This window comes from Procambarus clarkii, chromosome 15 (assembly GCF_040958095.1).
Source record: "Procambarus clarkii isolate CNS0578487 chromosome 15, FALCON_Pclarkii_2.0, whole genome shotgun sequence".
Taxonomy (NCBI): domain Eukaryota; kingdom Metazoa; phylum Arthropoda; class Malacostraca; order Decapoda; family Cambaridae; genus Procambarus; species Procambarus clarkii.
This window is the reverse complement of record NC_091164.1, coordinates 10528441-10593054: the sequence shown is the minus strand read 5'-3', so window position 1 is coordinate 10593054 and position 64614 is coordinate 10528441. Positions and strand designations below refer to the sequence as shown.

The 64614-nt window shown below is 41.6% G+C and overlaps 3 protein-coding genes across 4 annotated transcripts; 2 read left to right on the top strand and 1 right to left on the bottom strand.

The window, feature by feature from the left end:
- Window positions 1-3924: 3924 nt before the first annotated feature.
- Window positions 3925-16684, bottom strand: LOC123759113 (uncharacterized). The gene is made up of 2 exons (XM_045743977.2): window positions 16596-16684; window positions 3925-5444 (listed from the first exon to the last, which is right to left on the bottom strand). Exon 2 carries the CDS (start codon window positions 5355-5357, stop codon window positions 4044-4046), a length of 1314 nt encoding a protein of 437 aa, XP_045599933.2. The 5' UTR covers window positions 5358-5444; window positions 16596-16684; the 3' UTR covers window positions 3925-4043.
- Window positions 16685-24296: 7612 nt separating this feature from the next.
- LOC123759114 (uncharacterized) lies at window positions 24297-36329 on the top strand. The gene is made up of 2 exons (XM_045743979.2): window positions 24297-24429; window positions 33143-36329. Exon 2 carries the CDS (start codon window positions 33146-33148, stop codon window positions 34550-34552), a length of 1407 nt encoding a protein of 468 aa, XP_045599935.2. The 5' UTR covers window positions 24297-24429; window positions 33143-33145; the 3' UTR covers window positions 34553-36329.
- Window positions 36330-40097: 3768 nt separating this feature from the next.
- Window positions 40098-55940, top strand: RpS26 (ribosomal protein S26). 2 transcript variants are annotated; one of them, XM_045743983.2, is made up of 5 exons: window positions 40098-40224; window positions 48292-48469; window positions 53734-53867; window positions 54406-54474; window positions 55894-55940. In XM_045743983.2, exons 1-4 carry the CDS (start codon window positions 40222-40224, stop codon window positions 54427-54429), a joined length of 339 nt encoding a protein of 112 aa, XP_045599939.1. In that variant the 5' UTR covers window positions 40098-40221; the 3' UTR covers window positions 54430-54474; window positions 55894-55940. The 2 variants fall into 2 exon arrangements, with proteins under 2 accessions (XP_045599939.1, XP_045599938.1); XM_045743982.2 differs by lacking the exon at window positions 54406-54474.
- Window positions 55941-64614: the final 8674 nt, after the last annotated feature.

Sequence of the window (64614 nt, the reverse complement as noted above, 5' to 3'; positions counted from 1 at the left end):
AGATCATTTTTTGTTATGATTATTATTTTTCTTATTATTTTTTATTTTACATTTATATTGTCAGTCTCTACTGATTTTTTGTGTTTTATTTTATGTAACTTGTGTGTCCTCCCTGGCTATCTATTGGATCTTTATTTTACTTCTAAATTGTTACTATTTTATTGTATCTGCTTTTATTCTTGTGTTTTGCTTTATCGTGTATCTTGTATCGTGATCCCTCTGCATCTCTATGCACACTGATATTGATCCTGATCAAAATCTTCTGTCTCATATCTATACCAACCAGCACATTGATCATCATTATTGTAAGTATTTCACAGCACACCAGGCTAAAAACAAACTCCAAAATAGCACCTATCTATCAGTTTACAACCAAAATGTTAGATCACTTGGTAAACATTTTGACGATTTAAATGCACTACTCACAGCACTAGGTACTAACCTATCGTTCATTATTTTAACAGAAACTTGGCTAAATAAAGACTATACCCAACTCTACAACTTAGCTGGTTATAAAGCCATTCATAACTGTAGGCCTAATAAAAAAGGTGGTGGCACAGCTATATATTACCTAGATACATTTATCTGCAACAGTGTTATTAGTGACAGAGATGACTACTGTGAATATACTTTTGCTCAGTTTACAATTAAATCCCTTAAATCCTCTTTGACTATTGGAGCCATCTATAGATTTCCTAATACTAACATAGCTTCTTTCTCAGACAACCTAAGGAATCTTATTATAAACAACAATCTCAACAAAAACCACATCATTCTGGGAGGAGACTTTAATATTGACCTGGGTCAACAAAATTGCTCTCAAGTTGACTATTTCCTTAACAGCATGAACTCCTGTATGCTAATCCCCACTATCACCAAACCTACCCGAGTCACTCAAACATCAGCCACTACCTTGGACCACATATGGACAAACATAACAGCTCCCCTTGTATCTGGTATAATCTACGACAGAACAACTGACCACTATCCTACCTTTCTCATAGCGAACATGGACATAACACCACCAAAAAGCAAGAAACTTTCATTTAGGCTACACAGTGAATCAGCTTTAGACAATCTTACAGAGGCACTTCACAATATTAACTGGGATTCTGAATTCAATAATACCCATGATATAAATTCATTAGCTAACCTCTTCCTCTCCAAAACTCTAAGCCTCTACAACCTTCATTGTCCCCTCCTTACCAAGCAAGTAACTGATAAAAGATTAAACAATCCATGGCTCACAAGTGGCATTCTCAACTCAATCAACAAGAAACATGAATATGAAAAGAAAGTTAGGATTGGCCTAGTTTCAAAGGAAGTAGCTAAAAGGTACTCATCAATGCTTACCAGTATCATAAGAAAGGCAAAACTTGCATATTATGTGAATAGATTCAATGAAGCAAAAGGCAACATGAAAAACACTTGGAAAACTATCTCTAGTATCCTAGGAACTAAACAACACTCACATAACCAAATAAAACTCTACAAGGATGGGGATATACCGTCAACTGATTTAGAAATGGCAAATGAATTTAATAGTTTCTTTTCATCGGTTGGTGCTAATCTTGCCAGTAAAATCCCACAGACTCAGACACATATTAACACATATCTCTCAGGCTATCCAAACTCTCTTCTCCTTTCACCAATCAGCCCGGCAGATGTTGTGTCCATCATACACTCTCTAAAAACCAAGGCAAGGAACACCAGTGAAATTCCGTCCATTGTGTACAAGAGAGCCTCCCATGCCCTTGCCCCACCCATAGCACTACTGTTCAACAAATCTATAGAGTGTCACACCTTCCCTGATATCTTCAAAAAAGCAAGAGTAACGCCAGTCCATAAAGGAGGCAATCCGGCGGACATAAACAATTATAGACCAATATCAAATCTACCCATTCTATCAAAAATATTTGAAAAAATTATTTACAAACAGCTCTATTCCTACCTCGTAAAATTCGACATACTCAGCCCCTGCCAGTTTGGCTTCCGGTCCCAAAAGAGTACCAATGATGCAATCATTAGTCTCCTTGACATTATCTACTCAGCCCTTGACAAAAATGAGTTTCCGATTGGACTCTTCATTGGCCTAAGAAAAGCCTTTGATACTGTTAATCACAACTACCTCTTACTTAAACTCCAGCATTATGGAATCCGAGGCCTTGCCCTTGACTACATCCGATCCTATCTTAGTGACAGACACCAATATGTAACCATCAATGATACAACTTCTTCCACTCTACCAATTACCGTTGGAGTGCCACAGGGCAGCATCTTAGGACCTCTTCTATTTCTTATATATATAAACGATCTGCCTAATGTCTCTAATATTCTCAAACCTATATTGTTTGCTGACGATACTACCCTTATCTACTCAAACCTCAACCCACATACACTAAATAATGTTGTGAATAATGAATTAAAAAAAGTCCACTTATGGATGTCAACGAACAAACTAACATTAAACATCGAAAAGACTTACTACATCTTATTTGGAAGCAAATCATCAAATGCAATTCAGCTACAGATAGACAACATTAACATCAGTAATAAAAATGATGGCAAGTTTCTTGGCCTATTCCTAGACAAGAGACTCAACTTCGGCACCCACATTCAACACATAACTAAGAAAGTCTCTAAGACAGTTGGTATACTCTCCAAAATCAGATATTATGTTCCTAACTCTGCTCTCCTCTCACTATATTATGCACTAATCTACCCCTATCTTAATTATGGTATCTGTGCATGGGGGTCTACCACTGCAAACCACCTTAAGCCCATCATCACACAGCAAAAATCTGCTATCAGAATAATAACTAACTCTGCTTTCAGACAACACTCAGCTCCCTTGTTTAAATCTCTAAACTTGCTAAATATTAACTCCCTCCACACATTCTCTTGTGTCAACTACATTTACAAAACCCTGTTCTTAAATGCAAACCATGCTCTGAAACTCTCCCTGGACAGATGTAATAGGACCCATTATCACCACACCAGAAATAAATATCTCTTTGATATCCCCAGGGTCAAACTTAATCTGTGTAAACACTCTATGCAAATTAAGGGACCTAGTCTATGGAACTCACTCCCTAGTGAATTGAAAAACTGTAAAACTCTTGCCTTATTTAAAAGCAAAACCAAAAAGTACCTAACTTCATCTATTTAGTTTCCTACTCTGAGCTTTAAATTTGCTCTGTACCTAGTGGTACCCAATCTCCTAATTTTTATGTAATATCAAACAACCTTATCATTGTGTTCATTGCTGTCTTCTTTTATGTGCTAGCCATATGCTGTATTGTGACTACCAATTTTTGTCAACTACCATTCAAGCTGTCATTGCAATCAATCTTATATTGTTTCTGCTGTATTGTGCCTACCAATTTGTTGTCAACTACCATTTTAAGCTGTCATTGCAATCAATCATAGCTATCTATGTGCTTTAATATACTGTACCTATAATTTTCTCTCATCTTTTTTTTTTCATTCCATGTAATCTGTTATCATTTTTTTGTCTATAAATTTTGCAAGTATTTACCTCCTTAAAATTTTCTTAGATTAAGGACCTGCCCGAAACGCTGCGCGTGCTAGTGGCTTTACAAGACTGTAATTACCATAATTGTATCCTCACATTCCTTATGTACATTCTTGTATATGCATAAATAAATAAATAAATAAATAAGTCACACCATCAGTGGTCAGGAGTCACACCATCAGTGGCCAGAAGTCAGACCATCAGTGGTCAGGAGTCACACCATCAGTGGTCAGGAGTCACACCATCAGTGGTCAGGAGTCACACCATCAGTGGTCAGGAGTCACACCATCAGTGGTCAGGAGTCACACCATCAGTGGTCAGGAGTCACACCATCAGTGGTCAGGAGTCACACCATCAGTGGTCAGGAGTCACACCATCAGTGGTCAGGAGTCACACCATCAGTGGTCAGGAGTCACACCATCAGTGGTCAGGAGTCACACCATCAGTGGTCAGGAGTCACACCATCAGTGGTCAGGAGTCACACCATCAGTGGTCAGGAGTCACACCATCAGTGGTCAGAAGGCGTCGCCACAGACTTGGAACCTCCAGACATTGTCAGCTTAAACTTGCTGTTATCTTTCTGAAGTTTATCAATGAGAGAGTTGAACATGTAGTTGAGGAGGAGCAGGAGGCAGGGCACCAGGAGGATGAGGGCGAAGGTGCAGCGCATCACCCAGTAGTGGAAGGAGTGGCGGTAGGACATCTTGCTGACAAAGGTGGGCACGGCAATGTCTAGGGTGTATGCCAAGTAGCGGAACATGGCGGGGTACGACGTGGCTGGTACAATGTAACTCATACCCTTGATCAGAGAGGTCGCCATGTGCTCGTAGTTCCAGTCGACCTTGGCCAAGAGAGGTATAAAAATAAGACGTTCCACCTCAAGACACAATGCCTTCGTCTCGGCCACTGTGCCGCTGCAGAAGTTGTACTGATCCTCGATGCCCATGAGCCAGCCAAGTCCTCGCCAGAAGTGGATCAGACCCGCCATCTCTTCTCCAGTAGCGGACCCAGTACCCAACTTCTCCGGATGGGCCACTACCAGCCCCATGAACGCGTACTGCGTCAGGCTCATATCCAGCTGATTTATGTACACAACCGGACCGTCTGAGGTCTCTGTGGGAAGTGTGTCTTCAGCCACACGCTGTAGATCTTGACGAATAGCCGAGTTGAGAGAGTCAGCCGGCTCTTCGTGTCCCTTCTTAGCAACGCTGATAGTCGACAATTTCTCATTACAGGCGGAGTTGTTGAAGGTTTGTGCTAACTTGCAGTGAATGGAGCGAATGGCCAATATATCCTTATGAGCAGGATGACTCGGCTCCCAGACATCTCCCGTGAACCAAGTGATAAGGTGCAGCAACGTAGAGAAGTAGCGTCTCAGGGCCTTGATCGGGGTGTCGGAGCGCCCCGTGTAGATCAGAGGTTTCAGTGCACGCTCCGGGCTCAGCGTCATCACCAGGGACAACAACTCTGCAAAACTCAGACAAAAAAGGTAACGCTGATAAAACTTTCTTCCCCGGTTAAACATATCTCGGTCGAGCCACGGTGGAGGTTGTGGAGGGTTGTGAGAGTCTCCAGGTTGACTAAGGCCTTCCAGCAGCTGATTCATGCGAGCTGACAGAGGAACACTGTTCCTTTTGACCACCTCTGAAGCTAAAACAGAGGTAGATGCAGTATGCATGCCTGAGTCTCCTGCAGGAGAAGAGAGCACGTATGGACATTGTCCTGCCATATCCTGCTTGCATGAGACACCGATTCCTTCTAATAACTGGTCATGCTGGCGAGGACATACGGACACGCCAGTCATCGCGGGACATGAAGACATGTCAGCCAGGAAGACACATGCGAGTGTGTCAACTGTGATAGAGCGTTCACCTGCTGAACGCCACACTGACGAGTCTGCCACCTCCTCCTGCAACAGTCAACTGTGAGTGAGGATGTTACTGCACCAAGCTTCCAGTAAATGTAAACACTGACTGGCATACATTCCTGATCAAACACATGTAATACATAGAATTAATACAATTAAATGCCCAAGAATATTATGAAGCTGAGTATACTTTACGAGAATTACATAACATAATACATTACATAGCAGCAGGCAATATTTGAATTCCCAATTTAGGGGATAGGGAATAAATAAACAGTTGCCTAACTCCCGGGTATCTATTCGTTGCTAGGTGAATAAAGGCATCATGTAAATGCCTTATGTTCCTAACTGTTTCTGTCCCGCCCGACGATTGAACCCGGGGTCCCATGATTGTGAGTCGAGGACGTAGACCACTACTACAGGACCCAGGAGTACGGCCGAAGCTGAGAAGGGAGAAACTTTATAATAAGGCATTAAATTTTTAACATCATCGTAACCGCCGTAAAATTTATGGTGGTTGAAAGAAATTCGAAACAACGCAATACTGACGCTTCCTAAGAGTCATGACTCTCCGCGCCGGTAGGTTAGGTGGGTTGACTAGTTATACCAGAAGAGCTGTTCCCTGGTTAGTTCTGCAGGGAGGGAGGAGGAGGAGGATGCTGCATCACTAATACACACCACTTGTGTATTAGTTCCTCAGCCTTACCCTTGGGGTCTTTGTCAGCCACAGGCCGGGTTCTGATCCCCTTAGCTATCTGTATTTTTTCACCCACACTTGTCTTGCAGCTGTTTAACTTCCAATAGAGCTAGTGAAGTCAAGCTATTGTCTTTCCCGCTCTTTAATCTTCTCTTCCCTGGCTACTTGACACACAGTTTTAAACAGCTCTTGGTTACTTTCAGTGGGATGTCTCCGATACTCTCTACTCATGTCTCTTACATTGGCATTGAGCAGCTTTATGTAATCGTTCTCATACCATTTAATTTTCTCATACCATTTAATTTTCTCATTTTGAAGGTTACTTCGCCCAGTCGTACAACGCAGGACTCTGAGAGAGTCCTCAATTTGGTTATTAAGGCCATCAACAAATTTATAAATGTCTTCAGGGATTTGGTCTTCCTTGAACCAGTCACTCATCTTGTTTATGAAGTGAGGCCTTATATCTGCTCCGAGTGATAACCTTTGTATTTTATTCGTCTCTTTCCTTCTCGTGCTCATGTCGACGGTGGTAATCAGTGCTCAGTGGTCAATACATAGACTGTGTACAATGTGTGTGTACTGGCATCCATGTCCTGTGCATTCAGCAGGAGAGCATAGACTAATCTTCCTTCTGTGGGGTGGGCTGGCTCTCCATCACCCAGGACTCTAAGATTTATTCTTTTATCATTGCTCATGTTGTTCTATCAGTTTGTGGACCTGGTGAAAGTCAAGTCTAAAAACGATGACAGTTGTAAGGTGGGTATGAGCAGGCAGTGGTAGGGTGGACATTTTTATACCTGTCAACTCATTGGTACACAGATCTTGTGCCACCTTCTCAGTATTGTTCACACGGACATAGGTTACAAGTCCTTTTGTAAACAAATACCCGCCACTATGATGTTTATTGCATGCCGTAGCTCACCATGTATGAACAAATCCACAAGGGCCGTGACAAGGATTCGAACCTGCATGTTTCGTTGCAGCTTCCGTGCCCGGGGGAAAATGCAAGTTGATTCATTTCCTCACATTGATCTGATTTATTGAATGATTGGCGCCTCCGTTCTTTTTCCGGGTCCCAACAACTGTTGAGTTGTTAGTATTTTCGTCACTATAGGGCTCATCGAGACTACTATGTGTCTCTGCTGTGAGGGGTACTATGCTTGTATCTACCTCTAGTACACCTAATGATGTACTAGACCTGGCTCCTTGCGACCTGGTACAAGGAGCCAGGTCACAATTTCCCCACGGTCACTGATAGGTCAGTACCTGTTTACAAGGTCACAGTCGGAGCTGGATTACGTGCCAAATGTATATTCTTTGGTACCTGTGTAAGATTTCAGTATGCTCAGCACACCTGAGTCGTGACCTGCCTCCTTGTGCCCAGCCTCCTAGCCGTGCTCCCTCATGCATGCATGGTGTCTGCATTTACCTTCTGATCCTGTATTATGATTTGAGCTCCTCCTGCTGTGTGAAGTGTAGCTCTGTGGTACATGCTCCGTGCAGCTGTGAACGTGTCTAGGCGACTGCGTCTCTAGAAGCGGCAATCACTGCGTCATTGGACTCAAAACCCCTCACTCTAGCACATCGGTAAAGCAAAGTATTTGCTTTGAATAATTGCATAGTTGCGAAATACCACCATACACAGCACCTTATCCACCTAAGGCCGCGGCCAGTTTCAAAACTGATCAGAAATAGAGACGATTGACGGGTCGAACAACATGGCCTTAAGGCGTACAGTCAATATAATGTCTGGTTACCGACCAAACATTTTTCTTGGAGGTTGTCTAGGAAAACCTGGACAACCAGGTTTTCTGGAGTTTTGTCGAAGTGTGAGACCTTGTTTCTGCTCACTAGGGCGGTCCTCCCCTCGTGTTCAAATGCAATATTTACATCAGTAATACACTATGTACGCAGAAATTCGCGAGAAATTGTTGGGAACAATTTTGAAAGTAAGATTTTTTCTGTAAAGCCCTCATTGAAGCGAAGCTTTTCCTACAACTATAAGAAATTGGACAAATTAAATTAATTTAAATTGGAATTTCAAGAAATTCAATTCAAGAAATTGGAATTAAATAACATGAATGATAGCAAACAAAACATTTGTAAAACTTAGACAAACCTTTTTTGTCATTATACACGTCATTATGTGAGGTTACACAAATGACTGCGAAATGTGAACATTAAAAGGAGAGCAAAGAGAGTTTGTTCTCTAGGGGCTGTAGATTTCTTTGAACTCCTCTAACGCTGGGTAAGAACCAAGGATGCAGTGAGCATTCCCCTTCTGGACCGCCACGTTAAGGCGCTGGGAGAAGAAGCTCGCTGCTCTAGAGCCCCTTGTTGTTTTAATGAGCTTAGAACCAAGATCATTTAGTACATTGCATTTTGACGAACAAATCCCCTCTAAAAATTGATGTACTAGAAATCGTAGCAGCTCGCAAAATTGACGAGATGGTCCGTTTTCTACCCGCGTGTCCTCGTTTAGGTTAGTTTTAGGCATTTTAGTACACCAGTTTAGTGACGCTGCGAACGCTGGAGAGGACGGGCTGCTCTCATAACCCACGTCCGTGCTTGCCTCGCTCCTTGTTTATAAATAAAGCGATGTTGCGGTTACCGGGCTCACGTCCGAGGCAGCTGCGGCTCGGCATATTAAGTCAACACTAGGAAAGTGTTGGGAAGGTCGTGCTCAATACTAGAAAGAGGTTGTCCAGAGACAGTGTTCAGCACTAGGAGAAGTATGTCCAGAGACAGTGTTCAGCACTAGGAGAAGTATGTCCAGAGACAGTGTTCAGCACTAGGAGAAGTATGTCCAGAGACAGTGTTCAGCACTAGGAGAAGTATGTCCAGAGACAGTGTTCAGCACTAGGAGAAGTATGTCCAGAGACAGTGTTCAGCACTAGGAGAAGTATGTCCAGAGACAGTGTTCAGCACTAGGAGAAGTATGTCCAGAGACAGTGTTCAGCACTAGGAGAAGTATGTCCAGAGACAGTGTTCAGCACTAGGAGAAGTATGTCCAGAGACAGTGTTCAGCACTAGGAGAAGTATGTCCAGAGACAGTGTTCAGCACTAGGAGAAGTATGTCCAGAGACAGTGTTCAGCACTAGGAGAAGTATGTCCAGAGACAGTGTTCAGCACTAGGAGAAGTATGTCCAGAGACTGAGTTCGGGATCAAGGCTGTACAGTAGAAGTTTTTGTTTTTTTTTGCACGGGGATAGTGCTCAATATTGAACAGTAGAAGGTTATATGAGGCTGGTGTGTTCAGTGTTGAACAGTAGAAGGTTATATGAGGCTGGTGTGTTCAGTGTTGAACAGTAGAAGACTGTACGGGGCTGGTGTTCAAAATTGAAGAGTAGAAGGTTATACACGGATTATGTTCAGTGTTCATCACCAGAAGAAGGTTGTATACAACTTTCAAGGATGTCTGCTCTGAGATCCTCCTCATCAATGCCAGACAGCCTTGGTCAGGACTCATTAAGCAGTAGCCCAACCACTTACAAAACTACGTCATTCCTCACTCATTCCTTGTTTACATTTATTAAACATTTGATGAGCTCTGAAGCCCTACGAGGCCCTACTCTCTCTGAAGCCCTACGAGGCCCTACTCTCTCTGAAGCCCTACGAGGCCCTACTCTCTCTGAAGCCCTACGAGGCCCTACTCTCTCTGAAGCCCTACGAGGCCCTACTCTCTCTGAAGCCCTACGAGGCCCTACTCTCTCTGAAGCCCTACGAGGCCCTACTCTCTCTGAAGCCCTACGAGGCCCTACTCTCTCTGAAGCCCTACGAGGCCCTACTCTCTCTGAAGCCCTACGAGGCCCTACTCTCTCTGAAGCCCTACGAGGCCCTACTCTTTCTGAAGCCCTACGAGGCCCTACTCTCTCTGAAGCCCTACAACCATATATCCTTGGGTTGAGACGTTTCCCAGTTAGTGAATTGTTCAATCAATGAACAAAGCCGCCATGATTAAGTCAAGATGTACAGGTTTCGTTAGTGGTGATGGAAATGGTTGATGAATCTTGCTCTAGTCCTCCTTCTCCTGGTGAACCACTTATTGAGTTCACTTTCAAGAACGGCATCTATATATTTTTTTTCCTCTGATTTTTGGGCAATTAGGGTTTGGGGCAGCCTTCAGCATTACCATAACGCAGCCTTCAGCATTACCATAACTCAGCCTTCAGCATTACCATAACGCAGCCTTCAGCATTACCATAACGCAGCCTTCAGCATTACCATAACGCAGCCTTCAGCATTACCATAACGCAGCCTTCAGCATTACCATAACGCAGCCTTCAGCATTACCTAACGCAGCCTTCAGCATTACCATAACGCAGCCTTCAGCATTACCTAACGCAGCCTTCAGCATTACCATAACGCAGCCTTCAGCATTACCATAACGCAGCCTTCAGCATTACCTAACGCAGCCTTCAGCATTACCATAACGCAGCCTTCAGCATTACCATAACGCAGCCTTCAGCATTACCATAACTCAGCCTTCAGCATTACCATAACGCAGCCTTCAGCATTACCATAACGCAGCCTTCAGCATTACCATAACGCAGCCTTCAGCATTACCATAACTCAGCCTTCAGCATTACCATAACGCAGCCTTCAGCATTACCATAACTCAGCCTTCAGCATTACCTAACGCAGCCTTCAGCATTACCATAACGCAGCCTTCAGCATTACCATAACGCAGCCTTCAGCATTACCATAACGCAGCCTTCAGCATTACCATAACGCAGCCTTCAGCATTACCATAACGCAGCCTTCAGCATTACCATAACGCAGCCTTCAGCATTACCATAACGCAGCCTTCAGCATTACCTAACGCAGCCTTCAGCATTACCATAACGCAGCCTTCAGCATTACCTAACGCAGCCTTCAGCATTACCATAACGCAGCCTTCAGCATTACCTAACGCAGCCTTCAGCATTACCATAACGCAGCCTTCAGCATTACCATAACGCAGCCTTCAGCATTACCTAACGCAGCCTTCAGCATTACCATAACGCAGCCTTCAGCATTACCTAACGCAGCCTTCAGCATTACCATAACGCAGCCTTCAGCATTACCTAACGCAGCCTTCAGCATTACCATAACGCAGCCTTCAGCATTACCTAACGCAGCCTTCAGCATTACCATAACGCAGCCTTCAGCATTACCATAACGCAGCCTTCAGCATTACCTAACGCAGCCTTCAGCATTACCATAACGCAGCCTTCAGCATTACCATAACGCAGCCTTCAGCATTACCTAACGCAGCCTTCAGCATTACCATAACGCAGCCTTCAGCATTACCTAACGCAGCCTTCAGCATTACCATAACGCAGCCTTCAGCATTACCTAACGCAGCCTTCAGCATTACCATAACGCAGCCTTCAGCATTACCATAACGCAGCCTTCAGCATTACCTAACGCAGCCTTCAGCATTACCATAACGCAGCCTTCAGCATTACCATAACGCAGCCTTCAGCATTACCTAACGCAGCCTTCAGCATTACCATAACGCAGCCTTCAGCATTACCTAACGCAGCCTTCAGCATTACCATAACGCAGCCTTCAGCATTACCTAACGCAGCCTTCAGCATTACCATAACGCAGCCTTCAGCATTACCTAACGCAGCCTTCAGCATTACCATAACGCAGCCTTCAGCATTACCTAACGCAGCCTTCAGCATTACCATAACTCAGCCTTCAGCATTACCATAACGCAGCCTTCAGCATTACCATAACGCAGCCTTCAGCATTACCATAACGCAGCCTTCAGCATTACCATAACGCAGCCTTCAGCATTACCATAACGCAGCCTTCAGCATTACCATAACTCAGCCTTCAGCATTACCTAACGCAGCCTTCAGCATTACCATAACGCAGCCTTCAGCATTACCATAACTCAGCCTTCAGCATTACCTAACGCAGCCTTCAGCATTACCATAACGCAGCCTTCAGCATTACCATAACTCAGCCTTCAGCATTACCATAACTCAGCCTTCAGCATTACCTAACGCAGCCTTCAGCATTACCATAACGCAGCCTTCAGCATTACCATAACTCAGCCTTCAGCATTACCTAACGCAGCCTTCAGCATTACTATAACGCAGCCTTCAGCATTACCATAACGCAGCCTTCAGCATTACCATAACGCAGCCTTCAGCATTACCATAACGCAGCCTTCAGCATTACCATAACTCAGCCTTCAGCATTACCTAACGCAGCCTTCAGCATTACCATAACGCAGCCTTCAGCATTACCATAACTCAGCCTTCAGCATTACCTAACGCAGCCTTCAGCATTACCATAACGCAGCCTTCAGCATTACCATAACTCAGCCTTCAGCATTACCATAACTCAGCCTTCAGCATTACCTAACGCAGCCTTCAGCATTACCATAACGCAGCCTTCAGCATTACCATAACTCAGCCTTCAGCATTACCTAACGCAGCCTTCAGCATTACCATAACGCAGCCTTCAGCATTACCATAACGCAGCCTTCAGCATTACCATAACGCAGCCTTCAGCATTACCATAACTCAGCCTTCAGCATTACCTAACGCAGCCTTCAGCATTACCATAACGCAGCCTTCAGCATTACCATAACGCAGCCTTCAGCATTACCATAACTCAGCCTTCAGCATTACCTAACGCAGCCTTCAGCATTACCATAACGCAGCCTTCAGCATTACCATAACTCAACCTTCAGCATTACCTAACGCAGCCTTCAGCATTACCATAATGCAGCCTTCAGCATTACCTAACGCAGTCTACAGCATTACCTAACGCAGCCTTCAGCATTACCATAACGCAGCCTTTAGCATTACCTAACGCAGCCTTCAGCATTACCTAACGCAGCCTTCAGCATTACCTAACGCAGTCTACAGCATTACCTAACGCAGCCTTCAGCATTACCTAACGCAGCCTTCAGCATTACCATAACGCAGCCTTTAGCATTACCTAACGCAGCCTTCAGCATTACCTAACGCAGCCTTCAGCATTACCTAACGCAGCCTTCAGCATTACCTAACGCAGTCTACAGCATTACCTAACGCAGCCTTCAGCATTACCATAACGCAGCCTTTAGCATTACCTAACGCAGCCTTCAGCATTACCTAACGCAGCCTTCAGCATTACCTAACGCAGTCTACAGCATTACCTAACGCAGCCTTCAGCATTACCTAACGCAGCCTTCAGCATTACCATAACGCAGCCTTTAGCATTACCTAACGCAGCCTTCAGCATTACCTAACGCAGCCTTCAGCATTACCTAACGCAGCCTTCAGCATTACCTAACGCAGTCTACAGCATTACCTAACGCAGCCTTCAGCATTACCATAACGCAGCCTTTAGCATTACCTAACGCAGCCTTCAGCATTACCTAACGCAGCCTTCAGCATTACCTAACGCAGCCTTCAGCATTACCTAACGCAGCCTTCAGCATTACCTAACGCAGCCTTCAGCATTACCTAACGCAGCCTTCAGCATTACCATAACGCAGCCTTTAGCATTACCTAACGCAGCCTTCAGCATTACCTAACGCAGCCTTCAGCATTACCTAACGCAGCCTTCAGCATTACCTAACGCAGTCTACAGCATTACCTTACGCAGCCTTCAGCATTACCATAACGCAGCCTTTAGCATTACCTAACGCAGCCTTCAGCATTACCTAACGCAGCCTTCAGCATTACCTAACGCAGCCTTCAGCATTACCTAACGCAGCCTTCAGCATTACCTAACGCAGCCTTCAGCATTACCTAACGCAGCCTTCAGCATTACCATAACGCAGCCTTTAGCATTACATAACGCAGTCTACAGCATTACCTAACGCAGTCTACAGCATTACCTAACGCAGTCTACAAATACCTCCATAAAACTGAACGTTTGGGTTGCTACAAGAACCATGCACAATACTTGCGTAACCTACATGTCGTGACTTTATACTTTTTTGGTATATTATTTTCTTTCGCCTATAATCTGGGGAGCGTTGGCTGGCGCGCTACAGCCCAGACTCACCACAATAATATTGCCTGGACTGTTGTGCTGGTCGTTACGCAATGTGGCTGTGCTGAGGGAAAGTACACGGTGCAGCGAGCAATATCATACACCAGCTTGGCTTGGTTGTTGTTGTTTTTTAGATTCAGCTACTCGGAACAAAAAGTTGCAAGTAGCACGGGGTATGGTGAGCCCGTAGTGGACTTACCTGGCACAGGAGCGGGGCTGTGGTGAGCCCGTAGTGGACTTACCTGGCACAGGAACGGGGCTGTGGTGAGCCCGTAGTGGACTTACTTGGCACTGGAGCGGGGCTGTGGTGAGCCCGTAGTGGACTTACCCGGCACAGGAACGGGGCTGTGGTGAGCCCGTAGTGGACTTACCTGGCACAGGAGCGGGGCTGTGGTGAGCCCGTAGTGGACTTACCCGGCACAGGAACGGGGCTGTGGTGAGCCCGTAGTGGACTTACCTGGCACAGGAGCGGGGCTGTGGTGAGCCCGTAGTGGACTTACCTGGCACAGGAGCGGGGCTGTGGTGAGCCCGTAGTGGACTTACCTGGCACAGGAGCGGGGCTGTGGTGAGCCCGTAGTGGACTTACTTGGCACAGGAGCGGGGCTGTGGTGAGCCCGTAGTGGACTTAAATGGCACAGGAGCGGGGCTGTGGTGAGCCCGTAGTGGACTTACCTGGCACAGGAGCGGGGCTGTGGTGAGCCCGTAGTGGACTTACTTGGCACAGGAGCGGGGCTGTGGTGAGCCCGTAGTGGACTTACTTGGCACAGGAGCGGGGCTGTGGTGAGCCCGTAGTGGACTTACCTGGCACAGGAGCGGGGCTGTGGTGAGCCCGTAGTGGACTTACTTGGCACAGGAGCGGGGCTGTGGTGAGCCCGTAGTGGACTTAAATGGCACAGGAGCGGGGCTGTGGTGAGCCCGTAGTGGACTTACCTGGCACAGGAGCGGGGCTGTGGTGAGCCCGTAGTGGACTTACCTGGCACAGGAGCGGGGCTGTGGTGAGCCCGTAGTGGACTTACCTGGCACAGGAGCGGGGCTGTGGTGAGCCCGTAGTGGACTTAAATGGCACAGGAGCGGGGCTGTGGTGAGCCCGTAGTGGACTTACCTGGCACAGGAGCGGGGCTGTGGTGAGCCCGTAGTGGACTTAAATGGCACAGGAGCGGGGCTGTGGCGAGCCCGTAGTGGACTTACCCGGCACAGGAACGAGGCTGTGACTGACCAGCTTGGCGCTATGAAGATTAACTATATGTCCTTCCCAAATATGTGGTGTCGCGGGTAAACAGGAAGTGTCTCGACCTCCCACAGCCTTCAGGTTGCTTACACTGCTATAAACGAGGCCACAAGATGTGTGACACTATTTACCAGCAAACAATAAATCAAGTGACACAACACAATTTTATATTTCAGTCCGTCCTCAGACCAAACCCATTAGCGTGAGAAACCACACCCCTCCTCAAATCACTTGGATAGTTATCTAGATATTTGTGATGGTCTGAAATCATATTACGGTTCCAATAATATTCTATATGTAAACTGGCAAATGAACGTTTATCGTAAACAGAGATTATTCTCATCTTGTAACTTTAATGTAATAGAAATCGTTGGTTTAAAAGATAAAAAATATACGCTGAGAACGTTTCCTTTGACGAATTTGGTTTTCTGTAAACAATTCCCGGGCACACTGAAACTGTTTTCGAATTCCATTTTTCACATTACCATCGTATTAACGTAACCAAACGTAATGAAACCTAACCAAACCTTAACCTAAAGTAGCCTTAACCTAACTTAACCATGGATAGAAAGTAGATAAATGCACACATTATGCAGTCGTTCCTAGTCCACTCCCTTGAGGGGATCTAATCCCTGATGACTGGATGTATATTTATGGAAGATCTTTGTCAGTAAGACTCATTTCGTTATCTTCGAATTTGGCAGAGGTTCCAGTTGTCCCTCTTAAGTACAAAGATAATATTAATTTTTGCTTGCATCAAAATCATTTAGCCTTCACACAAACAACGTCTAAAGCCTCTCCCTAGTGTATGTTTACAAAAATTAACTGGTCGCCCAACTCAGTTTGCAATACTGGCGATGCATTTCCGACTCAGCAATAGGTTAATTAGTATTCATGTTTCAGTGAAATTGTGAATTAACTGTTCATGAGCATTAATAATTCATAGGCATCAGCTATTTTGGCAATTTTCGTGGTTTTTGTGTGGTTCTAAATTTCATGCAAGCATGATACACGCCATTAGAAAACATTGTCGCACGCTTCAATAAAATAATTTTTTGCATGCCACTGAACTTATGAGGATATCATGTTGCAGTGCCGTCAGTCAAAGTTAATCAAATATAATCAGGCTCAAGTTTATATAATATTTAACAATCAAGTACGGACTTGTAAACTGAGGGGACATTCGTGTTTCATAGATGTCCAGTGCTAACGCATAAGCACATTCTCCTCTCAAGATTTTGAAAGACATGAACTGCAGAGAAAAACACAAATCACGTACCTTAACTCATTGTACGCTTTGAGCTACATGATCTCACAAATACTGATATTTTGCAGACGAAACATCTCCGCTCGCTGCACCGCCTCTTGTTACATATTGTTTACATATGCTCGTTTTCTACAACCAACTGGAAAGAAAGCGGGTTAATAATCGACCTTCTTAAAGGAAGCCTAGCATAAATTCAACAGGATTTGATGTTCAAGTTCAAGTATGTTTATTGAGACAAAAAAATACATCTCAAAGGGATAGAGTAGCTTAGGCTATTTCTACCCCTTCCCCCCAGGATTTGATGTCCGTTATTCTGTACTGAGTAAGTGTATGACAGCGACAAAGGAAAACGAATTGCAAAAGGTTGATAATGCTCAGAAATTCAAGTAAACCAATATTTTGTAAGTGATATGTTTTCGTTGCCGTAATGATGTTCAGCTCAACAAGGGAGATAGATATTCAATTCTACATCGGAGATATCCTGCCTTAAAATGGACATACCAAGTCTTATAAGGGAGATGTCTGGCCTAACAAGGGAGATTCCCAGCCCTACTAGGTAGATATCCAGTCCTGCAAGGAAGATACTCAGTCCTAAATGGGAGATATTGAACTTTACAAGGAAGATACTCTGTGGAGTTGTGAAGCCGGTGGCTGAGCGGACAGAACACTACGCGTGATCCTGTGGTCCCGGATTCGAACCCGAGCGCCGGCGAGAAACGATGGGCAGAGTTTCTTTCACCCTGATGCCTCTGTTACCTAGCAGTAAATAAGTACCTGGGAGTTAGCTGTCACTGGCTGCTTCTTGGGGGGTGGAGGCCTGGTCGAGGACCGGGCCGCGGGGACACTAAAGTCCCGAAATCATCTCAAGATAACCTCAAGATAGGAGTCCTATAAGGGAGATATCCACCCCTATAGGTGAGACATCCTGTCCTGCAAGGAAAATATAGATGTCATTGTCTAGTGTCTTAAAGGCTGCCCTGATATTCGTCAGCGGTGGTACAAGGATGGTGACTCCATATTTTACAATTAACTACTCTAGATGGTCTGTGCGTTTTGTGACCATTGATACATGTTGCATAAAGATATGTCTGAGAGCTTCAGGATGTTATTTTGTTGGATATGCAACGTATGTTTACGTGTACGAGTTTGAGTGCTAAGACTCAAAGAGTTTAGTGGGTTTTTTTTATTTATTTCATATAGTCTTGGTTACAGCAGTCAGTTGTTTATGTAATGATGTGCCTTGATAGCTGAGTCGACGCCTGGAGCAGGCCGGGGGGTAGAGAGCTCTGATACGGGGTGAGAGCATAGAGTGCGGTGCTCGAATGAGGGACGAGAGCTGGAAGCTCGGATACGGCCAGAATCTGGCTGTCTGCTCTGTAGCAAGTGAGACTGAAGCGTCTTGACTCGTCGAGTGTTACATTGTTGCTGGTGAATGTCGATGGTGTTGAAGATCTGCCGTATCTCTAGAGCGTCTGATTGATTGATTGATGAAGATTAAGCCACCCAAGAGGTGGCACAGGCATGAATAGCCCGTAGGTGATAGATGTTTGGAGTGAATGTGATGTTTGGTCGTGTAACATCTTGAAGTGTCTCTCTGGGCCTTGTGACGACGCTTACATTCTTTAGGCTTGTATTACAAGCTTCCCTTCACATTGCCAAATCGACTAACGTCTTACCAGGCTACCTCTCGGCTGGCCTCAGTGAATTGGTTTTCGGAAGCAGAGAATTGGTCACACTAGCTTCTGGTTTAACAAATGATCATAAAAACGCCATTGAAGGTACAAAATGGAGTAGGAGACACTGGAGAGCAGTCTATAGAACCAACTGGCAGAAATATACATGTTTGTGAATCACTGCCAGTATATTCCTGCTGTGTTTCATTCTGTTTTTTTTTTTTGTTTTTTTTTTTTTTTTTTTGAGATATATACAAGAGTTGTTACATTCTTGTACAGCCACTAGTACGCGTAGCGTTTCGGGCAGGTCCCTGGAATACGATCCCCTGCCGCGAAGAATCGTTTTTTCATCCAAGTACACATTTTACTGTTGCGTTAAACAGAGGCTACAGTTAAGGAATTGCGCCCAGTAAATCCTCCCCGGCCAGGATACGAACCCATGACATAGCGCTCGCGGAACGCCAGGCGAGTGTCTTACCACTACACCACGGAGACTGCATTCTGTATTCTGAGTAGAGACGAGATCTAGCCTTCAAGGTGTGTGTGTGGGTGTGTGTCCTTCAGGTGTGTGTCCTTCAGGTGTGTGTTTGTCCGCCAAGTCCCCAAGCTGTTGTAACAGTTGTTGAGGTGACTTGAGTAGAGACTTGGGATGATACCTGACTTACCAGACATTCACTGGGAGGTGATTGTCCCTGAGGTAAGATCAAACCTCGAGTAGTTCAAAGGTTGGAAGGCTGTCCATTGTTACCAGATTCAAATCCGTCCATTCAACGGAAAATTGGGGATAGACGGGTGTAAAAGCTCGTCACGAGAGAAGGAAAGGATTACGGGCTATTCATGCCCGTGCCACCTCTTGGGTGGCTTAATCTTTATCAGTCAGTCGAGGGAAAGGATTGACTGGAAGGTGAGACTGTCTCAGACGAGACAGGAGTCTGGGGCCAGATTCTCGAAGCAGTTACGCAAGCACTTACGAACGTGTACATCTTTCCTCAAACTTTGACGGCTTTGGTTACATTTATTAAACAGTTTACAAGCATGAAAACTTCCCAATCAACTGTTGTTATTGTTATAAACAGCCTCCTGGTGCTTCGGAGCTCAATGACTGTTTAATAATTGTAAATAAAGCCGCCAAAGATTGAGAAAAGATGTACACGTTCGTAAGTGCTTGCGTAACTGCTTTGTGAATCTGGCCCCTGGGGCGTAGTGCTGGGCATCACAGGAGAGAATGACGGTTTGGTGTCTACAAGAAAGCTTTATCATTGCTGTATCTTGAGTGAGTACTGGTCCCTTATGTTCTAACATCACAGGTGTTGATAATTCAATTGCCTTGACAGGAAAGATAGATTAGGATTTTGATACTGTACTAATTATATAAATGTATAATACTAAACTGTCCATCTGCTGGTGTATATATTCGTACCTGTTATTCATTCATGGAGAGTTGCCAGTAAATAGTGGCAGTCCACCGTGTTGAAGTTTGAGTATATTATGACCTGAGCTCACTGGGTATTTGTCTAGGTCAGTGATGCTCTAAGTCACATAAATGAATAATGATATTGCAGTAATTATCAAAACAGTGAAGCTTTAAAGTATTTGATATTATTCCCTCATAATTCCCCAAGTAATTATCAAAGAAGTAATCCAAGTTCTTGATAAATTATTGATCCCTTTCCTCTGGGTCAAGACGGTACTAGCACATCAATAAGCATATTAATTACACTAAGTGAGGAGTAGTGAGGAGCATTGAGATCAATTAGTTATTTCAAGTAATTATCCTTTGGTGACCTAACAACCAGTCCGCTGTGGCACTGTGTGCTACTCTCTCCCTCCTGCGTGATATTGACCCTTAGTTCTCACTGAAAGGGTGACTGTGGTCTTTATTTTTGCAGTGTATAAGCTTTAATTAGTACAGCAGCGGTCATCAATGAGTGGTGAAGGTCAGGTTAACTCCATTACAAGTGGTAAGAGCCGTGTCTGGTCATTACCATGTACTGACGAACGACTTATTTACTCGATCATATCTACTACATCTCTCTCTCTCTTCTCTCTCTCTTCTCTCTCTTTTCTCTCTCTCTCTCTCTCTTTCTCTCTTCTCTCTCTCTTCTCTCTTCTCTCTTCTCTCTCTCTTCTCTCTCTTTTCTCTCTCTCTCTCTCTTTCTCTCTCTCTCTTTCTCTCTTTCTCTCTCTCTCTCTCTCTCTCTCTCTCTCTCTCTCTCTCTCTCTCTCTCTCTCTCTCTCTCTCTCTCTCTCTCTCTCTCTCTCTCTCTCTCTCTCTCTCTCTCTCTCTCTCTGACGCACACAGACACATTCTCAGGAAGCAGCCCGTAGTAGCTGTCTAACTCCCAGGTACCTATTTACTGCTAGAACAGGTCCATCAGGTGGCAGAAACTCTGCCCATTTGTTGCTGCCTCAGCCTGGACTCGAACCCGGACCATTAGGTCTACGGCCTACAGAACCAAGTAGCATAAATACAAATAACTTTGAGAATCACTGCTAGGCTCTTCTTGCTGTGCATCATTCTGTATTCTGAGTGGAGCTGAGATCTAGCCTTCAAGATGTGTATTCACTTAGTTGTGCTTGCGGGGGTTGAGCTCTGCTCATTCGGTCCGCCTCTCAACTGTCAATCAACTTTTACTAACTATTTTTTTACACACACACACACACACACACACACACACACACACACACACACACACACACACACACACACACACACACACACACACACACACACACACACCATGTCGTGGCGGCATACTACAACATGGCGCGGCATAATGCTGGTCTCACGGAGGCAATGTTACAGTGATCTAAATGCTTCCTCATTTAGGTTCCTGAACGATGTTCTGTATGTTGTCATTGTAAACTATGTTGTTTATGTAATCCAGTTTACATGAGAGCTAGTCATGTAAACTGGATCAAAGCAGTCATAGAACAACAAATGGAAACCATCTCAAGACCTACAACGACTCACATCTTCACAGACGGATCAGTTGATCAAGAAAGAGGTTCTACTGGGGCAGCAATTTACACTTCCAACCATGAAGCTTACTGGAGCATGAACAGTGGGTGCTCAATATTGCAAACAGAATTATATGCCCTGATAGAGGCAATAAATTATGTAATTGAGAATATTTTACATTTGTTGTTGTTAAAGATTCGCTACCTGGAACAAACAGTTCCAAGTAGCACGGGCTATGGTGAGCCCGTAGGTACTATAATTTACATGATGTCGTCATTCACATCGACTAAATCTTCGTTCCAGGCATTGTTATCCAGTCAACACAGAGAAAATATACAACTTATCACAGAAATCCAACATATAGGAAAAGAAGCCCATTATCTAGGGCTGTCAATCACCCTAAATTGTATACCAAGTCACATTGGCATAGATAATAATGAATAGGCAGACTTACTAGCAAACGCTGTCACTGTTCTATCTATTTTACAGGTTAAAATTCCTCCAAGTTTTTCACAGATTAAGGAAAAAATCAAGAAGAAAATACTCCCAACTATCAAAAGTCGCCACAGAGCCACAGTAGCGGAAGGAAGATCCACTGCGATATGGTACGAACAAGCCACTGGTTACTCCTCTTTCAAGCCTGACAAAAAGATATCCAGAGACATTGCAGTAGCCATACACAGACTCAGACTTGGCTACAAGTGCTGCTGGAAGATAATAATCCCAATAGTTAAAGAGTGTCATATCTGTGGAACAGATGCAGAGGCGCCACTATTACACTACTAACTGGAATGTGAAGTTACTGAAGCCCTGCGCATCAAACTCAACATTCATGCAACAAGAGCAGCTGCATTAATTGCAAAATCCACAGCGACTACAATGATCAGAAAAGTAATTGAAGAATGGGATACACTAGTGAACACAGTGCATTTATATCCGCCACCAAGATAATGTTAACAAAAGACTAAAAACCAGTACGTTAAAACAGAAGTGGAAAAGAAACGGGAGAAAATGAGGAAACCCCACCTCCATTTAAAACTCTGACCCAAATATGACAGTAACGAGATCGAATAACTGAACTCAATTACAAGCTCACTATAGTCGTGCTACATGGACATGTCGTTCTGAGGAGCTAAATCTACAACAACAACAACAGACTACTAGAACGGGCGGTGGGGCTGAGGTGAGGTTCGGGTTCACGATAGCGACGGTGGGAAAGTTTGTGTTGGGGGGGGGGGGTGAAGGGGGAAGGGGATGAGATGGGTTAGAAGAGAGCAGCGGAAAGGAAGAAAATAGAGGGGAAAGGGGGGAGGGAATGTGACAGCCTAATTCTGAGTTAAGGGAAATAATTGATATTTTGGCCATGATTATAGTTTTACTTTCCTGCTATTTCCCTTTCCTTTGTGTGTGTGTGTATTTACTATTTGTGCCTGCGGAGTGCAGCTATTAGCTCTTGGACCCCGCCATTCTACCCCACTTATTTTTCCCCTACATATATTTCTCTTTTACACGCGCACACACACATCCCCAGGAAGCAGCCCGTAGCAGCTGTCTATCTCCCAAGTATATATTTACGGCTAGGTGAACAGAGAAACCAGTCAAGGAAACTCTACCCATATGTTTCACACATGTATTCACCTAGTTGTGCTTGCGGGGGTTGAGCTCTGCTCTTTCGGCCCGCCTCTCAACTGTCAGTCAATTAACTGTTACTAACTACTAACAAATTTTGTTTCCACATACACAACATTAGCTCCATGTGTGTGTGTGTGTGTGTGTGTGTGTGTGTGTGTGTGTGTGTGTGTGTGTGTGTGTGTGTGTGTGTGTGTGTGTGTGTGTGTGTGTGTGTGCGTGTGTGCGTGTGCGCGTGCGTGTGCGTGTGCGTGTGCGTGTGTGTGTGTGTGCGTGCGTGTCTCCACTAGGAAAATAATACGTTCGGAATTTTCGTTTCATTTTCCTAGTCTAGTGGAGACTTACTCATAACCCAATCACGTGTTTTAGTGACTAATCTTGCGTGTGTGTGAATGTCGAGTAATACCTATCAGAGACCACTATGGAGTGAGGTCTACCTTGATGCCCTGCTTCCTAACCTTTAATAACTACAGCATTTTTTTACTTCTCTTGATTTTCAAATTTTGTGTCGTAATTTTTCTTACAGTTGAGGATGGATGAGGCTTCAACAACTTATTTCAGTGTATTCCATATACCGACCACCTATACTGGGTACGTAATTTTCTTACATTTATCTCTGTGATTCTATTGCATATCCCACTTTAAGTGTCGAGTATTAGCTCCTAGCCCCGCCTTCCGGACATTTATTATTTTAATGCAATGACTCAGTTTCCCCGTTCTCTTATATTTCCATTTAAAGCTGTGTATTAAATAGCTTTAACGAATTCTTGGTTAACTCATTTATCTTTTTTACAATTGTAATACTGAAGACGTTATTTCTTGAACATTTTGCCAATTCCTCAAAGAATTTTATGTCGTTATCATGTCACCTCTCTTCTCCCATGTTGATAGTTACAGTTCCCCAACTCTCAGGCTAACCATAGCCCGTGCTTCTTGCCCCGCTCCTGTGCCAGGTAAGTTACTGGCTCACCATAGCCCGTGCTACTTGCAACTTGTTCCGAATAGCTGAATCTATAACAATAACAACAACCCGAACTCTTTCCCTATAGCCCAGATGCCCTAGGCACTCGGCTCGGGAATGATTCTTTTGTTGGATATCTTCTTAGCATTTCTTGTTGAATTTTGTGCTTTACCAGGTGACGGTTCTACGCCAGAGCTGTGAGTGTGCGTGAAGATTTATTGATAAAGATTCTCGGGAATGAATAACCCGTAAAATGTGTGTGAATTTGATTGATGAAGATTAATTCACCCAAGAGGTGGCACGGGCATGAATAGCCCGTAATGGGTGTGAAAATGAAATTTTGTTTATATACGCGCGGCGGGGATGTCTGTGCCTGGGGGGGGGGGGGGCGTGGGAAGGTGCGTGGAGGTGTCGTGTGTTCGTGAGTGTGTTCACCCACACCAAGACATGCTTCTGGTGTCTCGCCTCAGTCACCTGGCTGACCCCGGTCTGTGCGGACTGTGTGAGTGTGCTCGACCACACACCACTCCCACGTATTGTGGTACTCTGTCCCATAGAAGAGACTCCTGTTGGCGCCGGCTGTCCGTGCTAGGGACTTCTGTTCGTCATAACTTTAAATTGGTAAATATGATGTGGAATTGTTCCTTTAAAAGCTGTACCAGTGTCACCTCTTGCTGTCCTCTCATCTATAGAGATTACAGTTTACTGACTGATAATATTATTTGTGTTTCTAAACAACATTATTCTTATGGCTTTAACTTTGAATTTTACTCTCTTCTTTATTAAATAGTTTGTTTGTGCTGTCTATTCCCAAGAAAATTTGTATGTGGTGATCATGTCCATCCTCTTGCTTCTCTCTTCTAGTAACGTGATGGTTTAACTCAAAGGAGTTAAACTGCGAGTCTCCTCGTAGATCATGCCTTTCAGCTCTGGGCTGAAGCTGAAGGGTTACCCTCAGATTTTTTCATGTTAAGCGAAATAAGTACTCCACAGGCTGGTGCTGCGTATCCCAGAGTTAGTCTGACATGCGTGGTATACAAAGTCCTGAACGACTTGAGATTCTAAGAGAGTTTTTAGGTTAATTGGTTAACCGTGCAATTGCACTTGCTTGCTTTAAATTCTAGTAGCCATTTCCCTGAACATTCTTCCAGTATTTACCCTCCAGGTCACACTACGAGGTGACCTGGTGAATAAGACCACTACAGTTCCTAGTGGTCTTCCCATTGTACTTATCATGATCATAATTTTTGGATCATCGAGGAACATTGAATGAAAGGTGCGGCCCTAGTGCTGACCCCTGTGGGACTCCTGTGGGACCCCTGTGGGACCCCTGTGGTCGTACAGTGATTATTTGCACCTGGATGGGGTTCTGGGCGTTCTACTCCCCAAGCCCGGCCCGTGGCCAGACTTGACTTGGCCCAACAGGTTGTTGCTTAGAGCGGCCCGTAGGCCCACATATCCACTACAGCCCGGTTGGTCCAACACTTGGCTGAAGAAATGATGACTAACCACAACTCAGAAGATGGAGAAGAGACGAGGTTTTGGTCCGTCCTGGACCATTATCAAGTAATAACCGCTATATTTTCTTGGTTATGCTCCCTAAACGTTAGGTCGTCAGACATCATTATTCCCAGATCCTTTACATGCTGCTTTCCTACTAAGGGCAGATTTGATTGTGTTTTGTACCCTGTATTATGTTTAAGGTTCTCATTTTTACTGTACCTGAGTACCTGGAATTTTTCGCTGTTAAACACTCGTGTTATTTTCTGCTGCTCAATCGAAAATTTTATTAATATCAGCTTGTAGTTTTTCAATGTCTAAAACAGAAGTAATTTTCATGCTGATTTTTGTGTCATCTGCAAAAGGCGATACGAAGCTGTGACTTGTATTTTTGTCTATATCTGATATGAGAATAAAGAAAAGCAGTGGTGTAAATACTGTATATTAAGGTACAGAGCTTTTCACTGTGCTTGGATTTTATTTGGTTAACTATTACTCTTTGCGTTCTGTTTGACAGAAAATTTTTATCCAGCGTCCTACTTTACCTGTTATTTCAATTGACCTCATTCTGTGGGCTATCACTCCATACCTTGTGATGATTTCGGGGGGCTCAGCGTCCCCGCGGCCCGGTCCTTGACCAGGCCTCCTATGGTCATCTTTATCAAATGCCTATGCAAAGTCCACATCGTCATTCTGTTTTTCTTCTAATGCCTCAGTGATTTTGTTGTAGTGGTGAAGTAGCTGCGAGAGGTATGATCTTCCCCGCTCTTAACTGTGTAGAGAGGCTATGTCTGCTGATTTAAGTTCATCTGGTATCTCCCCCATGTCCAAGCTCTTCCTCCACACTACACTTAGTACTTGTGCTACTATCTCTTTGCATTTGTTTATAAATATTGAGTTCCAGGAGTTTGAACCTGGGGCTGAGTGCATGGCCATGTTGTAAATTTATCTTTCAAAATCTGTAGCGTTCGTGTTAATATCAGCTATATTTTCAAGAGTTTGGATGTTACGCATATAGAAGCTGTCCGGATCTTCCCCTTTCATGCTGTTTATTGGAGTGTTAAACGTGTCCTCATACTGCTTTTTTTAGGATTTCACTAATTTCTTTGTCATCATTTGTGTATGAACCTTCACTTGCAAGAATAAATCCAATATTGACAGTGGTTTTTAATTTTCATTTCGTATATGTGAATTTCGGTTTTTCTTTATCTCTTAAATTGCTTTCTGTTCTAATTACAGTTCTTCAATCTGATATGATTGCTTCAATCTCACTGTTTACATTTTTCCTTTTTTGTGAGGATAGTCGTGTCTACCTAAGCATTTCCGTTATTGTTTTCCTTTGTCGTGTCGTCTGCGTTTTCATTCTTCCATGGTGTCCTTTCTGGCTTTCCGCGAAGGAACATGTTTCAGACAAACTTTATATGCTTCGGAAGTCAGTTGTTCTAGTCCTCGCGTGGGATTGGGATTTTTATTCCTTAGAACAGTTTCCCATTGAATGTGTGTAAGGTCTCTGTTTATTTTTCCCAGTCTATCCTTTATGATTACAATTTTATTTATTTAATAACACCTCTCGCTTGATCATCTGTTTGTGATGAGTAGCTGTGTTAAGGCGATGTTGTGGTAGTGTGAGGTGATGTTGTGGTAGTGTGAGGGTGATGTTGTGGTAGTGTGAGGTGATGTTGTGGTAGTGTGAGGTGATGTTGTGGTAGTGTGAGGTGATGTTGTGGTAGTGTGAGGTGATGTTGTGGTAGTGTGAGGTGATGTTGTGGTAGTGTGAGGTGATGTTGTGGTAGTGTGAGGTGATGTTGTGGTAGTGTGAGGTGATGTTGTGGTAGTGTGAGGTGATGTTGTGGTAGTGTGAGGGTGATGTTGTGGTAGTGTGAGGTGATGTTGTGGTAGTGTGAGGGTGATGTTGTGGTAGTGTGAGGTGATGTTGTGGTAGTGTGAGGGTGATGTTGTGGTAGTGTGAGGTGATGTTGTGGTAGTGTGAGGTGATGTTGTGGTAGTGTGAGGGTGATGTTGTGGTAGTGTGAGGGTGATGTTGTGGTAGTGTGAGGTGATGTGGTAGTGTGAGGGTGATGTTGTGGTAGTGTGAGGTGATGTGGTAGTGTGAGGGGTGATGTTGTGGTAGTGTGAGGTGATGTGGTAGTGTGAGGGGTGATGTTGTGGTAGTGTGAGGTGATGTTGTGGTAGTGTGAGGGTGATGTTGTGGTAGTGTGAGGTGATGTTGTGGTAGTGTGAGGGTGATGTTGTGGTAGTGTGAGGTGATGTTGTGGTAGTGTGAGGTGATGTTGTGGTAGTGTGAGGGTGATGTTGTGGTAGTGTGAGGTGATGTGGTAGTGTGAGGGGTGATGTTGTGGTAGTGTGAGGTGATGTTGTGGTAGTGTGAGGGTGATGTTGTGGTAGTGTGAGGTGATGTGGTAGTGTGAGGGGTGATGTTGTGGTAGTGTGAGGTGATGTGGTAGTGTGAGGTGATGTTGTGGTAGTGTGAGGTGATGTTGTGGTAGTGTGAGGTGATGTGGTAGTGTGAGGGTGATGTTGTGGTAGTGTGAGGTGATGTTGTGGTAGTGTGAGGTGATGTGGTAGTAGTGTGAGGGTGATGTTGTGGTAGTGTGAGGTGATGTTGTGGTAGTGTGAGGTTACTGATGAGCACCTCCGAGAGAAGCCACACTTAAGTATTCCAGCAGACAAAACCTGCGCTTAATCTTATACAACTACCCTTCATGAGAGAGTCCTGAGGCTCAGGGTACCTGCGGCGGGGTCTCTGACCACACAAGAATTCCATGGCAGTTTTTGCCGCGTCCCCCTAGCCTCATGTTGAGTTATTTCCATGTGCACATTTGGAACCAGTCCCTCTACTATTTTCCAGGTGTAATTTATTATTCATCTCTCTCACTTACACTCTAAAATATTACGGATTGGGAAATTTTAAGCGGTCGGAATTATTTAGTTGTTTTAGTGAGTGAATTCGAATAGTAAAAGATCTCTGCACAACATTTTCAACTCCAAACTCAACTCTTGTCTTCTCTTTAAACTCTGTATAGCAATTGTCTTCGTTCCTCTTCCCACAAATCAATCTTAAAAAAAATAATTGAAATAACCCGCAAAATGATAAGAATTACGTGCGGCGTAACCGCAACCAGCCGCCAATTCTGGCCGCAACCGCTCATCCTCCCTGACACCAATACTATTCGGCTTCACTTTTAGTTCCATGTCATCGACCAAGGTCACAAGAACGTGCACCAAGAGAGACGTCTGTCAGTGTTGAGTCAAGTCTACCCTTGAGGGCTTCCTGTCGTGTCGCTTTCATGGGGTTAGATCTACCCCTTGAGGGCTTCCTGTGTTATTGCTTTCATGGGGTCAGATCTACCCCCTTGAGGGCTTCCTGTGTTATCGCTTTCATGGGTCAGGTCTACCACTTGAGGGTTTCCTGTGTTATTGCTTGCATGGGTCAGATCTACCCCTTGAGGGCTTCCTCTAGTACTGTTATCAGGAGTGTAGCCTGCCTTGACCCCATTCGAAAATCATATCACGCACTGTAGCCTCAAAAACCAGTTTATACTATATCATAATAATATCAATACAATTAATTAAAAACGACAGATGTCCGTATAGATGTTTTATGCAATGTTTGTATAATGTTGCCTTGCAAACGACCATATATTTATTTGATTTTGTAACAAATTAAGCATTTATCGCGACAATGCTAAACTTGAAGCAGCTTACTGTACAATACATTGAAGGGAACAGGAGGCGGTTGTATTGGCTGTTTCGTGACTCATGTTCGGTAGGTACATATTTACAAATATTTGTGTTTTCCGTGGGCTTGTGGTTTGCGCAATGTGGTAGTGTGACAGGCTGTGGTTGCTGTTGTTGTTGTGACAGTCTGGTGGTGGTTTGGTTATGTATGATGTAGCGGCGGGTTGTAGGTGTGTGTTGTGGTGGGGTGACCGATTGTGGTGGCATGTGGATGAGTCGGCCCGTCCTCCTAATGTTTCAAAACGTCACGAAAATAGTTAATTTAAAGTGTCCTCTCCTAACTTACCAGAGGACCCAATACAGAAAACGGGACAGTACGTCACTTTCGCCAGCCGCTTCCATTTTCTAGTACGACGATTTTTGGCCTTAGTAACGCATACGAGCGAAAAGCGACGTTCTTTGTAAGAGGACAGGTTGGATGAGTAGGCGTGGCAACCTGTCCTCTTACAAAGAACGTCGCATTTCGACCGTATGCGTTACATAAGACCCAAAATTGTCATACTAGAAAATGGACGCGGCTCGCGAAAGTGACGTACTTTTCCGTTTTCGGTTTTGGGTCCTCTGGTAGGTTAGGAGAGGACAGTCTAAATTTACCATTTTCTTGACGTTGTGGAACCTTTGGAGGACGGGGCTAGTGTGGTGTGGTGGTGGAGGTATAGTGAAAGTGATGGTGAGAAATCAACTAAAATGCTGATCATTTCCATTGAGGCCAAAGAAACGTTTTCATAGCATTACGAAGGTTAAATATGAAGTTATCCATTTATTATGGTTCACGCCAGACCATTTGTGTACTCATATGTGACCCACTATATTTGACTGTTGACAAGGTTTACACTACTGTAAACTGTCGTCTAACTGATGACACCATTAACAGGAACGTTGAAATATAACAACAATATCATGAATCGTTTCTGTAGCCTCATCGCGCCTTTCAAAACTGTGACCAGCCCAAGGCTTTGTTGACAAATATGTTTTGCAACCGATTTATCGGCCGGGTTTAAAGTGTGTGTGTGTGTGTGTGTGTGTGTGTGTGTGTTTGGGTGTGTGGAAGAGAGAGAGAGTGCGCGCGCGCGCGAGACTGATTGAAGGTCAGCTAACCTAGCTGCCAAACCGGCCCAACTTGCAGTCATATCTCGAACAGTCTTTTATTTTCACTCCCACACAGTACACATTACATTGTATCGGCAGTAGACATGATCCCTTACGATGGTGTCCTTCTCCATTTATTTAATATATCTTTAATATGCTTGTACGAAAGTATTTTGATTCATTTTTATCGACAACAGTAAACCTATTATGTTAATCGAGGTCCCCTCATGTCACTAGCGCCTAGTACTTAACTTACTGCCAAGGGAACAGAGGCATCAGCTGTAAGAAAAACGTACCCGATCATTTTTTTTATAAATGGGAAGGAAATCATCTGGAAATGCAGCCTCCTAGTTGGTGTTTTAGGAACTTAGTTCGCGTTTCTGATAATGTAGGCATATCAAAAAAGTGTTTTGGAATCTTAAGGAGGTAAATGTTAGACCTTTGAAGAATACCGTAAGGGACTCTATTTTACTATTTAAGCCTTATCGGTACGTTAATAAAATATATAAGCTGAAGAAAACAGCTGTAATATTTTATAAACATGTTGAGCTATATAATCCACTAACTGCATTCACACCACCTTACTTTAGGTGGGTTTCATAAGAGTTAAGCCGGGTATTACATCAAACAACCTGAAGTGCCTCATCATGTCACCAACCATCACCTTCAAGGCCATTAAGCTACCAATAAGAAACCTGCCCGAGCTACCTCGGTGGACGTAGCAGCTGGGAGAGCATAACAAACAGGTTCACAACCGAGTCAAATCTCGAGTGCATTGCCTGCGGCAAATTGTGTTGCGTTAGTTACAAGCAAGAATGGCCTGGAGGGACTGGAACAATAGCTTGCGTACGAGGAGCATGTCATTTAATGTCTCTTTTTTCTCTCTCTCTCTTTCCGGTGCTCAGAGGAGCTGGCTGGGAACCATCAGGTTTCTTCGTGTCATGAAAGTCTTGTAATGATAATGAATGTTGCTCCTGGGTCAGAGACCTCTGTACCTTGTGCACTGCCACTACACGAGGTGAGTTTAGGTTCCCTTACAGTCCTACACCATACCTGCAGACTGGCACTATAACAGCCGCACACCACACCAGAAGAACAGGTCTACACAGCCCCGCTCCTGTGCTAGGTAAGTCCACTATGGGCTCACCATAGCCCGTGCCACTTGGAACTTGTTCCGAGTAACTGAATCTATAACAACAACAACAACCAGAAGACTGGCACTATAACAGCCCCACACCACACCTGCAGACTGGCACTATAACAGCCCCACACCACACCTGCAGACTGGCACTATAACAGTCCTACACCACACCTGCAGACTGGCACTATAACAGCCCTGCACCACACCAGCAGACTGGCACTATAACAGCCCTACACCACACCAGAAGACTGGCATTATAAACAACGTGATTTCTGTAAAAAAAATACACTAACGCTAATTTCAGAACAGCCATATTTTAGATAATGGAAAACAACATACTAACTCTATAATTAACATAATTAATCCCAGGCCATGAAATAATAGAAATTCAATATTTTGTATAGATACAAATTTTTCGAAGAGGAAACGTAAGAATATTTAGAAGAGAAAACAAGAATATTTAGAAGAGGAAATATGGAAAAGGAAATATGAGAACTGCTCCACCCAAGGTCAACATCATGGAAGCCTCGTCATAAAAACTTCAAATTTTTTCCAGTGTTTTGTTTCTGTACTGGGTGTCGTTTTTCCTTTTTTTTTGAGTGGTGGAACAAGGTTTTTGTTGGTTTTTATATCTGTTTGCAAGATGAGCTTGCCCTTGAAAGTCTGAAGGGTGATGAAAGCCAATCGGACATCTTTATTGTCTTGTAAGAAAAGCGTTTGAGCCTTAGAATATATATATATATATATATATATATATATATATATATATATATATATATATATATATATATATATATATATATATATATATATACCGGGCTGGTATATATATATATACCAGCCCGGCTATGTACACACATTGATGGGATAGTGCGTATACGGACTGACGCTCGTACACTAGAGCTGGTACATACTAACGTTCATGCACATTAACACGCGTACACACTGGTGCTGGTACAGAGACGGTGGGACACGTTTCATTTCACCTGATGCCTCTGTTCACCAAGCAGTAAATACCCTCCCAGGTGCCAAGGAGAGTACCTGTTAGGCAACTGTTGTAGGTTGCATCCTGGGAGAGGTCAGTTGTTGATTAAAAGAACCTCCATAAGCCAAACAGGCTTCGTCACCGACAATGAGAATACTAAAGTGAACCAAAACTTAACGTATCTAAATTTAACCTAACTTACCATACTTAAACAACTAAACTTACCTAAACTACCCATAGACAGAAACTTACATATAACCGGGTACGAATGTGCACATTATTAATTTTATATTAACGTTATTAAAACTAACAATTGCTATTGTTTGTATTATCTGTTTCATATGTTCAGTGTCTGTCATAATGGACATGGTTATTTTGTAATATATAATGTATAATATTATCAGTATTAGGCTATTATTATTATTATTATTATTATTATTACTTTTTCCTGTATAAGTTAACAACGAATTATCATTGTGTAAGCTAAGTCTGTTGTAAATATACAACCATTTATGACCCAAGTTATTGAATTAAATTGAAAGTTGTGGAAATAGCAAGTATTACAAACAATAGTTTTACAAATTAATTAGCATTTCATTATATGGGGGATTTACTGGGTGCAAATTCTTAACTGTAGCCTCTGTTTAACTCAACAGTAAAATGTGTACTTGGTTGTAAAAACGATTCTTCGCGGCAGGGGATCGTATTCCAGGGACCTGCCCGAAACACTACGCGTACTAGTGGCTGTACAAGAATGTAACAACTCTTGTATATATCTCAAAAAAAAATATATCAGTAGGCAAATTTTACTAATACATTTTACACTGACAAGAATCATTCTCTACTGTCTTCACTTGCAGTGGATGGTGGCTGCGGTGGACACCATGGCTGGCGTGTCTGCCTGTCCTGCCCTGGCTGGTGGCTTGCTACAGCTGTCTACGTGTGTCGACCAGGAATATCTGAGGGAGCAGTGTCCTCACCGCGTCACCTTACGTGATGGAGACCCACGCCTGTCCGCCTTACCTGATGGCGACCCACACCTGCCCATCTTATCTTCTGGAAACTCACACTTGCCCACCTCGTCTGCCAGAGACCCACATCTTTCTACCTCATTAATCTCTGGCTCAGCCCCGGAGGTGGTCGTCCGCAGCAGTGTTTTACCGTCGCCTCGTTTGAATCAACTGCTGGAAGGTATCAGTTATCCAGGAGTGTCTGACAACCCTCCACAACCTCCACCGTGGCTCGACCGAGAGATGTTTAACCGGGGAAGAAAGTTTTATCAGCGTTACCTTTACTGTCTATGCTTTACTGATTTGTTGTCCTTAGTGATGACGCTGAGCGCGGAGCGTGCACTCAAACCTCTGATCTACACGGGGCGCTCCGACACCCCGATCAAGGCCCTGAGACGCTACTTCTCTACGTTGCTGCACCTTATCACTTGGTTCACGGGAGATGTCTGGGAACCGAGCCATCCTGCTCATAAGGATATATTGGCCATTCGCTCCATTCACTGCAAGTTAGCACAAACCTTCAACAACTCCGCCTGTAATGAGAAATTGTCGACTATCAGCGTTGCTAAGAAGGGACACGAAGAGCCGGCTGACTCTCTCAACTCGGCTATTCGTCAAGATCTACAGCGTGTGGCTGAAGACACACTTCCCACAGAGACCTCAGACGGTCCGGTTGTGTACATAAATCAGCTGGATATGAGCCTGACGCAGTACGCGTTCATGGGGCTGGTAGTGGCCCATCCGGAGAAGTTGGGTACTGGGTCCGCTACTGAAGAAGAGATGGTGGGTCTGATCCACTTCTGGCGAGGACTTGGCTGGCTCATGGGCATCGAGGATCAGTACAACTTCTGCAGCGGCACAGTGGCCGAGACGAAGGCATTGTGTCTTGAGGTGGAACGTCTTATTTTTATACCTCTCTTGGCCAAGGTCGACTGGAACTACGAGCACATGGCGACCTCTCTGATCAAGGGTATGAGTTACATTGTACCAGCCACGTCGTACCCCGCCATGTTCCGCTACTTGGCATACACCCTAGACATTGCCGTGCCCACCTTTGTCAGCAAGATGTCCTACCGCCACTCCTTCCACTACTGGGTGATGCGCTGCACCTTCGCCCTCATCCTCCTGGTGCCCTGCCTCCTGCTCCTCCTCAACCACATGTTCAACTCTCTCATTGATAAACTTCAGAAAGATAACAGCAAGTTTAAGCTGACAATGTCTGGAGGTTCCAAGTCTGTGGCGACGCCTTCTGACCACTGATGGTGTGACTCCTGACCACTGATGGTGTGACTCCTGACCACTGATGGTGTGACTCCTGACCACTGATGGTGTGACTCCTGACCACTGATGGTGTGACTCCTGACCACTGATGGTGTGACTCCTGACCACTGATGGTGTGACTCCTGACCACTGATGGTGTGACTCCTGACCACTGATGGTGTGACTCCTGACCACTGATGGTGTGACTCCTGACCACTGATGGTGTGACTCCTGACCACTGATGTTGTGACTCCTGACCACTGATGGTGTGACTCCTAACCACTGGTGTGACTCCTGACCACCGATGATGCAATCCGTCCTTTTACAAATTACGTCGCTTTTCGCTCGTATGGCTACGGCCAAAAATCCCCATATTGGAATTTTCAACAAAATTTTAATTATTTTTCCAAATAAAATGACCCCAAAAAACCAGGTTATGGTCCTCTGGTAGATTAGGAGGACAGGAATTTCTCCCAAGGTTTCCAATTCATCTAAAATTAGAAAGGAAAATACAGGAAAATATTGAGTCTTCTATATAATCATAAACGAGAGGAACAAACTTTTGAAGTTGCAGTGAAATATAACTATTGGTAATATTTAATAACATGTATAGACATCATGAATGTAACCCGGACCCGCCTCGCATGGGTTACTACACCAAATGCAGTGTTTCCATGTTCTTACATTAAATAAAATTGATCAAAATGCGTATAAAAGGATGAGGTAGCTGAAGGTATTCTCACCGCGTTCAAGACACCTGCGGCCAGATTTACGAAAGCACTTACGCAAGCACTTAGGAACGTGTACATCTTTCCTCAATCTTTGACGGCTTTGGTTACATTTATTAAACAGTTTACAAGCATGAAAACTTCCCATTCAACTGTTGTTATTGTTATAAACAGCCTCCTGGTGCTTCGGAGCTCATTAACTGTTTAATAATTTTTAAACAAAGCCGCCAAAGATTGAGAAAAGATGTACAGGTTCGTAAGTGTTTGCGTAACTGCTTCGTGAATTTAGACCCTGAATTTAGCAGCCCGTCCTCCAAACAAAGATCCAAAAGTGATTCCATGCACCCGCCAAACCCCCTGTTTATGAATGAAAAGCGGTTTACACACGACTCACAACTGCTGACGTTCGAACATATCCGGAACAAGTGCTTCACTGACGAATTTTGTTCGAATCACAACGCTATAAATGCTTCACCCACGTACTACAAATACAAATAATCGCCAACAGAACCTAAACACCTGACCTAACCTATGCCTATATATACACAATATGCCAATATATTATAATATTAATTTATACTTGAGAAAATTCCCGTTTTGAATGAACAGCATGTTAAAATTTATGAATGCGTCTGTGGGGTCGACCGCTGAATGTAATGGACTTGAGTCGAGGACGGGTTGGAATTTAGACTCTTACAAAGAACGTCGCTTATCGCTCGTAAGCGTTATTAAGGACAAAAAATCGTCGTACTTGAAATTGGAAGCGGTTCGCGAAAGTGACGTACTGTCCCGTTTTCTGTTTGGGGTCGTCTGCCTTAATCTGTTAGGTTAGCAGAGGACACTTTTTAAATTAACTGTTTTCTTGACGTTTTGAAACCTTAGGAGGACGGGCTGATCGTAGCCCCTGTGTCAGGGGAGACAACAGCATACAACCACCTGTAGTATATTCTGCAGCACTGATGGTAAATATTACATTGTAAATATTGTATCATTATAGTGTTTAATTTATATGTATTTCAATACACACACACACACACACACACACACACACACACACACATATATATATATATATATATATATATATATATATATATATATATATATATATATATAATATTATATATATATATATATATATATATATATATATATATAATATTATATATATATATATAATATTATATATATATATATATATATATATATATATATATATATATATATATATATATATATATATATATATATATATGTCGTACCTAATAGCCAGAACGCACTTCTCAGCCAACTATGCATGGCCCAATTTGCCTAATAAGCCAAGTTTTCATGAATTAATGTTTTTTCGACTACCTAACCTACCTAACCTAACCTAACCTAACTTTTTCTGCTACCTAACCTAACCTAACCGATAGAGATAGGTTAGGTTAGGTTAGGTAAGGTTGGTTAGGTTCGGTCATATATCTACGTTAATTTTAACTCCAATAAAAAAAAATTGACCTCATACATAATGAAATGGGTAGCTTTATCATTTCATAAGAAAAAAATTAGAAAAAATTTATTAATTCAGAAAAACTTGGCTTATTAGGCAAATCGGGCCTTGCATAGTAGGCTGAGAAGTGCGTTCTGGCTATTAGGTACGACATATATATATATATATGTCGTACCTAGTAGCCAGAACGCACTTCTCAGCCTACTATGCAAGGCCCGATTTGCCTAATGAGCCTAGTTTTCCTGAATTAATATATTTTCTCTAATTTTTTTCTTATGAAATGATAAAGCTACCCATTTCATTATGTATGAGGACAATTTTTTGTTATTGGAGTTAAAATTAACGTAGATATATGACCGAACCTAACCAACCCTACCTAACCTAACCTAACCTATCTTTATAGGTTAGGTTGGGTTAGGTAGCTGAAAAAGTTAGGTTAGGTTAGGTTAGGTAGGTTAGGTAGTCGAAAAACAATTAATTCATGAAAACTTGCCTTATTAGGCAAAAAAGGGCCTTGCATAGTAGGCCGAGAAGTGCGTTCTGGCTACTAGGTACGACATATGTCTATATATATATATATATATATATATATATATATATATATATATATATATATATATATATATATATATATATATATATATATATATATATATATATATATATATATAATATTTCGACTGTAATTGCACATTTGTTGTAATTTTCTCAAATAATTTGACACCAAGTAATGATTGTAATGGATGAATGAATTAATTAATTGTTTCATTAGTGATAGCAACAATTTTATTAATGAATAAAACTTATTTTTGTATATAGCGTATTTTAAATAAAATATATCCTTTAAAATGGTCTACTTAATGTACTCTTGATATGCGATGAATAATAACGAGTTTAAAGCATCGTGAGTTAACTAGCGATGAATCAGTAGTTGACCTGAAACTACTGTAAGTTAATGAACTTACTTTGTTCATTAGAATCACTTTGATTACTATTGGTGAACTAGATGTTCGCGTTCAGACATCACCTTTGTTCAACAGAATTCAGAAAGCTACATGTACTGACCGTAGCATCATTGTTGTATACTTATAAATATATACTTTTAATTGTATAATTATACCAGCTTGTTAGCTTCAACGTAGCCGCGTATAAATGTTCTCTTGATCGTACCACATCTCAATGTTCTTACTGCGTATCTCGTGTTATTTGAACATCCATCTGTTGTTTTTGTTTTAAGTAGCACGGGCTTTGGTGAGCCCGTAGTGGACTTACCTGGCACAGGAGCGAGGCTGTAACTGTGAGCGGCACCAAGCTGTTGTTTTAGATTCAGCTACTTGGAACAAAAAGTTCCATGTAGCACGGGCTATGGTGAGCCCGTAAGCACCTAACTATGTGAGACTTACAGATTAACCTTCACCACCACGAGAGACATCTCCCGTCACGCAGGGGGCAGTCGCACCTCCACAGATCTCCAGTATCATCTATTGATACCTGGTAATGGCTCAAAAGGGCCACCACTTACGGGCTATTCATGCCCGTGCCACCTTTTGGGTGGCTTAATCTTCATCAATCAATCAATCACCTTCACCACACCTAGTCCTTGTGTCATGTTCCGTAATTATTTACATATTTACCACGATTGTATTCCTATTACGTTCATTGTAATCGATAGCTTCTAAAATGTGTCTACTCATTTGTTGCTTTTTACTGCTTGCAAACTAATTTTGATCCTAAACTTAATTTATCTCATATCCATATATGTAAACAAGAATGTGTCTGTCTGTCTGTCTGTTTGTATGTTTGTCTGTCCAAGGTTGGATGCTTGGGACAAGTCTCACCCAACTTTCCAAGATGACACTTGAGGTCTATGGGAATTAGGAGTATTATAGGCCAGTCAGGATCGGCCCCAGTGCCACTTTTTAAGAAATATCGGCATCTATAGCGACCATCCGCCAATTTTCAGTCACTTTGTAGAGTTTTACAACCTTGTTACTAAATGTACACTATATTTGATGTAGTTGGTTACACTGGGAGTTGTTTATGGCGAGACAGCGTCTTGACATGGTGCGGCTGTTGAATGTCGGTGGTGACAGAGCAGCCCGCCCTCTCAAGCATCCAAAACGTCATTAAATTAATGTGCTACATTGCCCGAACCTAACCTAACCGAGGATCCATGAGCAGAAAACGGAAAAATCACGTCAATTTTGCGTGCTGTTATGATTTATATGCCATCAGTTTGTTGGCCCTAAGGGAATTTATACGTCAAAATACGATGTACTATTCGAGAGAATGTACATCCTAGGAAGGTTGTTAGGTTACGTTAAATTTTCTTTGCAACATTAGTACAAAACCTTCTCCTGATTGTCTAAATTCAAAAGTAGCGCTGTCTACTTTCTAATTGCCTTTTACGTCAATATATGTACGATGGTCCTCATCATTACTATAACTTAAACTAAACGGATGGGCTGTATCATGATATGAGCTGTCTAAATGTATGTGTTTAGCCTTTGAATAGCCACACTGGCCATAGAGTGTGCGGGGCCATTTTGTTGTTTTGACCTATTTATTTATTTATTTATTTATATACAAGAAGGTACATTGGGGGTTAAGAGAGAACATAGAAATGAAGTTGATTTTACATTCTTGTAAGGCCACTAGCACGCATAGCGTTTCGGGCAAGAACACAAAACCATCTAGATTCGGCCCCTGGCTTGATATAAAACACCGTTTACAGTAACACCGTATATTGTCACAGCCTTGAACCATATATACGGTGAGTGGAGGCTACAATTATCTCACGAATCAAGAGAGTATTAAACTCTGATGCAAGCAACCTTCAGGGTCTCTGTGTTGCAAGATGACCACCATGGCTATTTTGGTGCCCAATTTTACTCTAGACTTATGAGTCTTCAACAAGATTAATAGAAGACAAGTTATTCTTATTTACAAGAATGGTATTACTACTTAAAATGATTGAAAATAGGGTTATAAAGTTATTGAAAATAAAACCAACAGTGGGCAATAATAATTTGCCTGAAACGCTATGCGTACTAGTGGCTTTAGGTATTGTATGTACTAGTTCTATCTATAAATCAATCAAAATGTTTGTAACTGTATCTATGTATGTACTTTTCCTAAATAAAATATTATTATTATTATTATTATTATTATATTTGTTAGCGCTAAAATGTTACCACAACTCAGACGTTTTCTATTAAAGCTCATGATCAAACTAAATACATATCAAGAAGCTATTTTAAGTGATATATTAGGGCGAATGCAATATTTTATTACAAAATTATATCTCCCTTAATTTATACAATCAATGAATCTCACATTTATTAAAAGTTTGACAAGAAGAGAACCATTGAGCAGGCGGTGGTTCCTTGACTCAATGTTGTCGGTCTTTCAGGTCCCGCGGCTGCACTCTCAACCATTATCGGAGCGCCATGGTAAATATACCCTCGTGTTTCCCTTGTGTTTGCGTGTGCAGGCTGCGAGTAGCGTTAAGCGACATGCTGAGTGTCTGGTGAGTGATGAGTGATGCTTCTGAAGGTGAATAGTGCGTGTAAAGGAGGTAGTTTGAGGTAAGACATGTGGGCCTCGTGGGTGGAGGGCCGCCAGGGTGAGCAGCGCGTGGCCACCCATCCCATCCCAGCGCCCCGTTTCAAACTCACATAAGGCGGCTAGCCAGGCTGTTGATATAGTTGGTAGGATAGGTATAGTGGTTGGTTCAGTTTATATATTGATAGCTGCAAATTGGGGGACTTGTCCGTGTCTGGGGCTGACCACAGCGGCTCCAGCTGCGCGCGAATGGGTTTATTACATGTTTGGGGATATATGGGTAATATTAGCTTGGATTATGCCACGCGAATTTGTATGTAGGTTTTATGCCATGGTGTTGTGTATCCATGTAGGCTGGGGCTTGGGTAGTAGAGGAACTCTAGAACCTCTCCAATTTGCCTCGCGTCCAATTCTAGTGGCCTTTACGGGGTCAGGAAGCCAGAGCTTAGGGAATCTGTTACAAATAATTGAACGAATGCTTAACGAAAGAAATTATAGATTATTTATTTATTTATTTATATATATGAGTTCTTGCATTCGTGTAAAGCCACTAGTACACATACTGTTTTGGGCAGGACTTTAATCCGTATTTTTCTCCAGAATACGTCCCGCTAAAACCTTTAACCACCAGGCACCCATTCACTGCTGGGTGAACAGCGGCTACAGTTAAGGATTGGCAACCAGTCAATCTTACCCGGCCAGGATACGAACCCTGACCAAAGCCCTCACAAAGTGCCAGGCGAGTGTTTTACCACTGTGCCACAGGGAGTGCTCTAGGGCACTGCAGTATAGGTAATGGAATACAGGATAAATTAAGACAGGATAGCCAACTAAAACATAATTCTAAGTCTAAGAAATTAATTGGTTACCAAGTATTGGTTAAATAATGTTGAAATTGCCAAATGTGGTCGGAAAAAGGATCTGGGCATCGTAATTAATAAGACCTTCAGTCTTGAAATAAAAATGTTGAGACATATTTGCTTCTTGGATCCATAAAAGATATAATAAAATATCTAATGTCATTCCTTGCTTTTACTTTGGCATGTTGGGATTCATTTGAGTTGTAGTTCAGTTTTGAACATATAGTGTAGAGGTGCTGCCTCACTAGTGGTTAATTGAGGCTCCTCTACAAGGTGATTAGGGTTGAGAAAAACAAGGAGGCTCATCTTGAGTGAAGCCTTTGGAGGTCTTGTTGACAGCAACATTAGGCTCCTCGTGTAGATGATGACTGTAGATGAGATGATGTAGATGAGGGTTGGATGACTGGGGCATAAGGGTTAAACTTTTCATTTCTTGTACTAAAAACCTTAATATCTGAACAAATTAGCAAAATGGTTGGTCTACCTCAATAAATAAGTTTTCTAACAATTATGTATACATTTTGTGATTTAGCAATGCATTACTGTATTATGCTATTGAGTATTGCATGTGCAAAAATCTTTACAGTATGTAATGTTGAGGAAATGTGAAAGTACAAAGAAAAGTTGAATAACTTTACACGATTTTCAATAGCATGATACTTAAATGTCCTTAATGTTAAACGTTAGAAGTACTGTATATATTAATGCATAGAAGTATATATTGTTAATGCATGCAATATTTAGCTATATCCTATCGTGTCTTGATTTAGTTACCAGCACCTGTAGCTGGTGTCTATGTGTACGGCACGAAAATAAACTGCAATTTAATCCAGGGTATATTCTTCAGAACATTGCCCTCTACAAATTAGCATACAGATTTTTTATGAATAATAAATCCAAAGTGAGAGGCCTTAATGGGTGACCATCTAGTTCTTAGTGCTCTGTGGATACTCTTCAGCGTGGGTGTCAAGCAGGCATGGTATGAGAGCTGGGAGCAGCAATAGAACATTGGAAGTTTAAAGCAAATTAAAACAACTTTAATAATTGATGAATGTGTCGAGTGTGAAGGCCAGATATTTAGCATAGTGATTATTAAGAAGAAATTATTTTGTGGGTTAACCATATCAGAAAAGTGGTCAGAACATGGCAGATGTACTAGTACACTATAAATGGAATTACTGTATTTGGGTGTCTTTGGCCATGATAATTGGCTCGAGGCTGTTATTCTTCCTGTTAAGAAGCCTTTTACTCGAGGGACCTTCCCTAAGGATTTCATTCCATTGCCTAAAATTGCATCTGCAAACTCCATGAGTGTAGGATTGATGTCTCTTGTGGTTCCTAGACCATCATGCTGCATTTCCCCATCCCAATTTGGTTTTTGCATTGGACACAGCATAATGGATATATTGGTGGACTACTACTGTACTGCCTCTGCTGTGAATTCCTGGCATTTTTTTTTGACCTGGAAAAAGCTTGACATCACCTGAAGGTACAATATTCTTTCTTGTCCAGCTACATTCCTTTGGCCTTTGTGGCACTCTCCCCATCTTTCCGAAAGCTTTCTTCCCTGTTGCTCATTCCAAGTGAAGGTTGGTGCTACTTACTAATTCTAAAGAGTTTGAAGGGTGTTCCCCAGCGTAGTAGTTTTGAGCACCACTATATTTATGGTTGCCCTGAATGGTCTTCCTTCCTGGCATTTTCTTCACCCTGTATGTTGACGATCTCACCTGCTGTTGTAGTAATGACCCCCCTCCTGTCTTCAGCATCAGCTCCAACAAGATATTCATAATGTGTTGTCTAGGGCCATCAATCGTGGCTTAACATTTTCTACGTCTAAAACTTGAGCTAGGTTATCTTGATGATTTTGGGGCTTTTTAGTGTCCCCGCGGCCCGGTCCTCGACCAGGCCTCCGCCCCTAGGAAGCAACCTGTGACAGCTGATTAACACCCAGGTACCTATTTTACTGCTAGGTAACAGGGGCATAGGGTGAAAGAAACTGCCCATTGTTTCTTGCCGGTGCCTGGGATCGAACCCAGGACCACAGGATCACAAATCCAGCGTGCTGTCCGCTCGGCCGACAGAGCTATGACTTTGACACATGCCGTCCCTCATCCCCTGTTCCCTCTTTGGTAGTCCTCTTGCCTATAAGGTTTCATTTCACCCGAGTTGCCTGCTCTAAAGCCCTTACCTAACTTAAGGTCATGTCTCATTCATGCTAGGGGTTGATAAGCACACATTATTTGCACTCCTCGTTCTGTCTAAACTTTACTGTGGCTGCCCTGCCTATCCCTCGGCCTCTCCCTCGACCCTTCATTGTCTTGATGCGCTGCACCATACTAGGCTGCTCCTCAGCTCTGGTGCCTCTTTCATTACCCATCCTGAGCTTGTATGTTGACAATGGCATAATATAACTACAGGATCGTGCTTCGTTACTGCTTCTGCATTATCTCGCACCACCATCCTTCCAACAACTGCAGTTCCGCTTGTACTGTTCTTTCGCCATTGCTTCTTCTCACTGCCTTCCTTTTGCTGCAAGGGTGGCTCCTTTACAAGTTTCTCTTGGTTCACATTAGCAATGTGTCTCCAAATATTGTTCCTACTTTGCCTCTGTGGAAGGTCCAACTGGTGAAATTTTGTAGGACCCTAACCCACATTCCTGTTTCCTGTTGAAGATTCCTAGGATTAGTATCCCCATGGCCCAGTCTCTGACCAGGCCTTCTGGTTGCTGGTCTAATCGACCAGACCGTTCGATGTGGATGCTCGCAACCTGCCGTATGAATCACAGCCTGGCTGATCAGGCATCCTTTCAAGGTGCTTGTCGAGTTCTTTTTTTTAAGACTGAGAGGTTGGCCAGTTATGCCCCGTATATGTAGGTGGTGTGTTAGTCTTAGGCCTTTGATGTTGATAGTTTCTCTCAGCGTGCTTATTTGCACCTCTGCTTTTCAGTTGTGCTATTTTGGTCATCCTGCCATGCCTTACTAGTCTTGTGTGGTGTTATTTTGTGTGCTTATTTGGAACCAGTCCTCCAAATATTTTCCAGTGTAAATTATTATGAACCTCCCTCCTGCACTCTAGGAAGTACAGATTTAAAGTTGTTTTAGGCAGTCCCAGTAATTTAGATGTTTATTGAATGGATTCTAGCGCTAAAGGATCTTTGCGTGCTCTCCAGGTCAGCAATTTCTCCAGGTTAGAATGGGGTTGTTAGTGTGCAACAGTATTTTACAATAGAGAGCACCAAGTGTCTTAAAGTATCATCTCTTAAAAGTATGGCATCTCTAGTTTCAAAAGTTCTTGTTATCCAACCTGTCATTTATCTTGCAGTTGTGACAGCTACTTTGTTGCATTCCTTGAAAGTAAGGTCTTCCAACAGGATTACTCTTTAAATCTTTTGCATTGCTTTTTCTTTAAATAACATGGTTTGACTTTTATTTGGTTTCTGCTATATTTTCTTTTTTTCATAGCACAGTAATTGGAACTTATTCCACATCATGTTATTTTCTGAGGCCCATTGAAAGACTTAATTAACATCAGATAGATTGGAGGTTTGCCGTGTCCTCTATATTGTCTAGGCACGAAATTTCTAGTATCTGTAAAGTATGACAGTAATACTGTATAGTTTGTATCCTTGTCCATGTCTGATATGAGGACATGGAAATGTACTGGAGTAAGCACGGTACCTTGGGGAACTGAGCTTTTCATGGTGGGTGATTCGGATACATTGGTACCTCGGTTTAAGAGTTTAATCCGTTCCAGGAGACAACTTGTAATCCAAAAACTCGTAAGCCGAAGCTAATTTCCCCATAAGAAATAATGGGAAGTGAATTAATCCATTCCTGACTACCAAAAAACCTCACTTCAAACTAAATTTTATACCCAATTCATCTAAATCTACACTACAAAAGTATGTTCAAATTATTACTTACCCTTGCTGATGACTGCTGTTGGCGAATGGAAGATGGTGAGGAGGAGGAAAGGTGTTACTGGTTGAAAGGGGAGTCTCCTTCCATTATAACATCAGGCAGTGAGGACTTCACTGGTGTGCACACACTGGCACGTTTTGCAAGCATACCACTAGGACTGTTTGTCTTACTAAGAAGCTGTCAAAAGACACTCGTTTTTCCCTACATTTTAACACTTGTCTGTAGTAAGACATCAAGTTGTCATTTATAAGGTCAATGCAGTGGCCTGCTACAGCTTTATCTGGGTAAGTTTTTTCACAAAACTTTGCAGTTCTTCCCATACTTCACTCATTTTCTTAATGAAGAAGGGACATTCTCTACTGCCTCTTACTCACAACTATTTTCTTAAGTTGAACCTTACCACTGGCTTTCTTGGGACCCATGGCGAGATATATAACAACAACATTTATGCACATATGGCCAAACATCTGACAAAATGTAAATCCTTGTGAAAAATTCAGACGGGATAGTCACTGGGCACGACGCACTGGTAAACTGAGGCGCGATCGCTGTGCCACCACGCGCTAGTTGGCCTGTACGCGTATCAACACCCTCGTCTTCCAAGGCAACGCTCGTATTCTGATGTAAATTTTCTGAGCAAATCCTGCTTGTATTCCGAAAAACTTATACAGGGACACTCGTATTCCGAGGTACCACTGTATTACTTTGTTGACTATTATGCTCAGGGTTCTTTAAGGAAGTTCAAGATCCATCTCCCTACTTTGCCAGTAATTCCTTTTGTGCACATTTTGTATGCAATAACACCATGGTCACTTTTGTTGAAGGCTTTTGCAAAATCTGTGTACGTGTATTACATCAGTTTTGTTCGTCTTCCATGGCAATTTTTTTCATCTAAGGCTATACTTTTTGGCACTCTTTCAAAGATTTTTATTATGTGCAACATTAAAAGTTATTGGTCTATATAGTGGTCTATGTAAGCAATGCTAGAACTATTGGCTAGAGCTAATAAGCTTTCACATGGTGAAGGCTTATACCTCCCTACAGTTTTGAGCAGCTGTTTTCTTGAACATTCATCCTCTCATTCAGGCTCCAGTGCTCTTTTCACTGATGGCTCTACATCTGCCGACCTTGTCAGCTTTTCCATTCTTTTCCCCAACTGGACCTATTTATACAGTCTACCCCTGGAGGCTAGCATCTTCAAGGCAGAACTTTATGCCATTTTATATGCTCATTAGCAGCAGTTTTCTTCGCATCACCATTTCTTTATCATTGTGGTTGATTCTCAGTGTCTCCGTGGCCCTGGAGTTTTAACCCTTTGCATTCTGTAGTAGCTGAAATCCATTAGTCTGTTTCTTATTTTTAGCAGGTATAAGACAGACCAATTTTGCTGGGTTTCCAGCCATATTGGAATTCCCTTGAATGAACTCGCTGACACCGCCGCTAAGGAGGCCATTCGTACTTGCAACATTTCCCAGAAAAGGATTCCCTATTCAGATTTTTGTCTGATCATCCATAGTGCTCTCTGCAACCATTGGTAGGGTCATTGGGTTGGCATTTCATGTAATAAACAGCATGCTTTTAAGGGTGTCCTTTTCCCTTGCCTGTATCCTGCCACCATAATAAGTGTTGGGAGATGGCTCTGGCTAGGTTGCTTACCAGTCTCATCTGCCTTACTCACTTATCTTGAGGTTATCTTGAGATGATTTCAGGGCTTTAGTGTCCCCGCGGCCCGGTCTTCGACCAGGCCTCCACCCCCAGGAAGCAGCCCATGACAGCTGATTAACACCCAGGTACCTATTTTACTGCTAGGTAACAGGGGCATAGGGTGAAAGAAACTGCCCATTGTTTCTCGCCGGCGCCCGGGATCGAACCCGGGACCACAGGATCACAAGTCCAGCGTGCTGTCCGCTCGGCCGACCGGCTCCCACTTATGGATCATCCTGCACCTCTTTTGTTCAAATTGCATTGTTCAACATAGTCTTGCACCTTGTTGATTGCTCTGAGTATCAAGATGTTAGTGTCTTGCTTTCCTACTGTTCTTAAGGGGGCATTTCTCTCATTAGCATCCTTGGTGAATCCCATACTTTTGAGAATTTTCCTTATTCTGTTCTCGTTTTGGCATCTTGACTGGTATTTAGTGCCTTCAGAATACCTTGCGACTTAGGTGCCACAGACATACTGGTCTGGTGCCTTCTCTGATAATTACCTACTTCTAATATTAAGAATTTTAGATTTATAGTACACATAGTTTTTCTGTGAATTATTGTAAATGCTGTAGTTCAAGCCTACATAGAAATGTACTCTGCTCCATGTTAGGAGTGGCAGCAAAATAGCTATGAGCATGGCTTTGACCGTGCCACACCGGTACAGTTACCTTTCATAGCAGAATCTTACTATTTTTCACTTCTGCCAAAAGAATAGATTTATTAAAAAACCCAGCTGTGTCAAGTCTAAAAATATTGCCACAGAACAAGATTTAACTGACTAGTTAACTAATCTAGTATAAAAAAAGAGTAGTTCTAGAAATTACTGTAGTCTTTTTATACTAAAAGTACAGTAATTTCAATTACTGTATTCCAGTATAAAAATATAATACTGTACTTTTCAAGGGGTACAGGTTACAAAAGTCGAATCTTGTGGAACAGTGACCAAGTCATTTCACAGATTTGGGAATAATATCTAGATTACCTGATATTTAGAGCGCACAGTTAAGCAAAATAACACAAGCCATAAAAATAATAAGGTGGATAATGAGAATATTCATAACATGGGATATATGACACCATTGATACATTTCACAACTTTGGTCTCATTGTTCTATGGATGCATGTTGTATCCATGCATCCACCTTCTAGACAAAACTAGAAAATATATAATGGACTGTTGAAATTCAGGTCATATCATTATAGACCAGCTGCAAGTTTATAAATTTTCCTCATGTTAATTTTTCCTGACCTTTTCACATTTCAAATTATACGTTACACATTTCTGCATAATTTAGACAACTATTTTTGTTTTGATAAGTACCTGAACAACTCTCAGAATAGTAGTTTTGCACTGAGATAGACAATCACCTACGAACAATATGGCCATAGCATGTTCTCGGTGTGCATATTGACTGAAGGTGTAACAGTATGCAGTTTTTGTTAATGCTCCGATATTGCCACTTTAACAGACCTCAAAACGCCGGAATAATGGACGATCCAAGCATGGACGTGGCCACACCAAGCCTGTGCGATGCACGAACTGTGGACGATGTGTACCCAAGGACAAGGCTATCAAGAAGTTTCAGATACGTAATATTGTAGAAGCAGCTGCAGTTAAGGATATCAATGAGGCTTCGGTTTATACAGGTACTGTAATCATCTCGGTAATTTTTAATAAGCATTTGTATTAGAAAGGTATATTTAAAATTTGTACTCTTAATATTTTTTCATAATCGGTAAAAGAGTTTTGTAAATAAAAATTCGCTGCCCCTCCACTCAATAAATTCGATTTGGTCAGTGTGGTTCTAAGCATCCAAATAAAAAGGGATCAACAAGTTGGGGGTGGTAGTTTGAATGAACAAAGAAAATATTAATATTGTATATGCCACACTAGTGTGTGTGTTCTTGCATCTATTCTGGTAAATATATGCATTTTATATGTCAATGATTATCGTGTCTTGATTTAGTTACCAGCATCTGTAGCTGGTGTCTATGTGTACGGCACGAAGATAAACTGCTGCTTAATCCAGGGTCTGTTCTTCAGAATATTGCCCTCTACAGAGTAGCATACAGATTTGTATGAAGTCTGAATAAATGACTATTGGGTGATCATATAGGTCTTGGTCCTCCATGATGGAGGACCAAGCGGACCAGTCGGCCGAGCGGACAGCACGCTGGACTTGTGATCCTGTGGTCCTGGGTTCGATCCCAGGCGCCGGCGAGAAACATTGGGCAGAGTTTCTTTCACCCTATGCCCCTGTTACCTAGCAGTAAAATAGGTACCTGGGTGTTAGTCAGCTGTCACGGGCTGCTTCCTGGGGGTGGAGGCCTGGTCGAGGACCGGGCCGCGGGGACACTATAAAGCCCCGAAATCATCTCAAGATAACCTCAAGATGGGTACACAGTTTCCTCTGGCTATATCAACACCATGCACAGTTCCTGCACACAGTATACCAGCATTAGCAGCATATATACATTAGTGATAGTATTTTCTACTTTTACTCTAATGGTAATAGGTTTCCTTGTCTGGGGGCAAATGTAGGTTTTTATAGACTTGACTTGGTTTGGTGAAATGTCTCCAGATGTTGCCATTATATGCTAATATCTTTAGGTATTTCATTTACATCTTAAATTCTAGTCACACTTTTCGAAAAGATATACGATTTAACACAATACAGTATTGAGAATGTAGACTTTTAAGAGTGGAGGTAGGGGGACTTTACATGTGTAACTTGGACCAATGGCATGTCTTAAAATAGGTAAAATGATCGAAAACATTCAGCTGTCACTAGGTCTTGTCTCACGAATACACCTGGAGGAAGGGTACTATCAACAGCAGGATCGACATCAAATTTTATTGACTTGTTTGTTGGAATAAGCAGTTAAGTGCCTTATAAGATATTAGCATAGAGATTAAATTTGTTTATGTAAAGTAGTCATGATCAATTAAATATTAGATTTACCTAAAGTAATCTTTAAAAATACAAGGTGTTGTCATTACAGTGCTTTAGTGTCAAATGTCAAGAATTACTGGTGACAAACTGCAGAAGAACACAGGTTCAGAGGATGAATTTTAACACTTTCGTTGCCCCGGCAGGGGACCCACTGCGCACCTCGAGTTAGCCCGAGCGGTGCGTGCTAACTCGCCACCACCCACGAATGTTTAAACTTTTTAGCTCTGACCTCAATTTTCGTGCCATATCGTTCAATTTGGTATCAAATTGTTCGCAATAGAATGCTGTAAAGGGATACATGTATTTGCACATAAGAACATGTAAGTCTCGCTTTTCTATACTTACGACGAAAACTCTAACTTTTCCTACATGGGTGTTTCTTTCAATGCTTTCATCATGGATTGACATCTTTCTTGATCAGTATCTATCTGGAAGTTAATTTGCAGTGTTTATAAAGCTGGGAACAACAAATACCTGAGATAAAATAACCAGAATGAGAAACTTTGAGGGGAGGTTGCAGCTGTCACGAGTGAAGTCCACGAGAACAGTGAGCCTCCAGCATGAGTGGGCGCCCACACGGCGGGGTCAGGATGCCACCTGGGGTATACAGAGAATGGCAAGAAATTGGTGTGCATTTTAAACAAGTCTCTTAACACTTTCGCGCTCTCGGCGCTCAAAAAAAAAAAAATACCCCAGATGCTTTCGGCACTTCGCGCGCCTACGCGGTAAGACCGAAAAAGTGTACACTCTTTTGACTGTCCTGACAATAATTGAAGGCGCACGTATTTAAATTTGGTATCACTGTGTTCGCAATGAAATTGTCTATAAGAGCATACCTATAAAATGCCGCCCAAGCATAAGGAGTATCAACACCAAATAAAAAACTATGCAGATCACTCGCCGAGAGCGCCAAACAGCAACAAAATGTTTCCACTCTCTTAATGGTTGCGAAGCCTACAGTTGTCCTACATCGCTAATTTTGGTATCATTGGAATCGCAATAAAATTCTCTACACGGACATATGCATATGAATGTTTAATATAGGTAATTGCCCACCCGCAAGAGTGTGTGAAGTGGAGAGTAGTTAGCCGCGAGCGCACTGGCGAAAACACGGGGGAAATCATGCTTGGAAAGTTTATACGTTTTCTGACCCTACTTTTCTATGTACGTATTTCTTTTTTATACCAATGTGTTCGCAATAAAATTTTCTATAAGATGAAATGTATAACATTTGTACAAAGCATGTGTAAGAGAAGCGCCAAATATAGAACCATGTCGCTCAGTATGCGTTCGCGGCAGAAACGAACGCATTGTTTTCGTTCGTTTGATGTTTGTCATGTTTATACTTGTTGTAACATTTTATAATTTGTATGACAGTGATCGCAGTAAAATTCCCTACACAGACATATACATAACACATACAAATATTTCCCACGTGTTGGATATATCAACGGCTAAAGGGAACCCACTGCCACACGCTCGCCACACCCCCAAACATACTTTGTGTATTTTTTTTTTTACTCATAGAAGTTTATGTGATATAATATTCATTCTGGTACCAAAAAATTCGCAAATAAATTCTCTACAAAACGTATATAATCTGAGAGTATCCCCATCCATTTCGGTTAAAAAATGGAATTTATAGAAATATTTTTTCGATGGACGAGAAAAGTAGGCTGTTATGCGGAATCGTAAGAAAAAACGGCGACGAGTTATCTCTAATCTAAAGCGCGAAAGTGTTAACATTCAGACAATAAATAGAATTTCTACAAATTTTTAAATTATTGACATCGTTTGCGTCATCCCGCATACTTCGTATTTTGGTTCCATGACAGGATATCCGGCATCGGGCAGTGAAAGTGTTAACACTATCGCTGACTTTGGACACTGATCCTGTCCATTTTTTTTCTCCTGAGAGCTGACTTTAGACAGGACTCGCGTCCACTACAAAAATATTTATATAAAATTCATTTTTTATCCGCTCGACCTCGGGATAGTTTCAAATTAAGCGCCTTTAGAATGCGCAAAATTTGATACCAAAATGAAAGATGTAACATGAAACTTGATGTCCAAACACTTACATGATTATAAATAGGTTTTTGGTCAAAATTTTAAAATATTTGTTAAAAATTTGATACCAAAATGAAAGATGTAACACAAAAATTTGTCAGAACACTGGAAAGATATAAATAATTATGATGAGCTTCCAGAATTAAAATGTTTGTTAAAAATCCAGTTATTGCTCTATTATTATGGGACTAGTTTTAAAATACGCGCCTTTTTATTGCGAACAATTTGATACCAAAATGAAAGACGTAACGAAAATTGATGTTATCAAATTGAATGAGTATACACATTAGGTTGCAGTGCACAAATTGGTGCTCGTTTACGGGTAACTTTAGGCATTCCTGCGGGGAGGCACGCCAGGCTTTTGTACATTATATTCATATACACCTGTAGGGAATTCATTTGCGAACACAATGATACCAAAATGAGCGACGTAGCACGAGAATTAAGGTGAGAAAACTGAAGCGAGTATAAACATTTTACTGATTTTGTGCGCTCACGGGTAACTTTTCCAACTTTAGGCTTTGCTGTGGGGAGTTTCGCCAGGCTTTTGGACGTTATATGCATATACATCTGCAGGGAATTTAATAGGCGTCGCCGCACGCTCGCCCGCACCATTGGCTCAAAGACGTCAAAATTTGCGGCGCACTCTTGGGGTGCGCGATAGTGTTAACAGGGCCACAATAAAACCGCAGTTAATCCGTCAGTAATGATACCACAGCAATTGATTGGGAACTGAGTCCTTCCATCACAGGTATCTAGGAGAAATCAATATGTACGCATACAGAAATGTGTTCCCTTCTAGCTCAGCCTCTGAACAGTATTAAAGATTTGAATATCAAATAGCTGAATATATAGAAATATTAGAACTCTTTCCACTACTTACAATTAAAGTTGAGTTTTATTCATCACTTGCAAACAAATGTATGTAGCTCCACAAACCAGTTATAGTAATTCTGGTAACTTTAATGTTCCACACAAGCAAGATCAAATTCACTTGGATCTCTGCTGAAATCCTGTACTGGTACTTCAGGTAACAATTGCTCACTTAAAAATATAATACATGTAAGTGGTCAAGGAATAACACATGCACACATACAACTATAGCAATGTTGGAGTGCACAGGTGGTAGTTGTCATAGCTGGAGATATGAGGTGGGAGTGGATAGGCTTGAAAGGTGATGACTAGGTGTGGCACAAAATACAAAATACTGTCAGTCAGGGTATAGTACAGCAATGTAGACTGCAAGGAAGCTTGTTCAGTATGCTCTTTGTTCCCCATTTGATGATGGAAGTCACAAGTTTGAGACTTGCTCAATATCAAGTATGGATAATTTTGCAAGGAATATAGTGGATGATTTCGTTATTACTGGTGTCTTCTCGAGCCTGCAGAGAATTAACTTCATATAAGGATTATCAATCTCTGAGCAAACACAATCATCAGAATGAATCCTAACTGATGAGATACAGGCCTAGGTCTGTTTTATTAGTAGATTTGGCACCTTTGTACAGGGGCTCAGCTAACACCAATGTCATGAGGTGAAGGCTTGGTCACAAACAACCACTCGTTGCTTCACTAGCATGTCCCAGATGAGGCACGGAGAATTATCATCTGGTGGCTGTAATTATTAGTGCTATTCTATTGAGTTGATGTGAGGGCAGGTGGAGGAAAGGAAGGAGACTAAACATGGTCAGTGTTTGAGGAATATAGTTGGGTGGAGGCTGTTTGCAATGGAAGGAATCTATTTGTATCGCTGGTTGAAGCCATGGAGTGCTGCCATGAAATGGGAAACTAATATTGTGTGTTTTGTCATTGTAACTTCTGGTGCAATGCCTCCGAATCATATGAAAGTTGTGAAATGGAATAGTCATGACATTATTTTTCCCACAGTTTACCAGTTGCCCAAATTGTACATCAAGCAACATTACTGCGTTTCTTGCGCTATTCACTCCAAGGTGGTGAGGAACCGAAGTCGCAAGGCTAGGAAGATCCGTACCCCCCCTCCTCGCTTCCCCCGTGCTCAGGTAAGTAATGGAAGTTTTATTTGCCCCACTTTGATTATTTAGTGTGATTTGGTTTGATTTATACATGTATTTGGTACAATCTGGCAATTTTTCAACAAAAACCGTGCAAAGCAGTTTAGTGATGCAGGATTAGAGTATCTATTGCTGCTACAAACCTGCTGTTTGCTGTTGATCCCATTTTTCCTTCCACCCTAGATTTCTTGGATGACTTGTTTACAAATCAATCGTGCTCTTAATTATTCTTGACATGATACAAATACTGTTTCTAAGGTTGAAATTAGTTCATAGCCACTTGAATTACTAGAAGATTACTGTTTGTGATCACATCACTTGTATAGTACATGTTCTTTTGGCATTGATATTTTGTAATTTATTTTTGTCATTGATACTTGGCACTCATTTCATATATCTTTTAATAGTACTGTATTATCAATAATATTTGGTTGCTTATTTAGTGAACAAATATTTGTAATTCAGTAATATCCATATAGGCCAATAACCAATTGGCTCTATTATTTGCAATTTTATCAACTAAAAGGAGTCTCCGGCCATACCCCGTTGAAACGCCACGTCTCCTGGGCATCGAAGTTAAACAACGTTGGTTCTGGTTAGTACGTGGATGGGTGACTACTTTGAGCCCCAGATACTGTTGATGTATAGGTATTAGATTGGTTGGCCTTAGTTGTTCATAGAAGCAACTACCATGGGAGAATTGAATTTGTCTTTCTCCTTATGATAGTTCTTTGTTGACATTATGGGTAATACATTTTTCAAATTGTATTTATCCTTATTGAATATCATTTCCATAATTTGTTTCCTTGAGTTCTATTTTTTCCTTCAACCTTGCCTTGTTTGTTCTTGATGTATTCTCATTAAAATAACCTTAATTATCCTACACCATAATTTCTAGTGCAAGTAGGTGGGGACTTTTTATTTCCTTTGAAAACTAACTAACCATGCAGAATTCTTCAGTAATGTTTCAATTATTGATACTTAGTCTGAAGACACTTAGTTGTGGAAATAGCTGATGGCAGATGTATTTGTGGAGTACTGTATTTTCTAAACACCACCTTACTTTGAAATTTGACATAGGTGGCACTGTACAAATAGATGTAAAGGTAATTATTAACTTGTAAAGGTAATTATTAACTTTTAGATCATCCAACTTTTGTAAAGTTCTGCATAGGTCATTCATGCCTTTTGTTGAGTAATATTTGTTTTGAAGTGCAATATTATGCTCCAAGTTTGTTCTTTCATTAAACCCCTTAGCCAGCACTGGTCTAACTTCAAATTTTTACAAAATTGCCCCCCAAAAAATTACAATTTTGTTTAGTGATATACTATTTGATTCCCCCCGTTTGCATTTGGCTTGGAATGCAAGTTAACTTGAGTACATATTTGATTTTTTTTTCCAGTGTTAAAATATTCTTAATGGGGTTAAGAAGGATAAGCATGGTTCAAACACCTCATATCTGGCTTTATAGTTTTAGTTTGTAATTTTGTAAAAAAAAATGTAAGTAGTCGGATGAATTTTTTATTTTAAGAACTTAAAAAATTAATTAATTTGTTTAATCCTCCCATGCCAAAATTTTAACCACAATTTTGAGCAAATTTTATAGCTGCTTCATTTAATGCTAAGACTGCTAATGCAGTAAAGGAAATTGCTTTAAATTTATTAAAAATAAATCAGATATGTAAGTTTTGCTGTAATTGTCATTTTTATTGTTTTAAATTAAAATTCTGGGAGGAAAATGTATGTCACCCAGCTAGACAGCAAGAAATAAATATCTGATACCGTAGAAGGTTTTTAATTGTTTACAGTATATTTGGTAGTGTTATCTGATTATGTTAACCTCTTTATGGGGAGTTGAAATCAAATTCACTGCAAAATTTACCCGACGGTGTGCCAGAATTTGTTTGGAGTAAGTATTCCATTCTTTTAGACATGACATTTACTAATAAATTCTAACTAACTCGTAGGCATTTATTTTGTAGTTTGTTAAAATATATTATTCTTACTTTGCAGGACACCCGCCCTCGTCCCAACTAAATGAAATAAATTTGGGAAACAAATTTGTTTGATTTAACCATCCACATTCAACAAATACACCCAATGGCATTTATACAGATGTTTATTGAATGTTTGGTTTGGAAGTTTTGCAAAGATGTCGTGTATATTAACCTAGTTCCCTACCAACTTTACTGCCATAGTTACAAGGGGCTGCAGGAAAAGCACAGTAGGTTGGAAAGGGAAGGGTTGGTTCCTATGGTTTTTATCAGTCATCTGTAGACCAGCTGTATACAGTGAATTTGAAGTGTGGTACAAAGCTTTTTCCATGACGAAAAAAGTTAAGAAACAACGTGATATATTTGAAAAAATGTGTAATAGGACTTTAAGACAAGACCTATGCAGCAGTCTGTTGAACCTCTAGCTATGCCACGAGAATGCTAATGTGCTGTGCATAAATTGATTCCCCAGGTACATCTCAGAAGGGACATTGTCAAGTTGTTAAACTGGGGCACTCTAGGTTCAAAGGTATACAACCACTTTTCATGACAATAATAATCCAGGACAGACCAAAATGTAGTCACTTCTGTTATGTCAGATGGGTGGGTTGGGTGTCTTTAATTTTCAGCCACGTTATTGTGACTTGCTGTCTGCATATGTACACGTGTTTATATGCCAGATTCTTTAAGATACACTAGAAATCTTTTATATGCTGTGTGACATTGCTTAAGACTGAAGACACTAAGTTGGTAGCTACCCCTAGTTCTTTTTGTCCTTGCTCATGTCAAGAAATTGCATACACCTACACCCATTACACCTACAATGGATATATTTTATATCCATTTTTTATATTTTTGCAAGCAGTCTGTTCTGTACCTGGAAGGGGTTTGAGAGTTTGACTGGCAAGGCCTGAGGCCAGGCTTGACTTATGCAAACTTGGTCCAATTGGCTTTGGCTCAGAGACCCAAATATCCATTAAAACCGGTTGATTTAGCACTTGTCGCAGGGACTTGCCTAATTATTTCTTGAACACCTCCATTCTTGTTCTGATATTTTTTTTACTGTGGTAAGACACTGTCCTCACTTCACTGATATTATTTTGCATTTTCTTCCATATTGTTCTCTCCAGAATGTTATTTCACTGTGCACACTTGGGACCTGGCCTTCAGTATCTCCCATGTTCTCTGTATGTTAGGTGATATACCTCATTTTTATTTCATTTCTCATTATGTCTCATTTTTAGAGGTACAGATTGAGATTCACAATCTTAACATTTCTTATGTCCTTCACTTGGGAAGGAAGCTGAAAACAAATGTTCTCATCTTGCCTTTCCAGATACAAGATTGATTGGGGTCCAGTTTGATGGTCATGCCCTCATTTGCATGATATTACAAATTATACCATTCCAATCTTGCTAAATTATACCATTCCAATCTTGCTAAAATATCAGCTTTTTAAGATTAATCCAGCATATTTGCTACATGATTAAATGTAGGTAGAGAAGGTAGTGATGATTGTAGATGTGGTATCCGACAGTGCTAGGATATACCTCCAATGTTCTGGGGTTTACTTTCTTGTTCAATTTGTGGCAGGGATGGTGGCCAATCTACATCGCACAAAATGGAACAGCCCATCCTGTAGCATGAACACGAGCAAAATCGCTTTCTTCCAGGGGAAGATGTCAACTATTGCATCTTTGTCTATCCACCATCTTCCCAAAGTTGTAAGCCCATCCTGTAATCACCACATATAAAAAAACGTGCTCTAAAAGCATTGGTATCTTGTCAAGTATGCTCGACAATTAACATTATCATTAATCCCAAGTTGACTACCAAGTTCTACACTTGTAAACTTTCCCAACCCTCTGCTGAAAACATTGGCAAAAATACTGAATAAGCCATGGAGGTAATGTTGCAGGTTGACACAACAAAAGTAATGGTCATGATACAGCCTCTCCCATTTTTCCTCGTGTCTGACCAACCATATTGGGTTCAACATAATCTGCTTTCTTCCATGTTCTAATTTCTTATATATGGTAGAGTAGCAGCACTGCTGTGTATCCAAATTGGTTTCATTGCTTAAGTACTTTCCTCGGAAAGTGCACGATTTAATTATCTGCATTAGTGTGTGACATACGTTGGCACCTTAATCTTTATAATTTGGTACAGTAGTTCGTAACCGATATGTAAACATTGAGTATTAACACTAGGATGTGTAACAAAAAGGAGGCCTGGTCGAGATTACCTTAAGTCTTGTTCCTATATGTTCCGCCTCCCTCCCAGAGACTAGCATTTTTACGGCTGAACTTTTGCCATCTTTTATGCGCTTTGTCATCAGCTTTCCCTACGTCAACGTTCCTTTTGACATTGTGGCTGACTCCCCAGCCCATCCTTCTAAGGTATCCCGCCGTCAAGAAACTGTCGTACAAGTGCCCTCTCCTAACCTACCAGAGGACCCAAAATATAAAACGGGACTTTATTTCTTTACTTTTACTTTCGAGCCGCTACCATTTTCTAGTACGACTATTTTTTACCTTTGGTAAAGTATGCGACGCGCTATTAGGAAGATTGGTTGGACTCCCGCAGTGCCCTCATGGCCCTAGTCATTCAACCCTATGCATCCCAGCTTTACTTCACTCTCCTCCATTTCCGTTTTCACCGATGGGGTCTTAAGTCTGCAGACGGTGTAGGTTACTGTTTTTCATGACCACATCTATGTCTCCTGCCTCCAGTGACTAGCATCTTCACGGCAGAACTTTATGCTACATTGTATGCTCTTCAACTGTTTTCTCGTTGTCAATCCTCCTTTGTTGTTATAGTTGACTCGCAGTGCCCTCATGGCTCTGGAGTCCTTTAGTCCAGTCCATCCTGTGGTAGTCTAAATTCAACGCTGGCAGTTTCTTATCTCTAGTATATTTAAGACTGGAATTTTGTTAGGTTCCCAGCCATATTGGTGTGTTACATGAGAGTGCGGACGCTGCCGCTAAGGTGGCTATCCGCTCTTATCTCCCGTTCAGGTATTCCTTATTCCGACTTCTACCCAGTTATTCATTCCTCCATCCTTGTCCGTTGGCAGTGTCGTTGGTCGTCTGTTACTGGTAACAAGCTGCGTACTCTACATCCGAGTAGTGTATCCCCCATGCCTTCCTCATACCACCGTAACCGGTGGTGGAAAATGGCTCTGGCGAGGTTACGTATTGGCCATACACGTTGAACTCGCGGGCACTTAATGGAGCGCCAAACTGCATTGTCCCTCTTACGGTTGTGCATACTGGTAACAAGCTGCGTACTCTACATCCGAGTAGTGTATCCCCCATGCCTTCCTCATACGCTCGCTGTTCTTTACTGTCTAAACTGCATTGTCCCACTTGCAGTTGTCCACCTCCTTAAGGGATGACCCGATTTTCAGGACGATCGTATTTTTCTTTCCTGATGTCCCTCGACAAAATCTTTGGCGAATCTGATACCTTTGATATCGTTCGCCATATTTTGTTTTCGTATTGGCATCTGCATATTTTGCGCCTTTTGAATATCCAGTAACACTAATGGTGTACACTATCTCCCCGGCTTGGTGCCTTCTTTTGATAACTTATTAGCCCCTTTTACGTCCATATAATTAAGGTTGCTTGCTGCGACTGCATTGTACCATCGTTCAGATTCAGACCCAGTTTTCAATCTTCATTTGTGCAGTTTTCTGTCAAACTATTAACTGATCGTATTGTAGCAACCTGTAACTTTTATAACCAATTGACTATTTTCCGTTGTCGGAAACAGGAAGCCTGAAATTTAAATTATACATGTAACCCTTTATGAAATTTCCAAATTGCAACCCACAACAGACGTCTATTCAAAGCTGGATAAAACATCTTTAACTATCAATCGACGTTAATTCTTTACTTCATTTTCCCACGACCTGTATTTACTGCAGGGTGAACAGAGGCATCTGGTGAAAGAATGTTACTCGATAGTGTCATGCCACTGGAATTAAATAGTTGCGTACGACGACGACGTACACCATTGCGCTGTCAAGCGAAGATGTTATCATTTATTTATTTATTTATTTATTTATATACAAGAAGGTACATTGGGTTTGTGAGAATACATAGTATAGTATTTACAATGTTGTAAAGCCACTAGTACGCGCAGCGTTTCGGGCAGGTCCTTAATCAAACATAATTTTAAGTAGGTAAATTCTAGCAGAATTAATAAAATAAGATACATTGCAAGAAAAAAATGAGATCAGATTAGTAAGTATAGTAAAGCACATTGGTATATTAAAGCTCTGATTACATTGACAACTTGATAGGTAATTTAAACAAGATTAATAGACACCATACAGCAGATTGATAACACGTAAGAAAACAGCAATGATCACAATGGTAAAGATGTTCAGATTGGGTAGCAATAGGTAGTGTAATTTTAAAGCAAAAAGTAAAAAACTATGAAGATGAAATTAGGTACTTTTTAGTTTTGTTTTTGAATGTCGCAAAAGTAGGACAGCTTTTCAATTCATAAGGGAGTGAGTTCCAGAGACTGGGTCCCTTTATTTGCATAGTGTGTTTGCACAGATTAAGTTTGACTCTGGGTGTCAGATATATTTATTTCTGGTATGGTGATAATGGGTCCTATTGCATCTGTCCAGGGAGAGTTTCAGAGCAGGATTTGCATTTAAGGACAGGGTTTTGTAAATGTAATTGACAAGAGAATTTTGTGGAGTGAGATTGTTTAGCATCTTTAGGGAGTTAAACAAGGGGGCCGAGTGTTGTCTGAAAGCAGAATTTATTATTCTGACAGCAGATTTTTACTGGGTGATGATGGACTTGAGGTGGTTTGCAGTTGTTGAACCCCATGCACAGATACCATAATTAAGATAGGGATAGATTAGTGCATAATATAGAGAGATGAGAGCAGAGTTAGGTACATAATATCTGATTTTGGAGAGTATCCCAACTGTTTTAGAGACTTATGTGTTTTATGTAGGTACTGAAGTTGTCTCGTCTAGGAATAGGCCAAGAAACTTCCCATCATTTTTATTGCTAATGTTTACATTATCTATCTGAAGCTGAATTGCATTTGTAGATTTGCTTCCAAATAAGATGTAGCAGGTCTTTTCTATGTTAAGTGTTAGTTTGTTGGTTGACATCCATAAGTGGACTTTTTTTTTTAGTTCATTATTAACAACATTATTTAGTGTATGTGGGTTGGGGTTATCATTAAAAATTAAAAAACATTAAAACCTGTTATGTTTGCTACATTTAACAAGTAACTATCCACTGTCCAACCCCAAGGCTTGTTTTATGGAGTCGCATTTTCAATTCGGCCAAGTTGAGAAATTTGTTGACCAGACAAATTTCAAATGTCCTGGTAAATTTGCTAAAGTATCCCCTGAATACTAGGAAAATTTGTTGCGTGTTCTTTATAGTAGACTTGAAGACTGACTCAAATAGTTATAAATGTTGCGTTGTTATTATTATTATTATTTAATTATACAAAAAGTATATTTGCGACATCTGCATAATGATAGAAAAAATATATATTTATTAATTTTGTTTATATCGTTTTGTCGAGGACAGTTGTGTATACTTTAGGCTTGTGCGCGCGCGCGCACACACACACACACACACACACACACTTTTTTTTCTCTCAGGTATGAGCCACAGAGATATTAGAAAGAACTTTTTTAGTGTCAGCGGTTGACAAATGGAATGCATTAGGCAGTGATGTGGTGGAGGCTGACTCCATACACAGTTTCAAGTGTAGATATGATAGAGCCCAATAGGCTCAGGAACCTGTACACCTGTTGATTGACGGTTGAGAGGCGGGACCAAAGAGCCAGAGCTCAACCCCCGCAAGCACAACTAGGCGAGTACACACACACACACACACACACACACACACACACACATACATACATACATACATACATACATACATACATACATATATATATATATATATATATATACATACATATATATATACATATATATATATATATATATATATATATATATATATATAATGGGGCCGGTGGATGAGCGGACAGCACGCTGGACGCGTGATCTTGTGGTCCCGGGTTCGATTTCGGGCGCCGGCGAGAAACAATGGGTAGAGTTTCTTTCACCCTAATGCTTCCGTTACCTAGCAGTAAATAGGTACCTGGGAGTTAGTAAGCTGTCACGGGCTGCTTCCTGGGGTGTGGGAAAAAAAAGAATAATAGTAACAGTTGAGAGGCGGGCCGAAAGAGTATATATCTGTAATTATTGGTGCTCAACCTCCGCAAGCACAACTAGGTTAATATATATATACATACATTAGTGTATCCAGATTGTCGGTAAACTATATTCGTAGCCTTAATTTACCCTGTTCTCAGGCTATGTTCATTCCATCCAGCGGCCGACCCAAAGATTCATTCAAAAATAGGATAAATTGAATGAATAAAATTCACTCAAATGGGAATTTTCTTAAATATAAACTTGTAAATATAAAATATAAATTTTATTAAATATAAAATATAAAATTTATTAAATATAATTATTATTATTATATATTTACATAGTGTATATATTTAGCCATCCATTAGATGAAATGGAAATAATTGCCAACAGAATAAGCACCCACACCTAATTATGCACCAAATTATAATAATTCATTTATTTTTTTAGAGCGTACAGATTTTGTATACACTATACCTTAAAATTCAAGCATGTGTCTAGGCCAGACTCTACATGGACGAGCATATAGCTTGAAGACCGGTTACGAGACCAATCACAAGTAAATCACTTGCAATTATAGGTGCTGGCAGTGTTTTATCACTTGTACAAATGCATTCAATTTGCCCTGTCGGCTTTGGCATCTAATGTTGTCATAACACAAATTGTAACTCTTTCCCTTTAAATTTTGAGGCTTCTTTTCCCATCGTCTTAATACTGTACAGTGGGAAATTCTGTTGGCATATGTGTGGCAAAAAGGCGAAACTCATCTCCTTGCTTACTGGCAAAGTACTGATCATTAGCGGAACTAACTGGAGAATTCAGCGGAGTCATGCAAGACAACTTAGGTTTGATATCAGTAGTTGTTGTTTACGAGTGTTGAGAGGCGAGGCAACACCTCAAACATGCTCGTGGAAATTACTGGGTTCGTGATTTTTATGATCTTGGTGTGACAAAATGGTATGATCTGTATCACAAGAAAACAAGATTATGTGCGTGCGCAAGCTAGCCTATTTGTGCTTGTAGGATCGAGCTCTAGCTCCTGGATCCTGCTTTTCTAGCTGTTGGTTGCCTAATGTAATGATTCCTGATCTATATCCCTGTCATACCTGCCTTTCAAGGTGTGAATTGAATTTGCCTCATGAACCTCCTCCTTTACGTCATTCCATTTACTCTATCCTTGCACTAAAAGAAACTTTTTAGTATCTATGACACATCTGAATCAAACTTCCATCCGTGCCCCCCTTATTCTATTGGTATTCATTGTAAACCTTTCCTATTTTTTCACTGTCAGTCCCCCTGTCACTCCCCCTAAGTATTTTATACTTCTGTATCATGTCCCCTCTTCAACTCTACCTTCTTTCTAGCGTCGTCAGATTTAGTTTCTTCAGTATCTTTTTCTGCCTCGTCCCTCGCAACTCTGGGAAGATTCTCGTTGCAAACATCTGCACCCTTTCAAGCTTTTTTTTTTATATATGTGGGTTCCACGATGGGACTGCGTACTCTAAAACTGGCCTCAAATAAGCAGTGTACAGTGATCTAAAAGTTTTTATTTAAGTTCCCGAAGGATGTTCAGATTTGGTAGCGTAGAGTACGCAGCTGACGCTATTGTGTTTATGAGCTTTTGGAGTTAGGTTTGGTGTTATGTCCACTCTTAGGTATTTTTATCTTGTTATAGGGAGGTAGTTTTCCTTCATTATGTATTGACCTCTGTCTCCTGATCTCATTTCCATCACCTTACACTTGCTGGTGTTGAACTCTAGCAGGTATTTCTTGAACCACCTCTGCAGCTTGTTCAAGTCTTCTTAGAAAATCTTACTATCCTCGTCTGTCTCAACCTTCTTCATTAGTTTCTCGTAGTCTTTAAACATTGACACATTAGACTCGACTCCTGCAGTATTCCTTCATTTACATAAGTGAGGGATAGTATGGGTCCCAACACCATTCCCTGAGGAACCCCTTCTTGTTACTCTACGCCAGTCTGATTTCTCGCCCCCTCACCGTCACACTCTGAATCTGTTAGGTAATACCCATGTTAGTGTACTTCAGCTTACTCCCGCCTGCCTATATAGTTTGTATAGTAACCTGTCTGGTATTGTCAAGCTAGCAGTGGCAGCTAGCCACTGTATTCTGGACTGTGGCAGTCCAGAATACATAATCTGCCCAGTCTTCTGTCTTGCCTTATTTTCATTACCTTGTACAACTTTAGGAGGTTTGTCAGGCATGATATCCCTTGCCTAAGGTCGTGTTGTTGTTTTCTTGCAAATCTAATTCTTTCTAGGTGTGCAAGTAGTCTTAACTACTACTTCTACTTATAATTTTTAATGCACTTTGCAAGGGATGCTTGTGAGTGACACTGGACTGTAGTTATGTTTCTTCTTTATCTCCTTGTCGATTGGCACTATATTTGCCTCGTCAATCTCTCCATTAAATAGGTGTACATATGACTAGAAGTTTAGCTCTGTGTGCATGCTCTTATCATCATCATACTACTGCCTTTGTTTTCTGTTCGCTGGGAGGTTGTAAAT

What these genes read in the sequence shown, in the direction of transcription:
- LOC123759114 (XM_045743979.2), top strand. Translation starts at nt 33,146, where the DNA reads ATGGTGGCTGCGGTGGACACCATGGCTGGCGTGTCTGCCTGTCCTGCC.
- RpS26 (XM_045743982.2), top strand. An exon ending in TGAGGCTTCGGTTTATACAG is followed by an intron (nt 48,470 to 53,733) that starts GTACTGTAATCA and finishes TTTTTCCCACAG; the next exon opens with TTTACCAGTTGCCCAAATTG. An exon ending in CTCGCTTCCCCCGTGCTCAG is followed by an intron (nt 53,868 to 55,893) that starts GTAAGTAATGGA and finishes CTTACTTTGCAG; the next exon opens with GACACCCGCCCTCGTCCCAA.
- LOC123759113 (XM_045743977.2), bottom strand. Translation starts at nt 5,357, where the DNA reads ATGTCTTCATGTCCCGCGATGACTGGCGTGTCCGTATGTCCTCGCCAG.